General features: G+C 43.4%; 2 protein-coding genes, 1 long non-coding RNA gene, 7 other non-coding genes and 2 pseudogenes across 10 annotated transcripts; 11 read left to right on the top strand and 1 right to left on the bottom strand.

Moving 5' to 3' along the window:
• Positions 1-30749: 30749 nt before the first annotated feature.
• On the top strand, positions 30750-34469 carry LOC123098857 (uncharacterized). The gene is made up of 2 exons (XR_006447994.1): positions 30750-31086; positions 31624-34469. It is a non-coding gene; the product is annotated as an uncharacterized lncRNA (long non-coding RNA).
• LOC123100856 (small nucleolar RNA Z103) lies at positions 30975-31073 on the top strand. The gene has a single exon (XR_006448489.1). It is a non-coding gene; the product is annotated as a small nucleolar RNA Z103 (small nucleolar RNA).
• On the top strand, positions 31160-31254 carry LOC123100857 (small nucleolar RNA Z103). Its single transcript, XR_006448490.1, has one exon. It is a non-coding gene; the product is annotated as a small nucleolar RNA Z103 (small nucleolar RNA).
• LOC123100858 (small nucleolar RNA Z103) lies at positions 31289-31383 on the top strand. The gene has a single exon (XR_006448491.1). It is a non-coding gene; the product is annotated as a small nucleolar RNA Z103 (small nucleolar RNA).
• Positions 31427-31511, top strand: LOC123100860 (uncharacterized; annotated as a pseudogene).
• On the top strand, positions 32236-32416 carry LOC123100910 (small nucleolar RNA Z112). Its single transcript, XR_006448524.1, has one exon. It is a non-coding gene; the product is annotated as a small nucleolar RNA Z112 (small nucleolar RNA).
• On the top strand, positions 32468-32604 carry LOC123100937 (uncharacterized; annotated as a pseudogene).
• LOC123100970 (small nucleolar RNA SNORD14) lies at positions 32649-32769 on the top strand. The gene has a single exon (XR_006448573.1). It is a non-coding gene; the product is annotated as a small nucleolar RNA SNORD14 (small nucleolar RNA).
• On the top strand, positions 33112-33201 carry LOC123100915 (small nucleolar RNA R44/J54/Z268 family). Its single transcript, XR_006448529.1, has one exon. It is a non-coding gene; the product is annotated as a small nucleolar RNA R44/J54/Z268 family (small nucleolar RNA).
• LOC123100912 (small nucleolar RNA Z267) lies at positions 33346-33419 on the top strand. The gene has a single exon (XR_006448526.1). It is a non-coding gene; the product is annotated as a small nucleolar RNA Z267 (small nucleolar RNA).
• A 2868-nt stretch (positions 34470-37337) lies between the features above and the next one.
• On the bottom strand, positions 37338-37742 carry LOC123100461 (ribosomal protein S12, mitochondrial-like). The gene has a single exon (XM_044522394.1). It carries the CDS (start codon positions 37725-37727, stop codon positions 37350-37352), a length of 378 nt encoding a protein of 125 aa, XP_044378329.1. The 5' UTR covers positions 37728-37742; the 3' UTR covers positions 37338-37349.
• Positions 37743-50940: 13198 nt separating this feature from the next.
• Positions 50941-56500, top strand: LOC123098856 (NADH dehydrogenase [ubiquinone] 1 beta subcomplex subunit 7). The gene is made up of 2 exons (XM_044520935.1): positions 50941-51429; positions 56273-56500. The coding sequence occupies exon 1, from the start codon at positions 51080-51082 to the stop codon at positions 51413-51415; it is 336 nt and encodes a 111-aa protein (XP_044376870.1). The 5' UTR covers positions 50941-51079; the 3' UTR covers positions 51416-51429; positions 56273-56500.
• The last annotated feature ends 15589 nt before the right edge of the window (positions 56501-72089 follow it).

The raw sequence follows: 72089 nt of genomic DNA, 5'->3' as shown, positions 1-72089 counted from the left end.
CAATTTGCTGCAGATATTAAGTTATCCAGGTGTGGTTGAATTGACAACTCATCTGCTAATACTTGAGAATATTCTTTGGCTCCCCTTGTGTCGAATCAATAAATTTGGGTTGAATACTCTACCCTCGAAAACTGTTGCGATCCCCTATACTTGTGGGTTATCAAGCCTCAACACTCATTGGACTGCATACATCAGTATGTATTATTTCCAACAAGTCTGTTGCTCGCTCCATTGTTCCGGAGAACAGAGTCTTAGTCATCTTGCCCATGAGGCATGGTTCGCACGCATCAACTGATTCATAATCAAGTGATTCCAAAAGCCCATCAGCATGGATTTTCTTCATGCGCTTTACACCAAAATGACCTAAACTGCAGTGCCACAAATAAGTTGCACGATCATTATTAACTTTGCATCTTTTGGCTTCAATATTATGAATATGTGTATCACTACGATCGAGATTCAATAAACCATTCACCTTGGGTGTATGACCATTGAAGGTTTTATTCATGTAAACAGAACAACAATTATTCTCTATCTTTAAATGAATAATCGTATTGCAATAAACATGATCAAATCATATTCATGCTTAACGCAAACACCAAATAACATTTATTTAGGTTCAACACTAATCCCGAAAGTATAGGGAGTGTCCGATGATGATCATATCAATCTTGGAACCACTTCCAACACCGTCACTTCACCCCTAACTAGTCTCTGTTCATTCTGCAACTCCCGTTTCGAGTTACTAATCTTACCAACTGAACTAGTATCAAATACTGAGGGGTTGCTATAAACACTAGTAAAGTACACATCAATAACATGTATATCAAATATACCTTTGTTCACTTTGCCATCCTTCTTATCCGCCAAATACTTGGGGCAGTTCTGCTTCCAGTGACCAGCCCCTTTGCAGTAGAAGCACTTAGTCTCAGGCTTAGGTCTAGACTTGGGCTTCTTCATTTGAGCAGCAACTTGCTTGCCGTTCTTCTTGAAGTTCCCCTTCTTCCCTTTGCCCTTTTCTTGAAACTAGTGGTCTTGTCAACCATCAACACTTGATGCTTTTCTTGATTTCTACCTTCGTCGATTTCAGCATCACGAAGAGCTTGGGAATCGTTTCCATTATCCCTTGCATATTATAGTTCATCACGAAGTTCTAGTAACTTGGTGATAGTGACTAGAGAACTCTCTCAATCACTATCTTATCTGGAAGATTAACTCCCACTTGATTCAAGTGATTGTAGTACTCAGACATTCTGAGCACATGCTCACTAGCTGAGCAATTCTCCTCCATCTTGTAGGCAAAGTGCTTGTCAAAGGTCTCGTACCTTTCGACATGGGCATGAGTCTGAAATACTAATTTCAACTCTTGGAACATCTCATATGCTCCGTGGCGTTTCAAAAACGTCTTTGAAGCCCCAATTCTAAGTCGTAAAGCATGGTGCACTAAACTATCAATTAGTCATCATATCGAGCTTGCCACACATTCATAACGTCTGCATTTGCTCCTGCAATCGGTCTGTCACCTAGCGGTGCATCAAGGACATAATTCTTCTGTGTAGCAATGAGGATAATCCTCAGATCACAGATCCAATCCGCATCATTGCTACTAACATCTTTCAACTTAGTTTTCTCTAGGAACATATCAAAAATAAAACAGGGGAGCTAAACGCGAGCTATTGATCTACAACATAGATATGCTAATACTACCAGGACTAAGTTCATGATAAATTTAAAGTTCAATTAATCATATTACTTAAGAACTCCCACTTAGATAGACATCCCTCTAGTCATCTAAATGATCACGTGATCCATATCAACTAAACCATGTCCGATCATCACGTGAGATGGAGTAGTTTTCAACAATACCACTAGCCACCTGTGTGCGAAGCACGTCGGTAGAACCAGTCTCGCGTAAGCGTACGCGTAATGTCGGTCCGGGCTGCTTCATCCAACAATACCGCCGAATCAAAGTATGACATGCTGGTAAGCTCACTTGTGTTCTACTCATGCATATAACATCTACGCATAAACCTGGCTCGGATGCCACTATTGGGGAACATAGTAATTTCAAAATTTTCCTACGCACACGCAAGGTCATGGTGATGCATAGCAACGAGAGGGGAGAGTGTTGTCCACGTACCCTCGTAGACCGAAAGCGGAAGCGTTATGACAACGCGGTTGATGTAGTCGTACATCTTCACGATCGACCGATGATGACCCACAAGTGTAGGGGATCTATTGTAGCCTTTTCGATAAGTAAGAGTGTTGAACCCAATGAGGAGCAGAAGGAAATGACAAGCGGTTTCCAGTAAGGTATTCTCTGCAAGCACTGAAATTATAGGTAACAGATAGTTTTGTGATAAGATAAATTGTAACGGGTAGCAAGTAACAAGTGTAAATAAAGTGTAGCAAGATGTCCCAATCCTTTTTGTAGCAAAGGACAAGCCTGGACAAACTCTTATATAAAGAAAGGCGCTCCCGAGGACACATGAGAATTATTATCAAGCTAGTTTTCATCACGTTCATATGATTCGCGTTCGGTACTTTGATAATTTGATATGTGGGTGGACCGGTGCTTGGGTGCTGTCCTTACTTGGACAAGCATCCCACTTATGATTAACTCCTATTGCAAGCATCCGCAACTACAAAAGAAGTATTAAGGTAAACCTAACCATAGCATGAAACATATGGATCCAAATCAGCCCCTTATGAAGCAACGCATAAACTAGGGTTTAAGCTTCTGTCACTCTAGCAACCCATCATCTACTTATTACTTCCCAATGCCTTCCTCTAGGCCCAAACAATGGTGAAGTGTCATGTAGTCGACGTTCACATGACACCACTAGAGGAGAGACAACATACATCTCATCAAAATATCGAATGAATACCAAATTCACATGACTACTTATAGCAAGACTTCTCCCATGTCCTCAGGAACAAATGTAACTACTCACAAAGCATATTCATGTTCATAATCAGAGGGATATTAATATCCATAATGGATCTGAACATATGATCTTCCACCAAATAAACCAACTAGCATCAACTACAAGGAGTAATCAACACTACTAGCAACCTACAGGTACCAATCTCAGGCTATGAGACAAAGATTGGATACAAGAGATGAACTAGGGTTTAAGAGGAGATGGTGCTGGTGAAGATGTTGATGAAGATGGACCCCCTCCCAATGAGAGGTTCGTTGGTGATGATGATGGCGATGATTTCCCCTCCCAGAGGGAAGTTTCCCCGGTAGAACAGCTTCGCCGGAGCCCTAGATTGGTTCCACCGAGGTTCCGCCTCGTAGCGGCGGAGTCTCGTCCCGAAAGCTTGCTTATGATTTTTTCCAGGGTAAAAGACTTCATATAGCAGAAGACGGACACCGGAGGCCAGCCAGGGGGGCCACGAGGCAGGGGGGCGCGCCCAGGGGGTAGGGCGCGCCCCCCACCCTCGTGGCCAGAGTGTGGGCCCCCTCTGGTATTTTCTTCCCTCAGTATTTTTTATAAATCCCAAAAATGACTTCCGTGGAGTTTCAGGACTTTTGGAGTTGTGCAGAATAGGTCTCTAATATTTGCTCCTTTTCCAGCCCAGAATTCCAGTTGCCGGCATTCTCCCTCTTCATGTAAACCTTGTAAAATAAGAGAGAATAGGCATAAGTATTGTGACATAATGTGTAATAACATCCCATAATGCAATAAATATCGATATAAAAGCATGATGCAAAATGGACGTATCAACCGATCCTAGTACCGAACATACGGCACCTCTGCGATCGGCACACGTTTAGCTCGGTGACGTCCCACGAACTCACGATCCAGTAGAGCTTCGAGGGAGAGCTTCGTCAGCAAGACGGAGTGATGACGGTGATGATGAAGTTAGCGGCGCAGGGCTTCACCTAAGCACTATGACGATATGACCGAGGTAGATTATGGTGGAGGGGGGCACCGCACACGGCTAAGAGATCAATGATCAACTTGTGTGTCTATGGGGTGCCACCCTCCCCGTATATAAAGGAGTGGAGGAGGGGGAGGGCCGGCCCTCTACTATGGCGCGCCCTCGGGAGTCCTACTCCCACCGGGAGTAGGATTCCCCCCCCCTTCCAAGTAGTAGGAGTAGGAGAGAAGGAAGGGGAAGAGAGAAGAGAAGGAAGGAGGGGGCACCGCCCCTCCCCCTAGTCCAATTCGGACTAGGCCTTGGGGGGCACGCGGCCTACCCTAGGCAGCCCCCCTCTCTCTCCCCTAAAGCCCAATAAGGCCCATATACTCCCCGGCGAATTCCCGTAACTCTCCGGTACTCCGATAAATACCCGAACCACTCAAAACCTTTCCGATGTCCGATTATAGCCTTCCAATATATCGATCTTTACGTCTCGAACATTTTGAGACTCCTCGTCATGTATCTGATCTCATCCGAGACTCCGAACAACCTTTAGTACATCAAAACACATAAACTCATAATACCGATCGTCACCGAACGTTAAGCGTGCAGACCCTACGGGTTCGAGAACTATGTAGACATGACCGAGACTCATCTCCGGTCAATAACCATCAGCGGAACCTGGATGCTCATATTGGCTCCTACATATTCTACGAAGATCTTTATCGGTCAAACCGCATAACCACATACGTTGTTCCCTTTGTCATCGGTATGTTACTTGCCCGATATTCGATCGTCGGTATCTCAATACCTAGTTCAATCTCGTTACCGGCAAGTCTCTTTACTCGTCCCGTAATGCATCATCCCGCAACTAACTCTAGTTACATTGTTTGCAAGGCTTATAGTGATGTGCATTACCGAGAGGGCCCAGAGATACCTCTCCGATACTCGGAGTGACAAATCCTAATCTCGATCTATGCCAACCCAACAAATACCTTTGGAGACACCTGTAGAGCATCTTTATAATCACCCAGTTATGTTGTGGCATTTGATTGCACACAAGGTGTTCCTCCGGTATTCGGGAGTTGCATAATCTCATAGTCATAGGAACATGTATAAGTCATGAAGAAAGCAGTAGCAACATACTAAACGATCAAGTGCTAAGCTAACGGAATGGGTCAAGTAAATCACATCATTCTCTAATGATGTGATCCCGTTAATCAAATGACAACTCATGTCTATGGCTAGGAAACTTAACCATCTTTGATTCAACGAGCTAGTCAAGTAGAGGCATACTAGCGACACTCTGTTTGTCTATGTATTCACACATGTACTAAGTTTCCGGTTAATACAATTCTAGCATGAATAATAAACATTTATCATGATATAAGGAAATATAAATAACAACTTTATTATTGCCTCTAGAGCATATTTCCTTCAAGAACGTGGTAGGCTTTTAACGGGCCAGATCTCATATGGGCCTTTATTAGGCCCGGAACATGGCAGGCTGTTAATGGACCGGATCAAATATGGGCCGACATTTGGCCCAAAACATGGCAACCTATGAATGGGTCGGCCCACTAGTGTCCTCAAAATCTTGTGGGCCTTTAGCTGGGCCGGCCCATTATGGTCGGCAAAATCTTGTGGGCCTTTAGCTGGACCGGCCCATTATGGTCTGCAAAATCTTGTGGGCCTTTAGCTGGGCCGGCCCATTATGGTCCGCAAAATCTTTTGGGCCTTTAGTTGGGCCGGCCCATTATGGTTCGCAAAATATTTTGGGCCTTTAGTTGGGCCGGTCCATTTAACCTATATGGGCCTCTGTTGGGCCCTGCCACGTGTCGACGTATCATAGGCATGTCTCCTCCAATGGACGGGCGACATCTGGCCCACCGAGGAGCAGACACGTGTTACCTCCGGCCAATGAGAATTTTACACGTGGAAAATCACCATTGGTCCGGGCTGTTAACGGGTTATCGGATCCAAACCAGACCCGATAGCTTAACGGCGAGCCATTACGGTGGATGCCACGTGTCGGTCACCCTTGACGAAAGCACTTCTATGACGCGCGATTTATCGTCATGGAAGTGGACACTTCCGTGATGATAATTTTGGTAATGTCATGGAACACTTCTACGACAGCACAGGTATGACTATCTTGATTCTGTCATAAAATCGTCATGGATGTACATGCATGACAGAAAAAAACGTGACCTACGGTGACAAACACGTATCATCACGGAAGTGTATTCTTTTGTAGTGGTAGGGTCCGCACACTTAACGTTCGATGGCGATCGGTATTATGAGTTTATGTATTTCGATGTACCGAAGGTCGTTCGGAGTCCCGGATGAGATCACGGACATGACGAGGAGTCTCGAAATGGTCGAGACATAAAGATTGATATATTGGAAGGTTATATTCGGGCACCGGAAAGGTTATGGGGGTCACCGGATATATACTGGAGTACCGGGGAGTTACCGGAACCCCCCGGGGGGTCAATGGGCCTTCATGGGCCTTAGTGGAAATAGAGGGCAGCAAGGGAGCTGTGGGGCGCGCCCCCTAGGCCCAAACTGAATTGGTTTAGGGCTGGCCCCCTCTTTCCTTCTCCCCTCCTCCTCTTTCCTTCCCCTCCTAGTTGGACTAGGTGAAGGAAATATGCCCTGGAGGCAATAATAAAGTTGTTCTTTATATTTCCTTATATCATGAGAAATGTTTATTATTCATGCTAGAATTGTATTAACCGGAAACTTAGTACATGTGTGAATACATAGACAAACAGAGTGTCACTAGTATGCCTCTACTTGACTAGCTCGTTGAATCAAAGATGGTTAAGTTTCCTAGCCATAGACATGAGTTGTCATTTGATTAACGGGATCACATCATTAGAGAATGATGTGATTGACTTGACCAATTCCGTTAGCTTAGCACTTGATCGCTTAGTATGTTGCTATTGCTTTCTTCATGACTTATACATGTTCCTATGACTCTGAGATTATGCAACTCCCGAATACCGGAGGAACACTTAGTGTGCTACCAAACGCCACAACGTAACTGGGTGATTATAAAGGTGCTCTATAGCTGTCTCCTATGGTACTTGTTGAGTTGGCATATATCGAGATTAGGATTTGTCACTCCGATTGTCGGAGAGGTATCTTTGGGCCCTCTCGGTAATGCACATCACTATAAGCCTTGCAAGCAATGTGACTAATGAGTTAGTTGCGAGGTGATGCATTATGGAACGAGTAAAGAGACTTACCGGTAGCAAGATTGAACTAGGTATTGAGATACCGACGATCGAATCTCGGGCAAGTAACATACCGATGACAAAGGGAACAACGTATGTTGTTATGCGGTTTGACCGATAAAGATCTTCGCAGAATATGTAGGAACCAATATGAGCATCCAGGTTCCGCTATTGGTTATTGACCGGAGATGAGTCTCGGTCATGTCTACATAGTTCTCGAACCCGTAGGGTCCGCACGCTTAACGTTCTGTGACGATCGGTATTATGAATTTATGTGTTTTGATGTACCGAAGGTTGTTCGGAGTCCCTGATGTGATCACGGACATGACGAGGAGTCTCGAAATGGTCGAGACATAAATATCGATATATTGGATGGCTATGTTTGGACATCGGAATAGTTTCGGGTGAGTTACCGGAACCCCCCGGGGAGTGTATGGGCCTTATTGGGCCTTAGTGGGAGAGAGGAGGAGGCGGCCTAGGAGGGGGCGCCCCCCCCCCCCCAAGCCCAATCCCAATTGGGAGGGGGGCCGGCCCCCCTTTCCTTCCTCCCTCTCTCCTCCTTCCTTCCTCTCCTACTCCTACTTGGAAGGGGGGAATCCTACTCCCGGTGGGAGTAGGACTCCCCTAGGGCGCGCCATAGAGAGGGCCGGCCCTCCCCCTCCTCCACTCCTTTATATACGGGGGAGGGGGGCACCCCATAGACACACAAGTTGATCATTGTCTTAGCCGTGTGCGGTGCCCCCTCCACCATAATCCACCTCGGTCATATCGTCGTAGTGCTTAGGCGAAGCCCTGCGCCGGTAGCTTCATCATCACCGTCATCACGCCATCATGCTGACGAAGCTCTCCCTCGACACTCAGCTGGATAGAGAGTTCGTGGGACGTCACCGAGCTGAATGTGTGCAGATCGCGGAGGTGTCGTACTTTCGATACTAGGATCGGTTGGATCGTGAAGACGTACGACTACATCAACCGTGTTGTCATAACGCTTCCGCTTACGGTCTACGAGGGTACGTGGACTACAATCTCCCCTCTTGTTGCCATGCATCACCATGATAGATCTTGCGTGTGCGTAGGAATTTTTTTGAAATTACTGCATTTCCCAACACTAGGAAAGGGGGAACCTACTCCTAGTAGGAGTAGGATTCCCCCCTTGGGGCGCACCCTATGAGGCCGTCGGCCCCCTCCCCTTGCTCCTTTATATACGGGGGCAGGGGGGCACCCTAGGACATCGAAGTTGATTGTTTAGCCGTGTGCGGTGCCCCCTCCACAGATTTCCACCTCGGTCATATCATTACACTGCTTAGGCGAAGCCCTGCACCGGTAGCTCCATCATCACCGTCATCACGCCGTCGTGTTGACGCAACTCTCCCTTGACCTCAGTTGGATCTAGAGTTCGTGGGACGTCACCGAGCTGAACGTGTGCAGATCGCGGAGGTGCCGTATCTTCGGTGCTAGGATCGGTCGGATCGTGAAGACGTACGACTACATCAACCGCGTTGTCATAACGCTTCCGCTTATGGTCTACGAGGGTACATGGACAACACTCTCCCCTCTCGTTGCTATGCATCACCTAGATGGATATTGCGTGTGCGTAGCAATTTTTTTGAAATTACTGCGTTTCCCAACAGTGGTATCAGAGCCAGGTCTATGCGTAGATGTTATATGCACGAGTAGAACACAAAGAGTTGTGGGCAATAATAGTCATACTGCTTACCAGCATGTCATACTTTGATTCGGCGGTATTGTTGGATAAAGCGGCTCGGACCGACATTACGCGTACACTTACGTGAGACTGGTTCTACCGACGTGCTTAGCACACAAGTGGCTAGTGGGTGTCTGTTTCTCCAACATTAGTTGAAAAATCGTTGTGGTTTTGATGCGTAGGTAAGAACGGTTCTTGCTAAGCCCGTAGCAGCCACGTAAAACTTGCAACAACAAAGTAGAGGACGTCTAACTTGTTTTTGCAGGGCATGTTGTGATGTGATATGGTCAAGACGTGATTATATAAATTGTTGTATGAGATGATCATGTTTTGTAACACAGTTATCGGCAACTGGCAGGAGCCATATGGTTGTCGTTGTATTGTATGAAATGCAATCGCCATGTAATTGCTTTACTTTATCACTAAGCGGTAGCGATAGTCGTAGAAGCAATAGTTGGCAAGACGACAACGATGCTTCGATGGAGATCAAGGTGTCAAGCCGGTGACGATGGTGATCATGACGGTGCTTTGGAGATGGAGATCAAAGGCACAAGATGATGATGGCCATATCATATCACTTATTTGATTGCATGTGGTGTTTATCCTTTATGCATCTTATTTTGCTTAGTTCGGCAGTAGCATTATAAGATGATCTCTCACTAAATTTCAAGGTACAAGTGTTCTCCCTGAGTATGCACCGTTGCGACAGTTCGTCGTGCCGAGAAAAATATCAGAGAGAAGGATTCATCGCGTTTTACGATACGAAGCCGCCGCCAAGCCCTAAACTCTCTCGGGAGGGCTGATCTGGAGTCCGTTCGGGGCTCCGGAGAGGGGAATCCATCGCCATCGTCATCATCAACCATCCTCCATCACCAATTTCATGATGCTCACCGCCGTGCGTGAGTAATTCCATCGTAGGCTTGCTGGACGGAGATGGGTTGGATGAGATTTATCATGTAATCGAGTTAGTTTTGTTAGGGTTTGATCACTAGTATCCATTATGTTCTGAGATTGATGTTGCTATGACTTTGTTATGCTTAATGCTTGTCACTAGGGCCCGAGTGCCATGATTTCAGATCTGAACCTCTTATGTTTTCATGAATATATGTGAGTTCTTGATCCTATCTTGCAAGTCTATAGTCACCTACTATGTGTTATGATCCGGCAACCCCGAAGTGACAATAATCGGGACCACTCCCGGTGATGACCATAGTTTGAGGAGTTGATGTATTCACTATGTGTTAATGCTTTCGTCCGGTAATCTATTAAAAGGAGGCCTTAATATCCCTTAGTTTCCACTAGGACCCGCTGCCACGGGAGGGTAGGACAAAAGATGTCATGCAAGTTCTTTTCCATAAGCACGTATGACTATATTCGGAATACATGCCTACATTACATTGATGAATTGGAGCTAGTTCTGTGTCACCTTATGTTATGACTGTTACATGATGAACCTCATCCGGCATAATCTCCATCACCGATCCAATGCCTACAAGCTTTTCACATATTGTTCTTTGCTTATTTACTTTTCCGTTGCTACTGTTGCAATCACTACAAAACCCAAAAATATTACTTTTGCTACAGTTACCTTTACTTCCATATTACTTTGCTACTAAATACTTTGCTGCAGATACTAAGTTATCCAGGTGTGGTTGAATTGAAAACTCAGCTGCTAATACTTGAGAATATTCTTTGGCTCCCCTTGTGTCGAATCAATTAATTTGGGTTGAATACTCTACCTTCGAAAACTGTTGCGATCCCCTATACTTGTGGGTTATCAAGACTATTTCCTGGCGCCGTTGCCGGGGAGCATAGCTCTATTCTTTGAGTCACTTGGGATTTATATCTGTTGGTCACTATGAAGAACTTGAAAGACGCGAAAACAAAAATTTATCCCTCAACTATGAGGGGAGGTAAGGAACTGCCATCTAGCTCTGCACTTGATTCACCTTCTGTTTTGAGTAAGCTTGCGATACCTAAACCTGCTTCTGCTATTAATTCTGATATGTCGCATGTTATTGATGATGCCACTTCTACTATGCATGATACTTATGATGAAACTACTTCTATGCTTGATACTACTGTGCCACTTGGTGAATTTCTTGATGAACAACTTGCTAGGGCTAGAGAGAATGAAATTATTGAAACTGATAATATTGATGAAAGTGATGATGAAGATTCTCCCCCTAAATATGAATTGCCTGTTGTGCCTGAGGGTTATGTTATGGATGAAGAAACTGTTAGAGACTTTCTTGCTTGCAATGATAGAAGTGATCTTAAGAAATTATTAGCTAAGCTTAAACAAAAAACTCTGAATGCTAGAATGAAATATGATCCTGCTTATGCAACTTCACCTATCTTTGTTACTGATAAGCATTATGAATTCTCTGTCGACCCTGATATAATTACTTTGGTTGAATCTGATCCTTTCTATGGCTATGAATCTGAAACTGTTGTGGCACATCTTACCAAATTAAATGATATAGCTACCCTGTTCACTAATGATGAGAAAACTCGCTACTATTATATCCTTAAGATATTTTTGTTCTCATTAAAGGGTGATGCTAAGATATGGTTTAATTCTCTTGATCCTGGTTGTGTGCGTAGTCCCCAGGATATGATTTATTACTTCTCTGCTAAATATTTCCCCGCTCATAAGAAACAAGCTGCTTTAAGGGAAATATATAATTTTGTGCAAATTGAAGAAGAGAGTCTCCCACAAGCTTGGGGGAGGCTTCTCCAATTACTTAATGCTTTGCCTGATCATCCTCTTAAGAAAAATGAAATACTTGATATCTTTTATAATGGACTAACCGATGCTTCCAGAGACCACCTGGATAGTTGTGCTGGTTGTGTTTTCAGGGAAAGAACACCAGATGAAGCTAAAATTCTATTGAATAATATGTTGACCAACGAAAATAATTGGACACTTCCTGAGCCAACTCCTAAGAAAAGGGGTATTCTATTTCTAAGTCCAGAAGATATGCAAGAGGCAAAGAAATCTATGAAAGAAAAGTGTATTAAAGCTGAAGATGTTAAGAATTTACCTCCTGTTGAAGAAATACATGGTCTTAATTTACCGCCTGTTGAAGAAATACATGATTTTAATTTACCGCCTGTTGAAGAAATACATGATTTTAATCCATCACCTATTGAAGAAACACATGGTCTTGATAACCCGACACAGGTAGTAAAGGTAAATTCTCTCTATAGATTTGATGAAGGTGATATTCCCCGTTATAAGTCTGCTAGCCAATGCTTAGATGAGTTTGATAATTTTATTGTCAAACAAGAAAACTTCAATGCTTATGTTGGTAGACAATTGAAACACAATGCTTATATGATTGAACACTTGGGTGATTATATGTCTAGAGTTAAAGGTGAACTTAAACTCATTAGTAAACATGCTTATATGGTTACCACTCAAGTAGAACAAGTACTTAAAGCTCAGAATGATTTGCTCAATGAATTGAATAGTAAGAATAATGATTTTGCTGTTAGAGTGGCTACTAGAACTGGTAAAATGACTCAAGAACCTTTGTATCCTGAAGGCCACCCTAAGAGAATTGAGCAGGATTCTCAGAGGAATAATTTAGATGCACCTACTCCTTCTAAAAAGAAGAAAAAGAAAAATGATAGGACTTTGCATGCTTCTAGTGAACCTGTTGTTGACACACCTGAGAATCCCAACGATATTTCTATTTCTGATGCTGAAACACAATCTGGTAATGAACATGAACCTAGTGATAATGTTAATGAAGATGTTCATGTTGATGCTCAACCTAGCAATGACAATGATGTAGAGATTGAACCTGCTGTTGATCTTGATAACCCGCAATCAAAGAATCAACGTTATGATGAGAGACTTTGTTGCTAGGAAGCACGGTAAAGAAAGAGAGCCATGGGTTCAGAAACCCATGCCTTTTCCACCCAAACCATCCAGGAAAAAGGATGATGAGGATTTTGAGCGCTTTGCCGAAATGATTAGACCTATCTTCTTGCGTATGCGTTTGACTGATATGCTCAAAATGAATCCTTATGCTAAGTATATGAAAGATATTGTTACAAATAAAAGAAAGATACCGAAGCTGAAATTTCCACCATGCTTGCTAATTATACTTTTAAGGGTGGAATACCAAAGAAGTTAGGAGATCCAGGAGTACCCACTATACCATGCTCCATTAAAAGAAACTATGTTAAAACTGCCTTATGTGATCTTGGAGCCGGTGTTAGTGTTATGCCTCTCTCTCTATATCGTAGACATGATTTGAATAAGTTGACACCTACTGAAATATCCTTGCAAATGGCTGATAAATCAACTGCTATACCTGTCGGTATTTGTGAGGATGTGCCTGTTGTGGTTGCAAATGTTACTATTTTAACAGACTTTGTTATTCTTGATATTCCCGAGGACGATAGTATGTCTATTATTCTTGGAAGACCCTTTTTGAATACTGCAGGGGCTGTTATTGATTGCAACAAAGGCAATGTCACTTTTCATGTTAATGGTAATGAGCATACGGTACACTTTCCGAGGAAATAACCTCAAGTTCATAGTATCAACTCTATTGGAAAAATTCCATCGATTATTTTTGGAGGTTTTGAATTTCCTCTACCTACTGTCAAGAAGAAATATGATATTCTTATTATTGGGGATGTGCATATCCCCATTGAGGTAACATAGTGTTATTCGAAATTTCTCTGGTTCCATGTTATTCGGAATGAGTTTGTTAACAAGACCTGATCAACCTTGTTAGTGGATTCCTTTTGATGAGCATGAGATGATGAAGTTAGAAAGCACAACCTTCTGTACCCTCCTTTTATTTTCTGTTATTTAGTTGAAATAAAGCAAAAATAGTATTTTCTGTCTGTTTTCTGAATTATCCGTGCAATAAAAAAATACCCCGAAAATAAAAGTTCTCCAAATGCCCCGAAATTGAAATATGATTTTTTTTCTGGAATATTTGAGAATATCTTGCACTGAGAACACAGCAGGGGAGCAAGCACCTGGCCACGAGGGTCCAGGGCGCGCCCACCCCCTGGGCGCGCCCCCTGCCTCGTGGGCCCATGGTGGCTCCCCTCCACTTATTCCTGCACCCACACACTCCTTCTTCCTTCCAAAAAAATCACCAACCAGCTCAAGCACAAGTTCTAGCTCATTTTGCTGCGATTTTCGATCTCCTTGCTCGAAGCACCTCTCACAAAACTGCTTTGGGGGATTGTTCCTTGGTATATGACTCCTCTAATGGTCCAATTAGTTTTTGTTCTAGTGCTTTATTCATTGCAAATTTGTGCTGCCTAGGTGACCATGTTCTTGAGCTTGCATGTCAAATTTATATGGTTCCGAGTAGTTCTAATGCATGATATAGTTTCTAGGCACTTGTGGGAGTAGTTGCTATCAGTTTTGTTGAGTTTGGTTCACTTTTATTTGAAGTTACTAAAATTTTCAGAAATTTTTCAGAGGAAGAAATATGTTTAGGAAAATGTACCAAGGTGGCCCTTCAAGGAAGCAAGGACCCAGGCTCGCAATGCGCGATGCCGACGATGAACCACCAAGGGAAGCTCAAGTGCGGGCTTGTGAATGGCCTTCAGAGGACTTCATGGATCGAGCAGGAATCAAGGAAGAATTTAATGCATAAGTGCGTAATGCTGATCTTGTGAGCTTCGAGGCAGATAAGTGTCGTCATTACCACTATCTCACTGATTCCTTTGTGAGGAGGTTTGAATTTTCATCGTCACGCAATTCTCAAACTGTCTTGTTTGATCTTTATGAAAATTCTTGTACTATGGACTTAGAGGATTTTAATACTGCTTGCAAACTTCCACAATGGGGTAGTTCTAGTGAACCTCGCAAATCTGAATTTAGAGATTTCCTTGCTAATATAACTGTGGGGGAATCTAGAGACATAGCACAAGCTACCATAGGGAGCATTCATTTTCCTGCTATACATTATTTTGCTCTCTTCATAGGTAGGTGCATAAATGGTAAGGATGAAGCATGTCACATGTGTGTCCCCGACCTCAGTGTTCTCAGGAGTGATGTATTAGGAGATAAACATTATAATTTAGGAGCCATTATTGCACATAGGTTGCATAATAATAGATTTAATGGAGATTTCTTTGGTGGAATTTATGCAACCTGTTAGCTAATTTTCTAAATATACCCATACGTGAGGATGATATTGAGTTGCCTCCTGCTTATTTAGATTATGAGGCTATGGTTCGTCATCGTTTTATTGAGAGGAACAATCAGTTCCTCCAGTACCGACTAATCTTTGACAGACGACGCACCTATCACGTCGCTCTTCCTTCTTCTACCTTCTTTGACTTTCAGGCAAAGGGGAGATATTTCATAACCAGGGAGGAGGCAAACGAGTACGAGAGGAGGGCTGAGATAGCTCGCCTCCAAGCTGTAGCCCACGATGCAATAACTGCTGCATCTCAGTACGACCCCAGCTATAACTTTGGATATCCGCCAGGCCAGCCGTGGCAATAGACCAACTTAGGCCAAAATCCTAAGCTTGGGGGAGTACGTATCTCTCACCGACATTACATTCATGTTCACACACTCATTGCTAGTTGTCGGTGCTCATAATTTTTCACTATAATATCCATGCTAGTTTATTTTCCTTTTTATGATTTCTTCCTGTGTGTCTGAAAAACCTTAAGAAAACAAAAAAAATAGTTGTAGCTTTTAGCTAGTTTACTTTCCATGCTGTAGTAGTAGTAATTAAAAAGAAAACCCAAAAAGATTTCCTGTTCTTCTTTTGCTTGTTGGGAGCTCTCCCGTGTAAATAGTTTTATTTCTTTTCTTTTCTTTGGGGGTCGATAGGAGAAGACCATAATGAAATTGTTAAAGTGGCTCTTATATGCATTATTGTTGATTTAACCAAGAGCCCATATTGCCTTGTCATCTCCTGTTTACCAAATGCTTGCAGATTCCAGCTTAGTCCAATGCATGTGCACTATTATTATTATTCACATCGTTCGGTCGTGCAAGTGAAAGGCAATTATGACGATATATGATGGACTGATTGAGATGAGAGAAGCTGGTATGAACTCGACCTCTCTTGTTTTTGTAAATATGATTAGTTCATCGTTCCTGATTCAACCTATTATGAATAAACATGTTTGCAATGACAATTAGAGATTATAGTTGCTTATGCCATGCTTAATTAGCTAGGAGCTTATAATGGTTTACCTTGCGTGCCAACATGCTATTAAAATGGTTGTGATGCGGTATGATGGGGTGGTATCCTCCTTTGAATGATTCAAATGACTTGACTTGGCACATGTTCACGCATGTAGTTGAAACAGAATCAACATAGCCTTCACGATATTTATGTTCATGGTGGACTATATCCTACTCATGCTTGCACTCAATGTTCATTAATTTTAATGCATGTTCATGACTGTTGTCGCTCTCTAGTTGGTCGCTGCCCAGTCTTTTGCTAGCCTTCACTCGTACTAAGTGGGAATATTGCTTGTGCATCCAATCCCTTAAACCCCAAAGTTATGCCATATGAGTCCACTATATCCTCCTATATGCAGTATCTACCTACCGTTCCAAGTAAATTTGTATGTGCCAAACTCTAAACCTTCAAATGAAATTCTGTTTTGTATGCTCGAATAGCTCATGTATCAACTAGGGATGTCCGTATCTTCCATGTTAGGTGGGTTATTCTCAAGAGGAGTGGACTCCGCTCCTCACTCACGAGAAAATGGCTAGTCATCGGGATGCCCAGTCCCATGCTTTATGCAAATCAAATCAAAATAATTGCAAACAAAACTCCCCCAGGACTGTTGTTAGTTGGAGGCACCCGTTGTTTCGGACAAGCCATGGATTGATGCTTGTTGGTGGAGGGGGAGTATAAACTTTACCATTCTGTTTGGGAACCGCCTATAATGTGTGTAGCATGCAAGATATTGCCATCTCTTGGTTGTTATGTTGACAATGAAAGTATGCCGCTCAAAATATTATTTATCTCTATTTCAAAATCGAGCTCTGGCACCTCTACAAATCCCTGCTTCCCTCTGCGAAGGGCCTATCTATTTACTTTTATGTTGAGTCATCACCCTCTTATTAAAAAGCACCAGCTGGAGAGCACCGCTGTCATTTGCATCCATTACTATTAATTTATATTGGGTATGACTATGATTGGATCTCTTTTACCATGAATTACAATGTTTAGTCAGTCCTTGATCTTTAAAGGTGCTCTGCATTTATGTTTTGCGGTCTCAGGAAGGGCTAGCGAGATACCATCTTGTTATATCATATTATGATTGTTTTGAGAAAGTGTTGTCATCCGAGATTTATTATTATGGCTCGCTAGTTGATTATGTCATTGATATGAGTAAACATGAGACCTAAATGTTATTGTGAATATGGTTAGTCATAATCTTTGCTGAAAACCTGAATGCTGGCTTTACATATTTACAACAACAAGAGCAAACAGAGTTTGTAAAAGTTTTTCTTTATCATTTTCAGTTTGTCAACTGTTGCTTGAGGACAAGCAAAGGTTTAAGCTTGGGGGAGTTGATACGTCTCTGTCGTATCTACTTTTCCAAACACTTTTGCCCTTGTTTTGGACTCTAACTTGCATGATTTGAATGGAACTAACCCGGACTGACGTTGTTTTTAGCAGAATTGCCATAGTGTTATCTTTGTGCAGAAACAAAAGTTCTCGGAATGACCTGAAACTTCACGGGGATTATTTTTGGAAATAATAAAAAATACTGGCGAAAGAATCAAGGCCAGGGGCCACACCCTTTCCACGAGGGTGGGGGGCGCGCCCCTGACTCATGGGCCCCCTGGAGCTCCACCGACCTCAACTCCAACTCCATATATTCGTGTTCGGGGAGAAAAATATCAGAGAGAAAGATTCATCATGTTTTACGATACAGAGTCGCGGCCAAGCCCTAAACTCTCTCGGGAGGGCTGATCTGGAGTCCGTCCAGGGCTCCGGAGAGGGGAATCCGTCGCCATCGTCATCATCAACCATCCTCCATCACCAATTTCATGATGCTCACCGCCGTGCGTGAGTAATTCCATCGTAGGCTTGCTGGACGGTGATGGGTTGGATGATATTTATCATGTAATCGAGTTAGTTTTGTTAGGGTTTGATCCCTAGTATCCATTATGTTCTGAGATTGATGTTGCTATGACTTTGCTATGCTTAATGCTTGTCACTAGGGCCCGAGTGCCATGATTTCAGATCTGAACCTGTTATGTTTTCATGAATATATGTGAGTTCTTGATCCTATCTTGCAAGTCTATAGTCACCTACTATGTGTTATGATCCGGCAACCCCGAAGTGACAATAATCGGGACCACTCCCGGTGATGACCATAGTTTGAGGAGTTCATGTATTCACTATGTGTTAATGCTTTGGTCCGGTACTCTATTAAAAGGAGGCCTTAATATCCCTTAGTTTCCACTAGGACCCCGCTGCCACGGGAGGGTAGGGCAAAAGATGTCATGCAAGTTCTTTTCCATAAGCACGTATGACTATATTCGGAATACATGCCTACATTACATTGATGAATTGGAGCTAGTTCTGTGTCACCCTATGTTATGACTGTTACATGATGAACCGCATCCGGCATAATTCTCCATCACCGATCCAATGCCTACGAGCTTTTCACATATTGTTCATCGCTTATTTACTTTTCCGTTGCTACTGTTACAATCACTACAAAACCCAAAAATATTACTTTTGCTATCGTTACCGTTACTTCCATATTACTTTGCTACTAAATACTTTGCTGCAGATACTAAGTTATCCAGGTGTGGTTGAATTGACAACTCAACTGCTAATACTTGAGACTTTGGCTCCCCTTGTGTCGAATCAATAAATTTGTGTTGAATACTCTACCCTCGAAAAATGTTGCGATCCCCTATACTTGTGGGTTATCAGGCGGCAATGCTTATGTGAAAAAGTTTCAACCTGATAAGCTCGAACCCAAATCGGAGAAATGTGTCTCCATAGGATACCCAAAGGAAAATGTTGGGTACACCTTCTATCACAGATCCGAAGGCAAGATATTCGTTGCTAAAAATGGATACTTTCTAGAGAAGGAGTTTCTCTCGAAAGAAGTGAGTGGGAGGAAAGTGGAACTTGATGAGGTAATTGTACCTTCTCTCGAATTGGAAAATAGTTCATCACAGAAATCAGTTCCAGTGATGCCTACACCAATTACAGGAAGTTAATGATGATGATCATGAAACTTCAGATCAAGTTACTACCGAACCTCGTAGGTCAACCAGAGTACGTTCCGCACCAGAGTGGTACGGTAATCCGGTTCTAGAAGTCATGTTAACCATGACGAGCCTACAAACTATGAGGAAGCGATGATGAGCCCAGATTCCGCAAAATGGTTTAAGGCCATGAAATCTGAGATAGGATTCATGTATGAAAACAAAGTATGGACTTTGGTGGAATTGCCCGATGATCGGCAAGCCATTGAGAATAAATGGATCTTCAAGAGGAAGACGGACGCTGATGGTAGTGTTACTATCTACAAAGCTCGGCTTGTCGCAAAAGGTTTTCGACAAGTTCAAGGTGTTGACTATGATACGTCCATTTTGCATCATGCTTTTATATCGATATTTATCGCATTATGGGCTGTTATTACACGTTATGTCACAATACTTATGCCTATTCTCTCTTATTTTACAAGGTTTACATAAAGAGGGAGAATGCCGGCAGCTGGAATTCTGGGCTGGAAAAGGAGCAAATATTACAGACCTATTCTGCGCAACTCCACGGAAGTTATTTTTGGAAATAATAAAAAATACTGAGCGAAGAAAATACCAGAGGGGACCCACACCCTGGGCACGAGGGTGGGGGCGCGCCCTCCTGCCTTGTGGGCCCCCTGGTGGCCCTCCGGTGCCCATCTTCTGCTATATGAAGTCTTTCGTCCGAGAAAAAATCATAAGCAAGCTTTCGGGACGAGACTCCGCCGCCACGAGGCGGAACCTTGGCGGAACCAATCTAGGGCTCCGGCGGAGCTGTTCTGCCGGGGACACTTCCCTCCGGGAGGGGGAAATCATCGCCATCGTCATCACCAACGCTCCTCTCATCGGGAGGGGGCCAATCTCCATCAACATCTTCACCAGCACCATCTCCTCTCAAACCCTAGTTCATCTCTTGTATCCAATTCTTGTCTCTAAGTCTGAGATTGGTACTTGTAGGTTGCTAGTAGTGTTGATTACTCCTTGTAGTTGATGCTAGTTGGTTTATTTGGTGGAAGATCATATGTTCAGATCCATTATGCATATTAATACTCCTCTGATTATGAACATGAATATGCTTTGTGAGTAGTTACGTTTGTTCCTGAGGACATGGGAGAAGTCTTGCTATTAGTAGTCATGTGAATTTGGTATTCGTTCGATATTTTGATGAGATGTATGTTGTCTCTCCACTAGTGGTGTTATGTGAACGTCGACTACATGACACTTCACCATTATTTGGGCCTAGAGGAAGGCATTGGGAAGTAATAAGTAGATGATGGGTTGCTAGAGTGACAGAAGCTTAAACCCTCGTTTATGCGTTGCTTCGTAAGGGGCTGATTTGGATCCATATGTGTTCATGCTATGGTTAGGTTTACCTTAATACTTCTTTTGTAGTTGCGGATGCTTGCAATAGGGGTTAATCATAAGTGGGATGCTTGTCCAAGTAAGGACAGCACCCAAGCACCAGTCCACCCACATATCAAATTATCAAAGTACCGAACGCGAATCATATGAACGTGATGAAAACTAGCTTGACGATAATTCCCATGTGTCCTCGGGAGCGTTTTCCTTCATATAAGAAATTGTCCAGGCTTGTCCTTTGCTACAAAAAGGATTGGGCCACCTTGCTGCACCTTATTTACTTTTGTTACTTGTTGCTCGTTACAAATTATCTTATCACAAAACTATCTGTTACCTATAATTTCAGTGCTTGTAGAGAATACCTTGCTGAAAACCGCTTATCATTTCCTTCTGCTCCTCGTTGGGTTCGACACTCTTACTTATCGAAAGGACTACGATAGATCCCCTATACTTGTGGGTCATCAGACTACGATGAGATTTTTTCACTCGTAGCGATGCTTAAGTCTGTCCAAATCATGTTAGCAATTGCCGCATTTTATGAAATCTGGCAAATGGATAACAAAACTGCATTCCTTAATGGATTTATTAAAGAAGAGTTGTATATGATGCAACCAGAAGGTTTTGCCAATCCTAAAGGTGCTAACAAAATGTGCAAGCTCCAGCGATCCATCTATGGACTCGTGCAAGCATCTCGGAGTTGGAATATACGCTTTGATAAGTTGATCAAAGCATATATTTTTATACAGACTTGCGGTGAAGCCTGTATTTACAAGAAAGTGAGTGGGAGCACTACAGCCTTTCTGATAAGTATATGTGAATGACATATTGTCGATTGGAAATGATGTAGAATTTTCTGGAAAGCATAAAGGAGTGTTTGAAAGGAGTTTTTCAAAGAAAGACCTCAGTGAAGCTGCTTACATATTGAGCATCAAGATCTATAGAGGTAGATCAAGACGCTTGATAAGTTTTTTCAATGAGTACATACCTTAACAAGTTTTTGAAGTAGTTCAAAATGGAACAGTCAAAGAAAGAGTTCTTGCGTGTGTTTCAAGGTGTGAAGTTAAGTAAGACTCAAAGCCCGACCATGGCAGAAGATAGAGAGAGAATGAAAGTCATTCCCTATGCTCAGCCATAGGTTCCATAAAGTATGCCATGCTGTGTACCAGACCTATTGTATACCCTACCCTAAGTTTGGCAAGGGAGTACAATTTTGATCTAGGAGTAGATCACTGGACATCGGTCAAAATTATCCTTAGAGGACTAAGGAAATATTTCTCGGTTATGGAGGTGATAAAGAGTTCATCGTAAAGAGTTACGTCGATGCAAGCTTTGACACCGATCTGGATGACTCTAAGTCACAATCCAGATACATATTGAAAGTGGGAGCAATTAGCTAAAGTAGCTCCGTGGAGAGCATTGTAGACATAGAAATTTGCAAAATACATACGGATCTGAATTTGGCAGACCCGTTGACTAAACTTCTCTCACAAGCAAAACATGATCACACCTTGGTACTCTTTGGGTGTTAATCACATGGCGATGTGAACTAGATTACGCACTCTAGTAAACACTTTGAGTGTTGGTCACATGGCGATGTGAACTATGGGTGTTAATCACATGGTGATGTGAACTATTGGTGTTAAATCACATAGCGATGTGAACTAGATTATTGACTCTAGTGCAAGTGGGAGACTGGAGGAAATATGCCATAGAGGCAATAATAAAGTTATTATTTATTTCCTTATTTCATGATAAATGTTTATTATTCATGCTAGAATTGTATTAACCAGAAACTTAGTACATGTGTGAATACATAGACAAACAGAGTGTCCCTAGTATGCCTCTACTTGACTAGCTCGTTAATCAAAGATGGTTAAGTTTCCTAGCCATAGACATGTGTTGTCATTTGATGAACGGGATCACATCATTAGAGAATGATGTGATGGACAAGACCCATTCGTTAGCTTAGCATTATGATCGTTTCAGTTTCATTGCTACTGCTTTCTTCGTGACTTATACATGTTCCTCTGACTATGAGATTATGCAACTCCCAAATACCGGAGGAACACTTTGTGTGATATCAAACATCACAACGTAACTGGGTGATTATAAAGATGCTCTACAGGTGTCTCCGAAGGTGTTTGTTGAGTTGGCATATATCGAGATTAGGATTTGTCACTCCGTGTATCGGAGAGGTATCTCTGGGCCCTCTCGGTAATGCACATCACTATAAGCCTTGCAAGCATTGTGACTAATGAGTTAGTTTCGGGATGATGCATTATGGAACGAGTAAAGAGACTTGCCGATAACGAGATTGAACTAGGTATGATGATACCGACGATCGAATCTCGGGCAAGTAACATACCGATGACAAAGGGAACAACGTATGTTGTTATGCGGTTTGACCGATAAAGATCTTCGTAGAATATGTAGGAGTCAATATGAGCATCCAGGTTCCGCTATTGGTTATTGACTGGAGATGAGTCTTGGTCATGTCTACATAGTTTTCAAACCCGTAGGGTCCGCACGCTTAACGTTCGATGACGATCGGTATTATGAGTTTATGTGTTTTGATGTACCGAAGGTTGTTTGGAGTCCCGAATGAGATCACAGACATGACGAGGAGTCTCGAAATGGTCGAGACATAAAGATTGATATATTGGAAGGTTATATTCGGACACCGGAAAGGTTCCGGGGGTCACCGGATAAATACCGGAGTACCGGGGAGTTACCGGAACCCCCCGGGGGGTCAATGGGCCTTCATGGGCCTTAGTGGAAATATAGGGCAGCAAGGGAGCTGTGGGGCGCACCCCCCGTAGGCCCAAACCAAATTGGTTTAGGGATTGGGGGGGGGCGACCCCTCTTTCCTTCTCCCCTCCTCCTCTTTCCTTCCCCTCCTAGTTGGACTAGGAAAGGGGGAACCTACTCCTAGTAAGAGTAGGATTCCCCCCTTGGGGCGCACCCTATGAGGCCGCCGGCCCCCTCCCCTTGCTCCTTTCTATACGGGGGCAGGGGGCACCCTAGGACATCAAAGTTGATTGTTTAGCCGTGTGCGGTGCCCCTCCACAGATTTCCACCTCGGTCATATTGTTGCAGTGCTTAGGCGAAGCCCTGCGCCGGTAGCTTCATCATCACCGTCACCACGCCGTCGTGCTGACGCAACTCTCCCTCGACCTCATCTGGATCTAGAGTTCGTGGGACGTCACCGAGCTGAACGTGTGCAGATCTAGGAGGTGTCGTATCTTCGGTGCTAGGATCGGTCGGATCGTGAAGATGTACGACTACATCAACCGCGTTGTCATAACGCTTCCGCTTATGGTCTACAAGGGTACGTGGACAACACTTTCCCCCCTCATTGCTATGCATCACCTAGATGGATCTTGCGTGTGCGTAGGATTTTTTTTTTGAAATTACTGCGTTTCCCAACAAGGAGCAGCCACTGCGGGCAAGGAGCTCCGCCCTGGAACGCGACTTCTCCTCACGGACCCGATTGCTTTTTCTGAAAACGTATAGGGACCCGATTGCTTTTTTAAAAAAGCTTATAGGGACCTGATTGTTTTTTCATTTTTTCAAACGGTCAAACAGACGGTTTATTTAGGTGCGGGCCCGACTTGTAATAATCGTGATCAATTGCAAAGCACTCAGCGATTTGGGTTTTTTGAAACAGCCGACACTGAATCTGGTAGTTATCAGTCATAAACAAATTTGTGGTAGTTTTCTGGAACCCTAACGCGAATTGTGGTAGTTTTATGCTATTCACTCGAATTGGTAAGCTAGAACGGTTTTCATCTGTTTCGTTTTCTTTCCCTTGTATATACATATGATATACACTAGATATACCTAGTTTTTGGACAAAAATAATGGGTATTCAACTGAATACCCTTGAATTGAGGTGGGCCCGTCCCTGGCTACACAGCCAAGAAATCACACCGTTGCTTTCATGGAGAAGGCATGTGGAGGATGACGTTGCTCCGTGTCCTCGCCTTCGCCAAGACCAAATCGAGCAGTTTCTCCAGCTGTGGGTGCCGCCCGCGCCGGCCACCATCGCTCATCTTTTTCTGATGTCGCCTTCCCTTCGGCCGCCGTAGCCCATCTCTCCGGTTGTCGCCTTCCCGCCGGTGTCACCCGACCTGAGCAGTGAGCACTGGCCACCGCCGCTGCTCGTCTTCCAGGTCGTTAGCCGCGTGCCCACCATAAATGAGAGGAAGACGAGGGACAACGTCGATTGAGAGGGAGAGAGAGAGACGAGGAAGAGGCGGCATAGATGGCGAGTGAGAGATGAGACGAGGAACAGGGCAATTCCTTTGAATCGGAGGTACGAGCACATTACACATTCTCCACTCAAGATTCCGTCTCGTTCCATCCCGTGAGCTAAACCAAACACACCTTTAGGGACCGAGTTGATGTCCCATCATCCATTTTGTGACATGGATGAGGATTTGGCATCCTTTTCTCCCCATGGATGTCTCTCTAATGCATCAGGTCACTCTTTGAGTTTCTTCCCGTGATTCCCCCTCTTAGTCCCCGATCCTCTTGTTCCTCTTTGGGATTGTGCTCGGGGTGATCACGGGGGACCCTAGTGATCCTACCCACCCTTGGTGCACTCGGGAGGGACTAGGGTGGGGCAATGGGAGATCGACGGAGATGTCGACTTCATCGGCGGCTGGCAAGGAGAGAGAGGTGATGGAGAAGATGATGGAGAAGGTGAATCTGACAGATAGAGTGAGTGCAAAATTGGTGGTGGATGATCAGGATGGAAATCAAGGTGAGCCAATAGTGGCGGTGGTGGGCAAGGTGCTACACATGAGGGTACTTCATGTAAACACTATTGTTGAAGCTTTGAGGCCTGCTTGGGGCAACTCAAGGGGACTCTCATTCAGCTCTGCAGGTAATAATATGTTTGTGGCAAGATTTGAAGGGAAGAGGGACCGACACAGGATCCTCGAGGGAGGACCATCGATTGTGGGCAAGCATGCGGTAGTGCTACAAATCTTTGATGAGAGTCAAAGGCCATATGATCTGGAGTTCGAGATGATTCAGATCTGGGCTCGGGTTATCAATTTACCCTTCAACCTTAGACGGTCCCCATGGCCACAGAAGATAGCTCAGCTATTGGGGAAGGTTATTAGGATTGATGTGGATGCGAAAGGTCTTGCATATGGGGAAGCATTGAGGACACGGGTCTAGATTAATGTGTAGGAACCATTGATGAGATGGGTAAGGTTAGAATCGGCGAAAACCAAATAGGATATATTCTATGATGTTCAATATGAGGCTCTGCCATACTTTTGTTTTTCCTGCGGAATACTTGGACATGAAGACACGTTTGTCCAACACCGGCAGGTCGTGATGCCTATGGGAGGCTCCAATATGGGGAAAATCTCAGAGTGCCTATAAGGAAGAAGGGCTGGGGTAGTGGACCTGCATGGGTTTATGGAGGCCCAGCGGATGACCAGTTTGCTGAGGAGGACTGGGAAGACGAGGAAGTGGAGAAAGGAGAGGAAGTTACTTCGCCTGACAAGTCTACATCTGGGCGAGTTAAAAATGTAGTGTATCAGTTTAATGCTCGTGGTGGAGGTGGTACTGGGAGAGGTGTTCCATCTCAACGGGGCAGAGGAAATGGGAAGAATCATGTTTATAGGAGAGTGAACATGGATGATGGCGGTCGTAGACCTCCACTTATGTTGGTGGATCAGGAGACTTTGAATAAGAAGAGGACTAGTGAATCAGAGGTGTCCAATGATAGTAAGGAGGATAGCAGGGATTCTAAGAAGAAGAAAGCGGAGGGGGAGACTAGCACACAAAATATGGTGGAGGCTGCGTACCAGCCCACCGGGACCAATGAATTGCTTTGTTTGGAATTGTTGCGGGCTTGGGAACCCGGAGACAGTTCGTGAACTTCACCACTTGGTGAGGTTGGAAGCGGCCGCCCTGGTCTTTTTGAGTGAAACAAAGATCGAGTGAGGTAGATTTAGCCTTGTTCTGGTCACATGAGGTAGATTTTACCCTAAACAATGTATCATATCAACATATCGATGTAACAGTCCAGAATATAGGAAGTGATAATAAAAGGTGGAGGTTCACCGGTTTTTATGCCAAGGCTCGCAGGAGCGAGAGGTCTCAAAGTTGGAATAAGTTGATAGTGTTGGTTGCGCAGGATGATCTGCCATGGCTTTGTGGGGGCGATTTCAATGAAATAGTTGATAACTCTGAGTCTTTGGCTCGAATGTGAGGGCGGAATGGCAAATGGCAGGGTTCCGGGAGGTGATCGACTTATGTGGATTTCAAGATTTGGGATTCACTGGTATCCCATACGCATGGGACAATAGGCAGGATGACCAAGCTAATGTTAAAGTGCGACTGGATAGGTTCCTGGCTAATCAAGAGTTCTTGAATTTGTATGAGGCAACAAGGGTGAGGCATATCCCTTCTCCTCGGTCTGACCATTGTCTGCTTTCCGCAAAAATTGTTAAGTTGCATGCAGATGAGGGGCGGGGCCCGCATCGCTTTGTTTATGAAGATGCCTGGCAGCGCGATGAGTCGCATGTACAAGCAGTGTCTGATGGATGGTTGCATGTGAATGAGGAGTTTTCTCTTCTTGACCTTAACGCAAATCTAATTCAATGCAGAGCCATTTGACAGACTGGAAGAGTAAGAAGTTCGGAGATGTTCGCGGAAAACTTAAGAAGATCCGAAAGGAATTTGAGAAGGAAAAGAACAACTCTTTATACAAGGGATCCTCTCCGAGGGAGAAGGAACTTGCGAGACGGCTAAATGAATTGCTCCTCCGTGAGGAAATCATGGCAAGGCAAACATCGCGGGTGGGTTGGCTGAGGGCGGGTGACAGAAACACTGGTTTCTTCCATGCACAGTCAACAGCTAGGCGGACAAGAAACAGGATAACAGTGTTGAAAAATGCCCACGGGATAGTATGTGAAATAAAAGAGGACATCCAAGCAGAGATTCAAGGGTTTTATATAGAACTATATATGGCTCAAGAGGAGCTAGTTGTTGAGGAGGTGCTACACCATGTTCAGGAAAAAGTGACGCCTCTAATGAATGATCGCTTGCTAAGGTCTTTTAAGGCCGAAGAAGTGGATCTGGCTCTGTTTATGATGGCGCCTTCTAAAGTGCCAGGTGTGGACGGTTTTAATGTCGGCTTCTACCAAAAGCATTGGCACCTAAACCGTGATGATGTGACATGAGCAGTTCTTAATTTTCTTAATGGTGGCCATATGCCTGAAGTGGTGAACAAAACAGTTATTGTTTTAATCCCGAAGGTTAAAAATCCTCGTAATATTACCCAATATAGGCCTATCTCTCTCTGTAATTTCATTTACAAACTTTGCTCAAAAGTGTTGGCTAACCATCTCTGTGAAATTCTCGATTAAATCATTGCAGAGGAGCAAAGTGCCTTTGTGCCGGGGAGACTGATAATAGACAATATTCTGACGGCTTATGAATGTGTGCATGCTATGAAGAGGAAGAAGGGGAAGCAAGGATGGTGCACGGTAAAGATAGATATGATGAAAGCATATGATCGTGTTGAATGGGAATATGTGCAAGGATGCACCGTTTGGGCTTTTCAGAAGCGTGGATTTCCTTGGTAATGAAATGTGTGAATTCAGTAACCTACCAAGTGAAAGTAAATGGAGATCTATTACCATCGTTTCGTCCGTCCAGGGGTTTTAGGCAAGGGATCCTATCTCACCTTACCTGTTTCTTCTGTGCGGAGAAGGGCTATTATGTATGTTAAAAAATTATGACGGAGGATGGATTGACAGAGGGATACGAGCGGGGCTCATGTCGCCGTGGGTTTCCCATCTACTGTTTGCCGATGATTGCCTTGTATTTATGAAGGCGGATAGTCGAAGTGCGCATCGCCTCAATGATATCCTGAATGCCTATTCCAGGGGGTCTAGTCAGTGTGCAAACAAGTCGAAAAGTTCAGTTTTCTTTAGCCCAAACTGTGGGGCGTCTGTGATAAGGGGGGTCTGGAATGCCCTGCAAATTCATCGAGTGGCCCTAGCTGAGAAGTACCTTGGTTTGCCTACAACAGCTAGTAGGATTACCGAACATAATTTCAAACACTTGGTGGAGTCAGCCAGATCAAGGGTACAAGGGTGGAGTTATAGGAATGCGTCTTGCGCATGTAAAGAAGTGCATCTTAAATCAGTGGTCCAAGCACTACCGACCTTCTCTATGAGCTGCTTCAAGCTCACTAAAGGTTTGTGCCAAACATTAATGACGGTCATGTCCAAGTATTGGTGGGCTGGGACACTGGATAAGAGAGGTATGCACTGGCAATCTTGGTCGAAGATGGCTATTCCAAAATCTAAAGGAGGACTAGGTTTCAGAGACCTAGAGCTCTTTAATGATGCAATGTTGGCAAAGCAGGCGTGGAGGCTGCTGATTAACCCTGATATATAGTCTCTGTGCAAGGGTTCTAAAAGGGAGATACTACCCGGAGGGGGATGTCTTACAAGCCGGATGCCCGACTAATGCCTCTTCCACCTAGCGCGCTATCATACAGGAAAGAGAGGCCCTGAAGCAGGGTCTTATTCGACGAGTGGTGGATGGAAGATCCACGGAGATCTGGCATGATCAATGGATTAGTGGAACCACTAGTATGAAACCTATTTGCAGGTTATTGGATGAACCTGTTCAGCTGGTTGCAGATTTAATAGATGACCAAACAGGGCAATGGTGAGGAGGTCGTTCATTGCCTCGGATGCCGAAGCCATACTGAATATTCCAAGACCGCAGTTAACTGAAGGTGATTACTGGGCGTGGGCTTGGGATAAGTCTGGAGCTTATACAGTGCGCTCAGCGTATAGAGAGTTGAAGGAGCGGCAACACAATTCTAGTGGAACTCCAACCAGCTCCTCAAGCGGAGAAGAAAGCTGGAGAGCGATGTGGAAGCTTAGAGTGCAACCTAAGATACATGTGTTTTGGTGGCGGGTTTTGAAAGCGTTCTGGAGACATGTGAATGAAGATTACGTGCTTGTTGTGCGGGCATGAGGATGAAACTCTGCTACATGCACTGGTATAGTGCGTCCATGCCAGGACGTAGTGGGCTGAGGCGGAAAAGTTTTTTGGAATCAGTCTACCTCATATGGTTCCAGAGACTTGGTCTAGAGATATTCTGGATCCCCACTATCTGTCCAAGGAAAAAGCAGAAATTGCAATTACGGTGATGTGGGCGGTCTGGAATAGCAGAAACTAATATTCACATGGGGAGGTCCAGTACCAGCCAATTCGCTCAATGGAGCTGGTCCAAGAGATGATCAGAGTTCTTGATATTCCAGGAAAGGAAAAGGTGGCACTTCATGAACGGCCGTTTTGGCGTCCACCTGCCGAAGGAGTTGTCAAGGTGAATACAGACATAGCAACGCAAATGGCTACTAGGGAGTCGGGAGGCTCGATGATAGCGCGTGATAATCACGGCTCGTTTCTTGCAGCTAGGTATAAACACTATTTAGGAACTACCTCCCCGTTGGTTGGAGAAGCTTTGGCGTGCCGCAATGCGATGTTGTTTTGCTTTGGAGCAAGGATGGACCAATGTTCAAATTGAAATAGACTGCAAAACCCTAGCGGACGAGTGGAATAAGAGGAGCGATTCTCAGATGTAGGTCTCGTTATTAGAGAGATGAAGGTCTATCTCTCATTTTTCAGGGATTCGAGTTGAACCATATTAGTAGAGACGCCAATGATGTGGCGCACAAATTAGCTCAGCATGCTCTGCTTTCAGACATGGACGATGTAATTTTCAGTTGTATCCATGAGTTCTTGAGTGTCGAGGTGCATTCAGACTATGTACGATCGATGAATGAATAAAAGCCTTCAAGGGCCGTACTTCAAAAGAAAAGGGTCACTTTTTGTGTTTCTTGCTCCTCCCCCGTCGTCGTGGTGTTGGCGAAAGTTGTGTTCAGGACGTGGTTTTTCGTTGAGATTTATCATCATTTAGTGTGACGGTTTCTTCTCTGACCCTGTAGGGCATTGGTCCATCTGGACATTAGCGTCGCAACTTCCTGATCCATGATACAATGCGAGGTTGGCTCTTGCAATGGAAAATCAAGCGGACATAGTGATAGGAATTTTTTTTTTTGAGGTGACGGTGGAAAAAAATAACTTTTTTTAGCGATCGATGGGAAAATTAACTAATACAGGCCCAGATACATAGTACACAATGGGCCGGGTTACAGCAAGGCCCGAATAACTCTCGCCGCCGTCGGTAGTCGCAGGAGGGAACGCAACCTAATCCAACCCGCAGACGTGGCGGTACCTCCCCCGTTCGATGCGAGCTAGGGTTTACGATTCCTGCGCCCACAACCCCCATATATAGCGCAGTCCTCCAGTCTCCCATGGTCCTCCGTCGTCTCCCGCGGCCGCCCGGTTCTCGCCCTCTGTTCTGCGCAGATCCTTTAGCTTTTTTTTCTATTTCTTTCTACCGTTGTTATCTTCTTGGCAATTCGATTCGTTTCGTTTGTGTGATGCATCCCCCGTCAGATTTGATCTTGCTGCTGTGTTGAGTTTCGTTTCCTCGTTCTGGATGTAGATGGAAGTGAGGATCCTTTCCCCAGCTGATCGACCATGATTATACTGTGCGCAAATGTAATCCTTTATCAGAGGATTCCAAGCCAGAAATCTGATCCATCTCGTCGTACCATGTACGCGATTCTTTTGTCTCATGTTCTTGTATTTTTTTTCTTTCTGTTTTGTTTCGTCGTGAAAATAAATTGAATGGAAGTGAGGATCCTTTCCCCAAATGATCGACTATGATTATACTGTGCGCAACTGTAATCCCATCAGGATTCCAAGCCAGAAATCTGATCCATTGTTACATTGTATTCCTGTTCGTTTGAAATTTGGATGGGTGTGAGGATCCTTTCCCCAAATGATCGACTATGATTATACTATGCGCAAATGTAATCCCATCAGGATTCCAAGCCAGAAATCTGATCCATCCACTTTCTTATTATTATTTCCCCCAAACTAAATTTTCTCTTAATGGAATTGAGGATCCTTTCCCCAAATGATCGAGTATGATTATACTATGCGCATGTGTAATCCTATTCACTTGATTTTGTTTCTTCGCTACAGTTGATAATAGTTTTTGATCTCTTGATTTGATCTACAGAATGATTCATCGAGCATAAAAATTACTTAAAATTGACTAAATTCATAAACTGCAACTTGTTTTGCAGGCTCCTTCGTTTTTCATTACTTGGTATGGATTGCTTTCTTCTTGAAATTCTCAGGGGCGAACCTCGAATCTGTACGAAATGATGGACCGATGGAATCTAGTTTACTTAAAAGTGGGTAAATCAGTTTATTTGGGTTTGCATCCATTCAGGTTTGGATACTCGAATTGTACGCTTAGTGATTCTGCACTCAAATTGTACGCTTAGTGATTCTGCACTCAAATTGTATGCACAGTAGTTGTTTTAAGTTTGACCATGTATATACACTATTAAACTCTACAATATCAAATACATGTAACATGTAATTATATTTCCATGAATAATTATACATGTAATTGTTGGCTGGTGATCATTCAGGTCCGAAAGGATCTTAGCTGAGGCGGATTCGTCCGCCATTGATCGATTCATGTTGTTTCAGACTGAAGCCTTTACCTTCCATCATCTTCTGTTAATTTCATTTCTGTTTCCTCTGTTTTTGTGATGCGATGATGATTCATATAGGTTTTTGGCAGTGGTGGCATTTGTCACCGCGAGCCCCCAAACCGAAAAACGACTTATCTTTCCACTGAACATTGCTTGAAGTTGTGTCATTCTTTCCTTTTTGTACTACATCTTGTCCCTGTGAAGAGCACTAGACCAGGAAGTGCCGTATGACACTGTAAACAGCAGCCGCTTCTCTGCTTCTGCAAGTGTCCATCTCTGTATCATAACCTCTGTGGTTTGCTCTGGGATGGAATACCATTTGCACTGGCTTGATTCAGCTGTGTGTGTGATTTGAAACGGGTCTCTGAGGGACTAAGCAATGATGCCTGTTCTCTTGCAACCTTTCTTTTTTCCTGTTTTCTTGGGCCCGATGCCACGTCTCAGGTAGCCACAAGCCTTGACCGGAGATGCTACATTGTGCCAACAAAGATTTTCACATTTGATAGGAACCTGTGGCTGTGATTCAGTCGGTACACAGAGCCGTTTTTTGTGATTACACCTATTGCCTCCCTGTAATATTTTGTGTAGTTTTACTGGGAAATCAATGGCGATGATGATAGAACTAAGGCTTGTTTCTCTAAACATTCGCAGATGCCGCCTAAGAGCTTTCGCCCTGCCAGGCTTGAGAGCTAATGCTGCTAATTCCTTCCTTGGATGTCTGAGCCATGATGATTTCCCTAGTTTATTTTGTTGTTTTTGTTGCATCTGATCTTTCTTGCCTTTGATATATTTCACTCACTGGAACGTAGGGTGCACAAACTGGTCGACGAATGGTTGGCCTTACCTTTGGAATGTTTATACGGTATAATAATTATATTACGATGGTCTATCATTTACTGTGGTATACTAGCTTAAAATATAAGCTGAATTTTAGATTCTTTTGTTGTTAAACATTATTAATCTTAAATAGGGTGGCAAATCATATGAACTATTGTTTGTTCTGTTGTCTCTGTTTTCTTTGTTCTTTCATTGTTAGTTGTCAATTCGGATCTTGGATGGAAATCCATGGAAGCAGGTGATGCCACCGAGACAGGGACATCAGAACCATGTAATTGGTATGATGGACCAAGTCTATAATGGGAATCTCTCTGATGTTTTCTGTTTTCCAAGCCAATTCAAATTTTAGGTATTTTCTTTTGTCTGTTTTGATTGTCACTACCACTGAGGCAGCTTTTCTTAGTGGATCATTTTGTTTGGGATTTTGTTGGTGCTATCAGCTTGGTTTAGTAAGTTGGTTGGAGCAATCTGCCGGTGATGGTGTTAAATATACTTTGCAGCTTTTTGCTTTGAAATAAACCTACAATCTGAGGCATTTGCATTCAATCCACTGTTGCGATTGTACTACCTCTGTCCGGGTTTATTAGGCCCCATTGTATTTTGGATCCAACTTTGACTATGTATTTGACTAAAAATATAAAAAAGTATAATGCAGAAAAAGTATATAGTTGGATTTGCATTTCAAATAGGTTTACTATGGCATAGTTTTTGTGACATATAGTCTACATTTTATTATTGAAATGCATGGTCAAACTTTGGCTCAAAATAATATGGGGCCTAATAAACCCGGACGGAGGGAGTATGAAGTTAGCACAGACAGATCCACATTTCTCTATTTTTGTTTTTATCTATCAATTCAGAAATCCACTGTTTTAATTTGTTTACACAGGATCTGAATCGATTGTGGCGCCAAAAACTGACCAAGCAGCCCACGGATTTGAGGAAACAGGTTGAATCCATTCAGTATGAGATGAGACCTTCGATGGCCCCATGTCAGTCTTCAGGCAAAATTACCCCCTAATTAGCACAATCTTTTTAGCCTTACCGACCTACATGTAATGTTGAACTATGTCGACAACTGCATTGGATTTGTGCGCCTGGGATTTTTTCAATAGTCAGCAGAGCTGCAGAAGATGCTAGTTAACTGAACTGGTCTGGCTTGGAATTGTTGTAGAAATCTAGATTGTGTCATGAAATTCATGGCCCACAAAGGCAAATAAAATATAAAGTGAGGTTGCTGTTTGCACTTTGAAGCTTGCCAAGTGGTTTCAAGCAGTGGTGGAGCTACGTTGAAGCAAAATGCTCCATGGCCCGCCCAATTTTGCTACAACAGACTGAGCCTAAGGGTAAATTCGGGTCATAATTATCTGAAAATTGGGCCTCTCTTCACTAGCCCGCCCATGCTTTTGAATGTAGCTCCGCCACAGGTTTCAAGACGCATGATGATACCGACATAGCCAATCGGAATTTGGCGGCCGCGCGGGTGGTTATCTCGTGGCGTGCATCTATCTCTAGCAGATCCTGTAAATCAGGACAAGCATACCTTTCCTTTAATGGAGTATCTTGGGTATGGCACTCCCTCTTTATCAGCTCGATGTTCAATCAGCATTCCTTCACGGGGATCTTGACCCTTTTAAGTCAAGATTGCTATTATCTTTTTAAAGAACATAAACTTCAAAGCTATTATCTTTTTAAAGAACATAAACTTCAAAGCTTCAAAGCTTCTAGTCTGTCCCAACTCTTTTGAGCCGCTCTCCCAGGCAACGTTCAAAGGCATCACCATATCTTAGCACTTTTGAGCTTGAGAAATGCTTTTCTGGCTTCTTTTCCATACCTTTCTTTAACAACTCAGTTAAAGGCCTGCTGATAGCTCCATACCCCGGTACAAACCTCCTGTAATAACCCCTGCAGCCCTCGGAGTTCTCTGACATTGGCTGGTTCTGGCCAAGCTGTCATGCCCTCTACCTTGTTTGTATTAGTAGATACCCCAATTTCATAAATAATGTATTTCCTTTATGAAATTTGGCTCACCCACAAAAAGTTTGTTTTGCCGGAACACTTCCTCTAGCAACTTGAGATGCTCCACCATGGTAGAACTGTACACTAGACTGTCATCGAAAAAGACCAATACCCCTTTCCAACATATCTCTTTAAAAACACTATTCATGAGTTGTTGAAAGGTTGCCGGGGCATCACCTTGAATTCAAAAAGCCGGTCCTTCAGGCTGTTTTGTAGATATCCTCTTCCTTTCATTCTTATTTGGTGATAACCAGCCCTCAAATCTATCTTAGTTCACACCTCATCCAAAAGTGCCGGTCTTCTATGATAGGAATGGGGTATTTGGAAAACATAGTTGCTGCATTTAGTTTTCGATAGTCGAAACACATTCTCTAGGTTCCATCTTTCTTCAACACCAGAGCTGCTTTGGGGTTTGTACTGGGCCTGATTACAGCATTTTGCAACAGCTCCTCTACTATCCTTTCAATCTCTGTTTTCTGGGTGATAGCATTTCGTCGAAATACAAATGGTGGCCCACGTTTAGAAAACTTTTTTAGGGTATTCTATTTCAATAGAATAGATCAAACTTTTTATATATTCTATTTCATCTATATAAACTAAATGGCCCACTCAACTTTCTTAATTCATCCAGGAAGTCCTTCCAGGTTTTGGAGGTTACACGGTTTAAGGCCCGGATTGCATAGTTCTTGATCGCGCCTTTTCCCATATAAAATAAGATCTGCTGCCCGGGAGATGTCTTCATCATCATCCAGGCTAATTCCCCGGCTATTTAGAAGCTCCCTGGCTTTAGATTCCAATATATTGTCCCTTTCTTTTGCTGTCTCTATTCTATTGGTGGACGGTCGTAACTCTAATATAGGGCTTTGAAGCATAAAAATCAGCTGCAATCTAGTTTTTTCACAAAGGCTGGTTGAGGCTCAGACTCAACCATCTGTGCTTTGCAGATGATCCTTTTTTTTCAGCGGTGGTGATCTGAATTCTATCCAAGAGCTTACTAGTATCATGACTCATTTTAACAGAGTGTCTGGGCTTTCAGTTAATGCCAAAAAAGTAAGATCTTCTTCAGTGGTATTTCCTTTTCTTTGAAATAAACTATTTTTGAGTGTGTCTTTAATGAAGGGATTTTACCAGAGAAATACCCCTCCATTCATTTCCTTTTCTTTCCAGGCTAGCTCCCTCTGTAGCCGGTGGTTGATGTAGATGAGTATGGGAAGACAATGGTAGTTTCATTCTAGGTCCCACTAATTGTTGAATAGTTGGTTTGAGTTTTTTTTGGATCCATGCAAGCCATTTCCAGTTGAAGTCATAAGGTACCATCCTGTTCCAGCCAGGAAGACAACTCTATCTCACAAGTTAGCTGGATCTTTTATTTAAGCCAAAGGCTAGAAAACCTATTTCAAATGAGTTTGGGCTCCGTTAAGTTATCCTCATTTCCTGAGATAAGCGCAGTTCAACAAAACTAAAAGCTAGATATATCGTTGTAAAGTAGAGCTAGACTGCATGATTGGATTGTATAGAAGGATAAGGATTTTAAAATTCCTTCTTTTTTTCTTAAAATGAAAGAAGAAAGAGAGTGGGATGGGATGAAAGTAAACGCAAAGAGCTGATTCGATCAAAGAACCTCGCAGCTTTAGTGCAACAAGCCAATCGAAAGCACTCATCTTTATCGACGAAATGCTTTTTTGTCTCTTCCTCACTAAACGCCCGCTTCCTGGCTCCTCCCTCTTTGCCTAGCGGTTAAGTAGATAGTAGGTCCCCCCTGGCCCCGCAACCAAGAGTCACTCGTCGAAAGCTGACCAGGAAGACAATAACTGCTATTTCAAGAAAGCATGGTTGGAGTTCTTCTATTGACGAAGGGAAGAGGATGGTCTTACTTTTCAGAGATACCTGACTTATTAGTGGACTGGTCATGTCATAGTGGAAGGTCAGAGGTGGGAAACAAGGAAACAGAGGAAATGCTTACTGGGACATAGCCTTCGGTACGAGTTGAAGGGAAGAGGTTTGATTGCTAATAAAATGAGTGGAAGAGCTGCTCGGTCAAAGGCATTCTCTCAAGTAGCAAAGGCAAGACGGAAAAGCAGGAATGAAGGTTGCTAGGTACCGCTCCGTGGTAACATCTATCGATTCCGCTATCGGGAAAGTCTGGCAAGGGAAATATCTGGCTGAGGAATTAGAGGAACTTTGGTAGCACTCGGGGATGGAATCAATCAAAGAACTTAAGAAATTGCCCATACCGACAGCAGCTCCCGCTTTAGAAAAAACCCTATCTCATCAGGCGGGTATACCTGACCCTTTTTTAGCTAGTTTCGGGAAAGCGGTAAGTTAAGTAAGTCAAGCCCTTCTAAGCGAAGAATAGCGGAGAGAAATGGTAACGTAATAAGGGAAAGGGAGCTAGTTGCTTCCATATCGCCCCCCAAAAAGAACCAAAAAGTTCTAGAGGCATCTTCCATTCATTTCGATTTAGGTCTTTCTGCACCATATTTAGATCTTCCCTTTCTACGATCCGGAATTCCCAGCAAATCCTTGACTCCTCGAATACGATGGGATTTCACACCTGGCGAATCTTTCACTCTACCTCCTCTGACTAAGACTATAGAATGTTCCTGCGAATTATGACCTTCGCCTGGAATGTGAGCAAATATATCATGTCGATTGCTCAACCGTACTTTTGCTATCTTATGTAGAGCTGAATTAGGTTTTTTCGGTGTTCTCGTCGAAACACGCAGGCATACTCCTTGCTTCTGGGGACATTGATCCGAAGCTCGAGTACGGTCCGTGCGCCGTTTTTCTTCTCTACCATGATGAATCAATTGATTTTTTGTAGGCATCCCTCTTTCCTATGTCCTTCCCCCCTTTGCCCTTTCAAAAGTGGTTACTCCCGATCCGAAGCACCCCTTTCCATTCATAGAGAGATCCAATCGTCAAAATCAATAAAAAGGCCATCATGGACCAAGATCCAAACAGATCAATCTTGTTAGGAGGTACTGCCCAAGGAAAAGAAAAGGTGACTTCCGGATCAGTGATAATAAATAAAATAGGAACCGGATAAAATCGTATATCGAAACGACTTCTGGCATCACCGGAGGGATCGGAACCACATTCGTAGGCCGACAATTTTTCTGGATAGGTCAAACTATTGGAAGCAAATGGAAAAGGAACATCGAGTGGAATCAAAGAAACTAGCGGACTGATCACTAAATAGATACAAATAGGTGCAAATTCCGACATCACCAAAGCCCACTTTGTTCTCTCGCTCTCCTCGTGTGGCTCCTTGCTCGCGGAGCGGCATACCGAAAAAAAGACGCTCATATGTGGATTCGAACCACTGAAGGATTTCAAGGACAATGCCCCTTGCTCTTCCCACTGAAACAAGAAAAAAAGGATTTGCAGTCCAGCAAGAAAACGGATGCGCTAACGCGCAACGGCTTTCGCGCTAGTTGCTCAATCCGTTGCTTGTTTTGCTCTAACCAGCTGAGCTACCAGAACCACTTGCCTAAAGTCTCTTTTCTTCATCTATGAGCATCCTACCTGCAGTGGAGGAGCTTGCTCAAGAACCGAGAGCCGGCCAGGGACTGGACGGCCCTCGTTCGGGAAGGTCTTCTTCGCTATAGACGCCACCAAGAACAAGAAAGGGGCGCTCCGCTCCTAGTCACTAAGCAGCTATTCTGTCCGACGGCGGACTCCATCAATCTGAGATTCTTTCTCTCACGTAATTTCGCCCGCCTGTTCTACTTCCGTGCCGGAGGAAATGGGATTCGAACCCATGATACAATCTTCTTGTATGTTGATTTAGCAAACCAATGCCTTAAGCCACTCAGCCATACCTCCAAGTTGTTGATCGGAATTGGATGTGCCGGGTTGGTTGCCCGAAGATCCACTGCGTAAGCCGTAGTGCACGTACTCTTCTTTACTGAGCGAGAAAGACTCTATCCAGATCTATGGATCTCCCCAGCGTCCAAGCGAGACCCCATCCAAACCAAATCCGCCACTCGTTGGGCGAGGCCTTGCTTTCTATGAACACCTCACCACTGAATGAGAAACTTAGCCTCCGACCCGACCAAGAGAGAAGACAGGGTCAAGCCGACGCCGCCCTTCCTCACCTGCCTGAATGGAATGAATATCTCCTTCGTCTAGTCGAGAAGGGAAAAAGCCCGGCGGGGAACAGGACCGTGACTCTTCTAAACCATTACATGACGGAGAAGTCCATTCTCGTCATGATCGATCCACGTCCTACCATAGTGCCCGGAGAACCTGCTTCTAGAAGATTCTATAGTGATCCACTGGAATCGGCCTCGGGTGACGTCTCCCTAGTCGTCGAAAGATTTCATCCCTCGCTCGGTCGTTAAGGTGGGGTGAAAACTGCAATTAATGCTCTATCTCCGTCATAGAATATGGGATACTCACTTTCAATGGCCTCGCATCCCCAGAGCCTCAGACTGGCCTGCCCTTCCAATCGGGGTTATAACGGGTCCGGTATCAGCAACACCAGCCAATCGTGTTGGTACGGTGGATTCCCCATACCCACTATTTGGAAAAAAAGCTTGCCATAGCAGCTCAAACCTCCGATCGGGAAATGGGAGTTCTAACCGGTCCTAACCCCAATTCCAAACAAATTGATTGGACCGAGGTTCGTGCAGGGAGAGAATAGAAACCAATAACGATGGAGCAAGAAAACGGATGCGCTAACGCGCAACGGCTTTCACGCTAGTTGCTCAATCCGTTGCTTGTTTGGTTCGAGGTTGAGCTCACCCGCCGCCCTACGTCAGTAGTCTTCCTAACTTCTATTCCCTTTTTTTTTGCTCTAAGGTAAGGTCCTTCAAGAACAGCATTGCGGTCGCAACGGGGCTCTGGGTGAATATTGTCCGCCCGTATGAGCCGGGCTGTGAATATTTATAGGTCGGGGTCTTTACTGAAAAACCACAATACTACACTACAACAATTTGAAGAAATCCGCAAGTGACTCTAATTTGAATTCACTAGTCATGTTGAGTTTTTTTATTTCAATATAAAAAATCTGCCAATCCCGATATTCCCACATTTCATTCTGGTCCAGTGTCCATTCCTGAATGAAAGAAATGATCTTTGCCCCTTCACTCACTTCTGAATGACTCCTTTAGCACTCTCTTTTTTATATCAGAAAATAGAAACACTTTACCTTTACCATACCTTCCAAGCAAGAGTGTTTTATTGCAAGATTAAGTTATTACTGAACAAAGAGAAATTCTCATTATAAAGGATGAGATCAATTCGGAAGCACTTTTTTCTTATTCTAGCAGACGGAATTGAATTGGTCTAATTTAGGACTTTCCAATCGATTTTTATCTTACCTAATTCTATCTACGCCCAGGGGGTAGGTACGTCGCAAGCTCTGGGCAGCTATCTTATTCCAAAGAATCTCGCTCCCTAAAAGGTTGCCGATACCATACCTCTATTGAACCCTACTGGATCCAATTGTTTAAGTGTTTAGTCAAGAGGAACCACATTAACACCATGCTTGTGCTAAGCCACAGCTCCATCAAACTAATCTGGATTTCTTCTTGTTTACGAATAATGGGGCATCTGCCTAACCCTTTCAAACCTCTCTGCAACTACTTCTCTCTGTTCTCAGCAGCTCGAAGGATTTTTCTAGTCTCAAAGTCCTATTAGAACTCCCGCGCTTGCTCCTTTGGAGCCAAATGGATCCGAATTTCGGTAAGATAATACAAGAATCGTATTTGGTTGGGTTCTAACTCTGCTGTTCAGTCTGGCGCGGGTATGATACCGGTGAAGAAGCGAGTAGTTGACAGTCAGGGAAGTAGATTCCTTTAAGGAGAGAAATTCATTGGTTTAGCCGTTAGGTGGAGCTTCTTTACACGCCGGTAGCGGAACAGCCCAGGCAGCTTAACGTGCTCTTGGCACAAAGGTAATAGAATGGGAGTCTGACGACACCCGGTACTCGGGATCTCCTGCTTGAAGAAGCAAGGAATTTCAATTACTCAGCCGTTGAATAAAATAAACTAGATACCCATGTTTCCAATATTTACTTCTCTTTACTTGCAGGACCTGGCCTAAGCATAAAGTAGATTTGCTGCACAAGCTCAAGTGGAGGAGGAAGCAGGGGTGGCGAACAAAATGTTGGTATGGAAGATCTCTTGCTCCCCCCCTGAAGGGTTCTTAGATTACCAAGTAAGGGAGGGAGGTAGGTACCATGGTTTCCTTCTTTTATTGAATACCAGTAACGCGAGTAAACATTTAAGTGAGAAGTTAGGTAAGCGTTGCCAATGGCCAAAGCCTTTACTCTTTACTTCTTGACTATAGTAATAGTCAATAATGTCACTAGATTTCGGCATAAATACTAGCCAGGTACCATTTCCCAAACTTGATTTCCTTTTTATGCACCTGTTTATGCACCTGGGTCATTGTTCACGAACTAAGATGGCTTAGACGCCTTTCTTTGGGCTGTATGAAGGAAGTACTTCAACGAATGGGTAGGTTGCCAACTCAACATTATAGGCGGGAAGTTCTCCTTTCTCCAAGTATGCTCATTAGACCGATAGGTGAGTAGCTAGTATAGTAGTAGCCAATACTCAAAACCGATAGTAGAAGGGTCGGTGGATGGCCCTTGCGAAAGTGGCCACACCGCATCCCTTCAGTAGCCAATCCTTTTTCTCAATGATGCAGTTTGCTTGGAACATGGCACAAGGTGTGACGTTTCGAGCGGTGGAGGACAACCTGTTTGTTGTTCCAGTTTTCTGCCTTGGCGACTGGCAGAAGCTCATGGAAGAAGGGTCGTGGCTGTTCCGCAACCATGGCGTGTAAAGAAGCCTTACGACGGGATGGCTAACCCGCGATCTGTGGTTCTGAACCAGATTCACGTCTAGTCGCAGATTCATAAGATCCCGGAACTGTTCCGCCTGGAAAACCTGGTGCGGGATCTGGCTAATAAGAAGCAACAATAGAGAATCTCGCCTAGCTCGAGGCTGCGCCTCAGTGCCCTCTGTAAGTACTTTCTAGTAAAAATAACTACCTTTCAAAGCACATACCATTATGGCTAGCTAAAACGAAAGAATGAGAGTACAAGGTATGGGTCTACGCTTCCAGCTTGCTCTAGAAAAACGGAAATTGGATCTCTCTCTGGTGGGAGCCTGGTAGCGGGGAAAACGGCACCTGCAGGGGTCCAGGTCTCCATGATGAACAACCACGACTTTGATCTTAATGAGCTGCCGCCTGAGCATGAGCAGCTCGTTCAGGAGCAGCCACTGTTGAAAATAGCAAGCCTCTAGAGGATGACGCTGATACATCATTTGATTTGTTTCGGGATGCAGAAGAACAGCCTGATGAGTACAATTATGATTATGATGACTATGTTGATGAATCCATGTGGGGAGATGAGGACTGGACAGAACAAGAACATGAGAAAGCGGAAGATTACGTGAGCATCTATGCTCACATCTTGTCCACCCCAGTAAGTGAACCTTTTGTATCCTTTTGCTTATATTTTGTTGTTCGTTCTGTAAATGACCTTGAGTTGTTTTTCACATTCTTTCTACAGGTAATTGCAGATATTGACAAAGATGGTGTACATGAAATGGTGATTGCACTTTGACTCAAAAGCACTATTCGATAAGACGCAGTAGAACTGTGCACCCGTTTTTGTTTGAGTTTGAGGCGACCTATACTAAACTAGAATAGCAAGGAGAGACAGCAGCTGATACCAGATCATACTACAGTACAGCTAGTGCGTGCTAAAACCCTCCTTGTGTACTAGGCTTATGAATAAACTAAACTGTTGAGACGTCTCTAGTGTAGGTGACAGGGAAGCCATGCTCGTTAGAAGAGAAAACAGATGGTTTGAGCAAGCATGGGTTCAAGCTCTAGTGGATGGGTTTGATAGCTGAACGCAAGGATAATTCATCTACGTAGCTGGTTGGTTATGGTGGCGGAGAAGCCCCTCTTTAGCTAAATTAGGCTCCTTTACTACTTTATTTAACCCGGGGTTATGCCTAAAACCGGTATCTTATGCGTGTTCGACTAGTTCCATTTCTGATTCTCCTTCTTCGCTGGGGTCTACATACGAAAGAATGGAACACTCGACAGCTTCGATACTCAAATAACCAGCTCATTATGCTTAGGTTGGGTTAGGAAAACGAAGCTTTCCAAGGGACTAGTTCTTTCGCGCATCTGTTTCTCCATCCGTTCTCTTCACATAAGAAGCCAGCCGCCTACTCCTACTATTGGGTCGGTTGGTCGGTCAAGTGAACCACGCCCAGTAGGTGGGTATGCCGATAAGATTCCTTTGTTCGACGTACGTCCATATGAAGCGAGCGCTTCAAAACGAGGCTATTATGCTGAAACTAGGGCTCCCTCTGAACGGGTAGAGCGAGAGGGATAGCAAGCACTTGAAAAGGGAAGGAAGGGTCTTAGAACTACTGAAACAGTAGTAGAACTCTTCCAAAATCAAAATAGGAGAGTGAAAAACAAAAAGAAGACCATTGGGCTGGGGAAGACTCCCTCAATCACTCTGCTGGGCGATGCTTCTTACTCTACCTTTCAATTCCTTTGCCTTTCTTCTTCTGATCGATCCAATGGTTCGGACTAGGACGCGTAAACCCCGAAGGGAGATTGACCCTACCTAAGTATTTTCTTAGATAGAAGTGGTTGGTCAAGTGTGAGTCACGCCGGGGCGGGTAGACCCACTTTTAATAGCAACGCCCAGATCAATGGAAAATGGAAGTTTCTAGAATTGCTGCTCTGTTCTGTTCAAGAAGTCTTTCTCCAGGGTTCGGTTCAGAAGGCGGGATGGAAGAGAGAGAATGGGTCATTGTGCAACAAGGTCGATCGATCACTCAAATTGTTCGGTATCTCTACAATTGAGTGAGCTGTGTTGCGAAGGAAAATGATGAAATTGCTTACTTTTCACAGGCGCGAATTCTATCTTCGATTAGATAGTTTCCATGCTTTTGATAAAAAGATGGGTTGGTATTTGAATGAAAGTCGGTAAGCAATCAATCTAGTGCTGTCCTCGGCAGACCAGGAAATGTAATAAACTTTGGAGCCTCATCATTGGAAAGATTGACAACTTAACGGTCTGAAAAACTATTCAAAGAGTGACTTTTAAGCCCCACTGGTTCGCTTTATTTTCAACGGACATTTCTGTAGGGTAACGCAGCAGAAAACAAAAAATTTCCGACCAACGCACCAGCCCAGGACCACTATGGAGACTGCATACATGGTTTGATCTTTTTCGTTACCGACTCGTAGCGCAGCGGGAAGTAGAGTCGATGACGATCGGCGGTGCAGATCCCCGCAGCTAGGATTTACAGCCTCCCAACCACGAGGATGTATACCCTCATCTGCTCCTCAGACAGCCCTCCGGGAGGCAGTCGAACAGCCCCCCGGACGGTGTCGCGGACAGCCCTTTGGGAGGACCTTCGAAACTCGAACGGTCACTCGGACAGCCCTTCGGGAGGACCTTCGAAACTCGGACGGTCACATGGACAGCCCTTCGGGAGGCACTCACGAACTAAGACCGAAACTACGATCTCTCTACAGAGTTGCACACATACGGTGTCATCTATCCGGCAGGGCTTCACCGTCCAGAACTAGTTCCTGCCGGAACCCAGACAGCCTTACGGCTCTACGAAACTCTTTTCGTGGGAGGGACAGAAGAAGCCAGATAATGCATGGCATGTGTATGAGAGCAAGGGATGAGTGTGGAGGGCTGCCCCTCTACCTCTATTTATAGAAAATCCCAAGGGGGTAGGGTAGTTTCACAAAAAACCCAAAATGCACATGAATGAAGTCTTTCCACAAGGACCTAGGAGTGAAACCAATCAACAAGAGGGTCCCCAAGGGGGGATACCCCATGTGGCCGGCCACACCCCCATGAGGGGCCCAAAAAATGGCTCCTATCCATCCATGTCATCCCCAAGATCTTTTGGAGCAAAGCCCCAAAAGGTGGCTTTCCATAAAGTAACCATAAAGCTGATTTTCACTATTCACGACGACATTTTTCAGTGTCTGATCGAACTGAAAATATTTATGTGGGCTAAGAACATTTCCAGTACCCACTAAAATGATTTTCAACGCGTTCCGAAACAATTCCGGTTTTAGTGATTTTCATCTGCGAAACGCATCTGAAGTGGCTCCGGCAGCTCCGGAACATTTCCGGTTTTTATCTCAGAAAATTCCAAAAAGCTTCCAGAATGATTTTGGCATCCTCCAAGAATTATCAGGCATGTGCCGAAACCAATTTGACTTAATGGTGTATCCCGAAACAACTTTTCGGTATCATCAAAACTTATCCGATGACCTCTCTCTACGGTACGATTCCGCTGTTCGAAACTTTTCGGTGTCCGAAACTTTTTCGGTGATTTTCTCTCAGACTCCCTGTCTAGTATTCAGCAGATAGATGACCCTTAAGCGTGTGACCCTATAGGTTCGGTGAAGTATAGACATGACCCGGAACCCCTTCCGATCAATGATCAACATCGGAGCCGTGGACACCCATATTGACCCCTATACCCACACGAATAAATATTCGAGTGAACCTCCAGTTGCCGCGTGCTATTCCTGTTGCTTCGCGATATGTTACAAATACCCGAGGTGAGACATGTTGGCATTCCCGTGGATCAACAACTTGTCCACTATGCTAGTTACCTCGTTACCGGTTTTGTTCTCTTTTCTCGTTTCGTGTTCCGGCATCCCCGTGATCAAATCACAAAGTGTCTGGCCAGACGATGATGGACACCGTAACACCGAGAGGGCCCGAGTATATCTCTCCATCGTCGGAGGAGCAAATCCCAATCTCGAGCTATCAAGTTACTTAACATACTTTCCCATGAACCCGTAAGCCGCCGTAATAGTCATCCAGTTACGGATGACGTTTAACAAACCCCAAAGTTCATGAAGCAAGCATGAAGAAACTCGATACTCTCATGGTCTAAGGAATTATGCAAACATTAACTATCTCTGTGTTATAAACCATTAACTTGTGACGAATGAATCTCTTAGCATAACATCAATCCGGGTCGATTCAACACAAATGTTCTCTTAACATTGTGCCCTCAAAATTGCTGGCGTAGACATGCCCATGATCAGGAAAACAGAACCATCATGCAACACTTGAGCTAGTCTTAGAGGCCAGACTAGGAATACTTCTTACCGTTTATTATTCCACACGTGCATATGAGTCTTCCTTCGAGCCACGTGGATATTGCAGACTCGAGAATCATTGCAGTTATAGCATGGAACATAAACATAATTATGAACTCGGAGATAAATAATATCATTTATTATTGCCTTTAGGGCATATCTCCTACAATTTCCTCCCTCGTCAGCAGCTTCATTACCTGCTAAGTCTGGAAGGGTAGTAAAATCACTCACAACAACCAATCTTCTCTTATGATACTGATACGATGCAAACGGTGACACCCCCGGATAATGTGTCTGTGCATTTGTGTCTGTCTTTCCTTAGATGTGAGGAATCGAATCTCTATTGAAATCTGGAATCACAAGGTATCCTTTCTTTAAAAACACATGAACGGCGCCCTGAATGAATAAGAAATCGCAGCTATAACAGAGAGTTTCCCCAGATCATACAATGTGGTTCTCTACTTTCGGCTGGCTGGCAGATCAGCGTATTTATACGAAAGAGTAGACAAAGGTTCTGACAGGGGTAACTACTACCAAGAAGCAAACTCAGAGAGATGAAGAGAGAGAAGTTAGCCGCAACCGATCATCGGAGGAAGCAGGCTTACAAGAAACTGATGGGACGATCGGAAGAAGAGAGTGATAACAGGTTTCTAGTTGACAACCTTCCGCATTTCTTATTGGGATAGATTTCATACATTCCTATTTCCTTTACCCTCCCATGAGTAAAAGCTGGTGTGATTAAGGTTATCTAAAGAAAAGCTCATAGTGTTATGCCTTGTAGCTTATTCCACTCTCTATAGTAGTTCCCTTTGATTCAACGCAGTGAGGACAGTTTCAATCGGGTCGATGGACCCTTGGTTGTTTTTGTGATAAGTCGCTATTATCAAATAAATAGTCATTTCTTGCTCGATTCAAGAGGTGATTTCATTCCACAGTGACAATTCATGTTGAACGCGTCCTCCGGCATTTACGATTCTTCCTACAGAGGGCACTACTGGCAAAGAATAACCTTTCCACCCGGCGAGAAAAAGAGACAGAGGTTTGCACTCGGTCCTCTTGGTTAGGATGTAGAGGGGATCTATCAACAATCCCGTCGTCTTCTTCCAGCTTTTTCCTTTGAATTTGATATACTTCAAAAACGAATCACTCTTTTCAGTATGAATGGCTCACTCTCCCATTCTTTCCGGCTAGGGCAGCAGCTAGACCCATATCTTTTGATGGCGAGCATCGATCGAGATCCTTCGGTGAAAGCTAGAACCAACTCTGTGAGGAAAGCGGAAGCAAACAGTTATGATGTGGTTGATAGTGTTTTTAGGGATAACCTAAGTCGGCGTTACCCGACATAGTCAACGGGGCTCACAACGTCGACGAGCCTAGTGTTGCTGCCGCTCCCCTATGGTTGTGGAGGTTTGCCGTAGGGTTCCCGCATCGCACGGAGGCGTGCGCCCCACAGGGTACCAACACTGCCACCGCCCACTTCCCCTCCCTCGAGTGCGCGCAGATGCGGTCACCGGCGCCCGACTCCAATGAGGGAGGGGCAATGACAGCTGTGCGCCTTCGGCTCGCTCCAGTGCTTGTAGTCGTCGCTAGTTGGACAGACCTGGATGTAATTTTTACTTTTGGTGTTTTTTGTACTACTTGATAGTTGATGAATAGATCCAAAGTTTTCTCGCAATTTTTTTTTCATTGCACGTATCTTGTTGAAATACTGCTTTATTCGGTCAACATTTGACATTATTAGCGGTGTAGGAAAATATGACTCAATAACATGGGCTACTATTTCATCCTTATGTTGTGGACTTAAGTTTTGCGGACTGTGAATTTTCATAGGGTATAGATAGCATTTATATTAGAGTACTTCCATAAAAAATTGTTCTTTTTTTTTTTCATTTTTCATGTTTTTTTCAGTTTTCATGGGGGGAGTTGGTATTTTTTTCATGTTCGGTGGAAGATGGAATGCTAATGACCTTGCAAAAGGTATACTTGCTAGAAATCTTTTATTTTGAATACGTACAAGAAAAACAACGGGTGTATGTGACTTTAGTTTCTTCGTACACGACCATGTGAGGCGCATCAACACGAGTTTCGGCTGATAACCTAAGGTCTGCATTAGGACAAGAAAAACTACAATGGATGTGAAATCATTTTCCAAAGCTCACCTCTATTGCAATTGTCACCGTCAGAGGTACTTCATTTCCTTTGGTATCAATGGTTCAAGAAATCTGGCAAATTATCTGGATTACTAATTTTTGATAATTCATACAAGGAAAACACTTTGCAATAGAGATAACCCGATCTGATTGTGTGTCTACCTTCATCCCTGATTCTTTGCCTTTGCAGCAACATCCCCCTACCTATCTGTCATTGCTTATGTTCTGAACAGTACAAAAAATGTCTTTTGCTCGCTGCCACAGTCCATCGTCTTTCTCCAAACCAGCTTTAAAGGATAACACACCACCCCATTCCACCATCTTCTACATTGTGTCTTTGTTAAATTTTCCTATCCAACCTACATTGTCAAACGGGCCGGGACTCTCTCTGGATGGTAATATCAATGGTAGAAGAGCTACTATGGAGTCATTTGCACACTTTTTTGCATGTTAATTGCAAATGTTACATCATCTTTGGCCCTTCCTGTAAAACTTAACTCCCCAAACCATCTCCTCAAACTGAACTCCCTAAAATTTGTGGGGTCCGCTTTGAAACAAAATTTAAAAAATTGAGGGGCCTTCCCACCTTCTTCTAGGTAGACTCGGGCTCAAATGGAAATATCACATGGTCAAATGGGAGCCCATGTGCAAATCTAAGGAGTTTGGTGGTTTGTGAATCACTAACTCCAAGGTGATGGATAAGGCTCTCTTCCTTAAGTGGGTATGGAAAATTGCTTCCGACGAGCAAAGGCCTTTGGGCAATATGCTTCGAGCTTAATACCTGCGGGATCGTGACATTGCTTTGTTGATCTAGTGATTTAGGGCTCCCGTTTTGTAAATGGGGCCCAAAATATATTAAACACTTCTTTAGATTGGGGGCTAAGCACATCGATCGATTTATGAATTACTGGTTGGACCTGTGGGTTGGGGATGTCTAGGCGGCCCGCTCAAGGACAGTTTCCCGTCGTTCTTCGGCATCACTGCGTACCCCCAGGTGGATGAGGTAGCCTTGCCGGATGGGTGGAATATTCAATTTAGGAGCTCCCTGGTCGTATCGGACTCAGTTGCGTGGGATACAGAAGTGTACCGTAATCTCCTAGGTAGATTTGGTAATTAATATCAACATGTCTCAAGGGACTAATTGACGAGGGAACTATCACCGTGTCCCCGTGTCCTTGGGTTCCATAGGGACCACTACTATCGGGCTAATCCCAAGAGTTGGGAAGACCTAGGTATGCTATGGAGATTGGGTAGCAAAGCCAACAAGCGAGGAACCGGGGTCGAGACAGACTAGTGGAGAAAGCCCACCACGACATGTCCCGAGTAATGTAACCCCAGCGGTGTCGAGTATATAAGGCTGGCAAGGGAGCATACAGGGGATCCAACACATGCTTGAAACCTAGATGTGACACCCCAGATTTCGACCTAACCTGGTGATGCTACCACACTACTCTAAATTTCGGTAGCATTTCCTTTATTTCTAAGAAAAATCAGAATGTTTGTAACCCCAACACGAGATTTATGTAGCGACATGAATTTTTTCATGAAAGCAAAGAGACAATCTTGATAACTTGTTATAGTTCCAGGTGGCAATTAATTACAAGTTCTAGCATCTTCTCCAAGTGAGAAAAGGAACAACTCCTCTAAGTGAGAAAGGGAACAACTTAAGCATAAAGTGGGGAAATATAGTGCTCTTATTCATAAAAATGTTTAGCAGAATCTTCAAATTTATGGATATAAGCAAACATGAAAAATCATATGCATTTTTAGTTTTAGCTCTCATATTATTACTTTAAATATTCATGTTCTACACAACATAATATTTATTGTATTATACTACTTAAAAAAGAATGTAAAGTTCCCATTTCACCCTTTCCGTCGTCCAATCTCTTTATGGACGTTCCCCCTCCATCCTCTTTTTTGATTTGTTCCCCCATCTCTGATTTTTCTCTCATTTGTTTTCCCTAAAAACCGACTCAATCATCCCAACTTATCAAAATAAAAAATATTTTTTGGCAAGTCAAGAAGTTTTTACCAAAATTGTACTTCCTCCGTCCCATAATATAAGACATTTATTATACTACTTAAAAAAATGTAAAGTTCCCATTTCACCCTTTCCTTCATCCAATCTCTTTATGTACGTTCCCCCTCCATCCTCTTTTTTGATTTGTCCCCCCATCTCTGATTTTTCTCTCATCTATTTTTCCTAAAAACCAACTCAATCGTCCCAACTTACCGAAATAAAATAAAATTTTCTTTGACAAGTCAAGAAGTTTTTACCAAAATTGTACTCACCCCGTACTATAATATAAGACATTATTGCATCTGTCTTATATTATGGGACGGGGAGAGTACTTGATAATAAGATGGCAGATAGATCATGGTGATTTGTTTTTCTTTCATACATTAATAAGTTCTTACCAAGTAAGTGCTTATAACAATAAGATGACAGGTAAATCATGGTGATAGCGTAAAAACTTGCTAAGATTTTAACGCAAATATAATAAATAGATGTGTAGTCATAGCCTAATAATCCACTAGAATGTTTATGCACTCATTGCAACGCACGGACAATTACCTGGTCAAACTAAAATTCAGTGCAAAAATTTTTTCGCAACAAAACATTTTAATACTCCAGTAATTTTTTAGGCAAATTATTTAAAATACACACAACCGTTAAAAGGCCGCGGTGGAGGAGCAAAGGAACTCCTTAACGGCCTATAACTCGCAGGCCCCGACTCGAGCCCGCCCGAACCCAGACAACAACACCCACAGTCCAAAACTCCAGAGCGACGGGAACCCACCACCACTCTCTCGCCCGAACCAGACGCCGCACCAATCCCGCACCCGCACAGCCCATCGGCGACCTCGCCGGAGAAGAGAGGAGAAGGTGAGAGATGGAGGCGGCGGCGGCGGCGGCCGGCGTGCAACTGGGCACCTCGAAGCCGCAGATCGCGACCCAGGCGGAGATGGCGGAGGCGCGCCTGCCGATCCCCTACCGCGACCAGTGCGCGCACCTCCTCATCCCGCTCAACAAGTGCCGCGTCGCCGAGTTCTACCTCCCCTGGAAGTGCGAGCCCGAGCGCCACTCCTACGAGAAGTGCCAGTACGAGCTCGTCATGGAGCGGATGCTCCAGATGCAGAAGATCCGCGAGGCGCAGGCGGGCGCCAAGGTCAAGGGCAGCGTCACCATCGGCGTGCCCCTCGCCCCCTCCACAGCCAAGCTCGCCTGATCCGTCTGATTCAGGTGAACCGCCCGCTCCTCCCCATCATTTATTTTGCGTTCGGCGCATTGCGTGAACATTAATTAAGGTTGATTGGGCGGAGTTCGGTGAATAGCTAGGGTTTGCGGTAGGATAGTTGACCCCTATAGCCGATTGCGAGACGATTGTGTCAGGCACACGTTTAGAGTCTAGACCTGTAAACCGATGTATGCAGGGGATCTGGGATCCGCTTTCATGCCATATCCTTGCATTTCACTGTTGCTCCGTCCATTTCTGTTGTTATTCTGCAGTTTGTACTTTTTGAGTTGTGAATTGTGAATGTTTCGAGCTTACAGTGCTTTGACAGTGCAAAAAAGGGATTACATAGGTGTAAAGCTAACACGAATCCCTGTGTGTTTGGCCTGTGGATTATTCATTCCGGAGTTTTATACTTTTGTTGAGTTGTCAAATGTGAATGTTTTGTGGCTATAGAGCTTTTGAAATGCGAAAAAGGATTACATAGGTGTAAATAAAGCTAACACGAATTCCTGCTGTTTGGCCTATGGATTGTTGTAGAGCTTCAAAACTACTCCCTCCGTTCCTAAATGTAAGTCTTTTTAGCCATTTCAAATGGAATACAACATACGGATGTATGTAGACATATTTTAGAGTGTAGATTCACTCATTTTGCTCCGTATGTAGTGACTTGGTGGAATCTCTAGAAAGACTTTTATTTAGGAACGGAGGGAGTAATTTATAATCTATTCTGGAATTCTTTTTAATATATGTTTTTCGTGGCATCAGTGAAGCATTGAAATTTTAGGCTGGTCTTAGCAGCAGAGGGGGTATCTGTTCTGATTATACGTTGAATTAGAAAAGAAAAGCTTCATTGACAAACGTGCTACCTTAATGTCTCAGTCTCCGTGTCTCCATCAATAGGTGACATTTTGCAATACCATCCAGTTAGTGATTTACTAGCAACTACAACTATGAAGTAAATAAGTTTTCAAAAAGTAATGTAAGGCAGATGCATTAGGTGCGTTGAATTGATGAATTCAAACAAGGAAATGTGAGAATGGTCCGGGCTGCTGAATGTAACCAGAAATCAACAGATATATGTATTGGTTTCTAAATAAAGTTGTGCCTTCACCTATTCATCAAGCTTGTTAGATAACAATATGATTTATGAACTCAAAACAACCAAGAAGACTGAGGTATATTTCACGTAGACTGTTGAATTGAATAAACTGAAAGAACAAAGGGTTCGCTATAGTTAAACATGATGCATTTCACAGTCAGTGGCGGATCTACCACTGGGGCGAGCTGGTCCTTTCAGTTTCCCTCCGGTGGCGAACGGCGGCACTGCTGTTTGCCAGTTTATCCAACCTCTGCGCGTGAAGGGGTACGTGAGGTTTAGGGAGAGAAGGTATTTGGGCTTGGGCTGGAGTGATTGAACTTAAGGCTCTACGTGGATCTGACGTCACGTTCACGTGCAGCCAGGCAGCCACCATGGACGGTGTCTTGATAAAAAAACTGCCAGCATGGAGAGAAGGTATAGGTTGTAAAGCTATTTGTGAGGCACACAAGCTAGAAAAATTCTGGCACTCAGATCAATGTCGTCATATTTGGCTAGGGGTTCCTCATGACCCATTTGCATCACTGCTATAATTTCTTTTGATTAATAAAGTTCTTAGCAGGTTCGCTAAAAAGAAAACCAGTCACCAAAACAATCTAGGCCTCTCCCCCGAATCATCCCCTTCCTGAGTCGGCCAACTTCCTGAGCCCTGATCCACTCTCGTGTGCTGCCGCCCCTGCCGCTCCATGCGGTGCTGCACCCTCCTGCTGCTCCATGCCACTCCTGCCTGCTGCATCACCACCTGCTCCAGGCTGCTGCTTCCTGCGCCGCCCGCTCCCTGTCGTATTGTGGTATCAAGCGAGCATTTCAAGTATCAATAGTATGTTAGTTGTTCTCATGGTTCTTTTTTATGCCTTTTCATGTTTTCAGTTGTTGAATTTCATGAGTTTTGCTTGAGTAGACTTGCATTTGTAACTTAAATTTTAGACCTTAAATGTTTCGGCCCGGCTAAGCTCAGTTCCTGGGTCCGCCACTGTTCACAGTTGCCAGGAAATACATACTTGAGATCAGATTACTGTTAAAAATATCCGCCGATATTTAAGGTAATTGGCCAGTTAATCCTGAATCAGGTCATGGATGCGATAACACCTTATCTGGATTAATTGGCTGTCAGTCCGATTTATCCCACTGGGCCGGTCAACTGAATAGAGGGAGAGAGAAATTTGGGCCCATTCGCTCCTTTACCCCAAAACTGGATGTTTTAGGTCAGCCCTTTCCCTCCCTTCTCACTCTCCCCTCCCCTCCCGTAGTAACCCTCGTTGGTGGAGGCTAGGAGAAGCCGCCGCCGCCCCCCTCTCCGAGCAGCCGCTGCCGCCCCGAGAGGTGCCTGCACTCCTCAAGGTTCCAGGCACCAAGCCTCTTCCTCCTGCTCGAGCTCGCTGCCCCCTCCCCCCTCCCCATCCCCCTCCCCGAGAGCAGCACCAGCAGCATGGCAGACAAGCCCCTCCCCGAGCTCGCATCCCTTCTTTTTCTTGCTCCAGGTCGCCGCCCCCTCCCCAAGCAGTCTGTGCTATATGCTGATCTGCTCTGTGCTATGCTATATGCTGCTCCTGCTCTGTGCTATATGCTGCTGCTGCTTATTGCCTCTCCTTTATTGCTGTTGCTGCTGCATTATTGCTATATGTAGCTAAGATATATAGATATGGCCCTAATTAACTTACCGATAAATGGGTTACTGATAAATTCAGTTAATAGGCCGATTCGCCGTTTAATCCCTACTCCTCAACCGACCGAGCAGCTACAAAGTTGCCGATATCCTGAACATTGGATCAAATTCCAACAGATATAGGCAGCTTGTCAATATACTGGCATACAGCAAGACCAAATTAAAGAATGAAAAAAAAGGTCACACATCTGAGAAAATTGTCCTTCGACTCTTTATTTTGTATTCTTTCTGCAAATATGTTGTAATATCCAATTCAATGATTTAGGTTTTTACACTGAAAAATTGGCACCACCACATGGTCACCTATTGAACTTGTTAATCAAATGAGAAACACCGTAGCTTGCTTTGTTTTATTCTGGTGATGATTCATATTTGTGCTGTACAATTAGTTATTAGTTCTGTCTGCTTCTTGCTAAGTCGCTTGCTTTGTTTTAGAAGCTTGTTCAACTTAAGCTTAACAGGTGTAGCCTTTCTAATTCATCCAAGAAACCATCATAAGATGTAACTAAAAAGAGATGAACATATGTGAAACTTCAGTTTTACCTCACATTTTCACTCAGACAAGTTCTTTGCCCACTCATGATATGTTGAAAATATCACATCACGGATGTGATATTTAAGGAATCTTTTGAATCTGATCCCATATGGCTGCAAACCGTCCACTGTAAATCATGTCTTTTTAGCAGTTCCATGGTCTTGTCTGTTAACTCTGTTTGCAGCCTGTGACAACAAGAAACAAAGGACAGAATATTGTCATACGTACAACTAGTGTCCTTTGCGTGGTCGAGGCTAATTTGTTCCGTTAATAGTAACTGCAAAGGAATCCCTGTACTTCCAACTTAACACGAGTAACCTGTATAACTTATGCAAGGAACCATCATGAGATCTAGCTCATAGAAAGACTTTAGTTTTATCTAGCTCAAAGAAATACTTGCGTTTTACCTTGCATTTGCATCAGGATTCCTTTGCTTGCCCGTGACATATTGAAAACACAATGGATGTGACATTTAAGGAATCTTTTGGATCTGATCTAGCCCATATGGCTGCAAAACGTCCACTGTAAATGCTGTCCTTTTAGCAGTTCCACGCACAATCTTGTCTGATAATTCTGTTTGCAGCCTGTGACAACAAGAAACAAAGGACAGAATAATGTTGTACATACTACTAGTGTCCTTTGGGTGGTCCAGGCTAATTCGTTCCATTAATAGTAACTGCAAAGGAATCTCTGCACACGAGTAACCTGTCTAACTCGTGCAGGAAACCATCATGACATCTTGTTCAAAGAAACAGACTTCAGTTTTACCTTGCATTTGCATCAGGAGTCCTGTGCTTACCCGTGACATGTTGAAAACACAACGGATGTGATATTTAAGGAATCTTTTGGTCTGACTAGCCCATATGGCTGCAAACCGTCCACTGTAAATCATGTCTTTTTAGCAGTTCCGCGATCTTGTCTGATGATTCTGTTTGCCGTCTGTGACAGCAAGAAACAAAGGACAGAGTATAATGGCATACTACAACTTGTGTCCTTTGGCTGGTGACTGCTCATTCGTTCCGTTAATAATAACTGCAAAGGAATCCCTGCACTTATACTGTATGTGGGGTACTCTTTCCTTCGGATTTAGTGCATCATCACATTTTGATGTGAAGGTTTTTGGCATTTGCAATCCTTTCTATGCTGTCCATCAGGTTGCCTTTGACTGTTCATTTCGGGTATATGCGGTGTCAGTCCATTCAGGCCAAAATTGATAGGTGTTGCTCTGTTATCTCATTCTCCTAAATGACAATGACCTTCTGAGGGGTTTGTCTCCCATGTAAATTCATCACTACGCCCTTTGATGTCTATTGGTGGTATGTGTTAGATGGTTAATGTTTTGGGACAAGAGTTTCTTCTCTATCCAGTTGGCATGAGGCTAACATTTTGGCCTGAATCTGGGTCAGAAAATGTGACTGTTTCTTTTTTTCTTTTCGGTGGTGGCGCTTCCTGTCTGGAGAAGCCTGCTTGATTGTATTTTTCTGCAGCGCATATTCGTCACTAAATCATCATACTCCTAATTGACGAATAATGGATTCTTTGGATGTGCAGGACTGGTTGGTGACTAGAGCTTGAAGGGCGCTGTGCTCGCAAGGATCATGAATGTTGTTCTTGTATGAACGAAACATCTGTTTGAATTCGGCATAAAGTTAACTCTTTTCTTTTCTTGTACCCCTCTGCCTTCCCTCCTTCGGTTCAAGTTTAAGTTTGATGGAATAAGGAACCAGCTGTCGTCCTATACTCGACGAGTGAAATGACAAGCTTGAAGTTTTGAATGCAGTGCTTGGACTCTGCTTATGCATCTGCCTTGATGTAGTAGGAGCCTATTTTACAACATGAATATCTCTCCTTACGATCTGCTGCTATATTAACCTTGCGAGATTACTGGTTATTGTGGCCACAGGTTCTTCCGTTCGGGCCTAGTCAGCAATGCATCCTACGTACTGTGGGAGTTGTGGTTACTCGTATTGGTCTGTTATACGCCAGCCAGTTCTATCTATATAGTTGGTGGCCTGGAATTGCCCGAGGAAACGAAATTATGGCGGTGTTTGCCACATATATGCCGGGTTGTTTTTCATGTCTGGGCCAAAGCCATGCTTGATGTCGGTCTGCTCGACAAACAAAATGGGAATCCGTAGTCACTTTTTCTTGTTGCGTGGAAAAGTATCGCGAGAGCAATAGAGGTTGGGATATATCTATCTCTTAAGACCACCCTTCTAGTAGAATACCATTTGCTTTGGGTTTTTTATTATCTCTTTCGAGGGATTTTTAGGATCGTTCATACTCCCTCCGTACCGGTGCATAAGTCATCTTACGTTGCGCACCACGACGAAGACGAGGGGAAAACGAGAGAAGTTAATGTTTATTTGCTAATTAATACAATTACATGCAATAAACTGACCACTACATGCTGTGCCAGGTAGTCTCAAGCCATTAGGCTGGCCATAGTGGAGGTAACATAAGTAGTATTATGCACTTGGGATTCGCAAACATGCTTATGTGGCAGGCAATTAAAGAAGAGAGAGATGGTTATAGTAACATAGGTAGATACCGTAACATAATAAATGTGATGCTACTATGTGTCATGCATAGCAATAAATGAGACCACCTATGATACTAATCTATGATACTATGCACTATAGAGGTAGTAACATAGACTAGTAAGATATGCATGTTACTAGTCTAAGTTACTCCCCACTATGACCAGCCTTATAAACATACACGCCCCATGTTTTTTATTGGTTGATTCTTTATTTATATCAAGAAATGAGATGGGAGTTAATGCATAGCGCCTAAGTGTTTTGCGATTATTTGGTTTTGTAAGATGATTTATGCACCGGTATGGGGCCCAGATTTTGGGAATACTTCTACGGGGAATGCCTCCATGTTTATGCCTTGAAGAGGACTTGAACCTCCACGCTCTTCAGCATGGGATTTGGAGTCTTGCATGTCTACCATTTCACCATCAAGGCATCTTGAAAGTGCATCGTATTCCATGAATATGATATCTATCTAATGTGATATATGGAATATATGACAAAGGTGGAGTCTTGGAGTATTTTAATCGATCGGTCATATAGACCCGAGTCAGACATCAAATAGTTTCGATTTGCATTATTCGCAGGACATCTTATATGTATCAAAATTCAAAATCGATATCAAAATCAAAAATATTAAAGACGTACAATCCAATTTCTCGATTCAATAAAAGCCCAAAGAGGTGCATATGATACCCAGATAAGAGAATATGATAGATATGTCAAAAGTAGGTCTGATTGCACTTATTCCTAGTCCTAAATAGAATGTAAGGACATAGGGATTTATATGTAAACAGAGTATCCTATGTCCATAGGCTCGAATGACCCCTTCTCATAGTAATAATGTGCACGGACTAGTCCGGTATGGAATGAACTTATAATATGATGATTGAGTCGATTCCATGATTATAAGTTCATAACCCTAACGCCCATTCCTATTTTTGGGCGGAACAGAGCTACTAATTCTTTTATTTCACTTAGTAAGAGGGATCTTGAACTAGGAAATAGACCTAGCAACTAAAAGAGGGTATCCTGAGCAATTGAAAAAATGGGGTTCATTAATATTCTCGTATAGTAGATGCTATCACACATACAGTCATACTCAATTCGATGGAGGATCTTTTATAGTTTCACACATAAGGGGATATTTCTTGGTTTCATCCGATCATTAATAACTTAATTTTTCAGATAGTAGTAGATAGGCAGAATGCTCGTATGGAGTCCTATTGAAACCAAGAAACAGAGGCCTGCTTGCCATCCATACCAGAATATATAGAGTTTTTCAAAAAACCGGCTACTGGAGGAAGGCCACCTAGGGATAAGAGACATAGGGATAAAGAGAGAGCCAAAAAAGGAACTATCATGTATAATACTGCATAATCATGAATGTTACTAGTTTCGGTACATAGACCAAATAATACAATGCAAGCAAAAGTTTCTAGATTCATGGAGAGATAGAACAACATATAAATTATCATGCTTGCATATCCATCATTTGAGTCTCCAAAAATTATTCCAATAATTACATATCTGATTTGCCGTAAGGACGGATATGCAAGCATACATTTCGTGCTTGTTTGAGTAATAGCAAGGGGATTCCCCAAAATCATGCTAATAATAGATAGGATTTCCAAAAGAAGATGCCATTTGTTTGATGGGAAATAAAAAGGAATATCGAGAATTCACGTGAAAAGCAACAACTGGATTGGGGAACTCAACGTCGAAAAGAGGATTCCTCGCTTCTTTCTCTCATGCAAAACCGTGCATGAGACTTTCATCTCGTATGGCTCCTAAGTGATAAAAGAAAGAATAACTTGTCTTCTCTCTTTTTTGATTACCTTCCTCGCATATGTATAAGACTGGATCAATTCTTTTTCGAAATCGATTTTGAAAAAGAACTAGTAATCCCTAACTTTTCGAGGAATCCTGCATTAGTGGTTGTGAATGGCTAACTTTTTCAATCCTTTCGATCTTGGTTCCGTAGGAGCAAGTCAGAAAGGTTGAGAAATAGAACCATCTGATTTGATTTGTTCCTAGCCATGAGATGATCATCTTAGGTTGGTCCTTTTGTCTACGGATGCTCCTATTATACTCGTAGTCTCTGAAAGATGATAACCGACTATGTAGCATCTACATCGATAATTCAAGCATTGTATACATCATTAGTCTGATTCTTCATAGGAACTACCTGTAATAACGAACTTGCAAAATTGATTTGTTTATCATAAAGAGATTTGTTGTTCATGGCCCTGCTTCAACTTAATTGTTATTTGAACAAAAAGATCACAATAAACTTTTGGCAAAAGCTCTATCTTGATTGGAGTGGGGATAATATTTCTCTTCTGTATGTCTATGGAGTTTTGCAAAAACCAAACACCTCAGAGATAGATATAGAGGCAGGAATTTGTCGAACGAAAAACACTCTTTCGTAGACGTCGGGAGTCCATTGATGAAAAGGGGTTGGGGAAATCTTGAATCCAACTCGTACAGTGATGGGTATAATTAAGCACAATTGAAATTCTTGAGGAGTTGTACATTTGTGTATTGATAAGAGCGTTAACAATTTCTTGAAGCTCAATCTCCCCCAAGAATCAGACTAATGACGTATACAATGCTTGAATTTTTGATGTAGATGCTACATAGTTGGCTCTCATCCTTCCGTCGACAAAAGTATCACCGTAAGATGATCATATCATGGTTATTGGGATCGAATCAAATCATATAGTTCTGTTTCTCAAGCTTTCTAACTTGCGCCTACGGAGCCAAGGTCGAAAGGATTGAAAAGGTCTGCCATTCATAACCACGGGTGCCTCGAAAAGTTAAGGATTAGTAGTCCTTTTTCGAAATCGGTTTCGAAAAAAGATGGACTCGGTCTTATACTGTACATACACTGACGGTCACCAGCGAACCGAGGTCGACCAAAACCTTGGGGCGCGTTTGGTAGGCTGCATACAACCCAACCAGGCCCGGGCGGGATGAAAATGGGCCGTTTGGTTGTCTGCAGGCTGGCCTGGCTCGCATCCGCACGAAACTTAAAGCACCCCAGAGCCTGGCTCACTGGGAACGCTCGAATCGGCCGCTTCCAGCGAGCCGAGTGGAGTCGGGCGGAAAACGAAGACGCGATGTAGGGCACGGTGCAGGGGGATGCGGTCAGAGATGGCGGGAGGGGAAAATCGGCCGAGGCGGGATGGCGCAAAAATATTACCCTCACCACCCCATTTACTCGCTCACCCCTAGCTGTAGGACAAGCCCTCCTCTCTTGTTGGCACCGACGGCTGCGGCGACTCAGATCTGCGGCTGCGAGGGCGGCGGCAACTCGGATCTGCGGCTGCGACACTCCCCTGCAGCGGCATGTGGCGGCAGGAGCACTCACCGGCAACAACAGCTGCTTCTCCCTTTCTTCATTGACTCCGTCCGACCATCCTCGTCTCCGCCATGTCTTCCCCGACATCGAAGCTGGTAAGCTACCCCTCCCCCTCCTCTGTTATGTGTTAGGTCGTTTGATAGGACCAGTTAGGGTCAATAACGCCATCGCTGACCGCATCATGGATGTTGACACGTCTTCATCGTATCTATAATTTTTGATTGTTCCATGCCAATATTCTACAACTTTTACATACTTTTGGCAACTTTTTATACTATTTTTGGGACTAACATATTGATCCAGTGCCCGGTGCCAGTTCCTGTTTGTTGCATGTTTTTTGTTTCGCACAAAATCCATATCAAACGGAGTCCAAACGCGATAAAAACTTACGGAGATTTTTTTGGAATATATGTGATTTTGGGAAAAAGAATCAACGCGAGACGATGCCCGAGGGGGGCACAAGGTCGGGAGGCGCGCCCCAGGGGGTAGGGCGCACCCCTTGTCCTTGTGGACACCCCATAAGGCGGTTGGAGCCCTTCTTCGGCCGCAAGAAAGCTAATATCCGGATAAAAATCGTGTTAAAATTTCAGCCCATCGGAGTTACGGATCTCCGGGAATTTAAGAAACGGTGAAAGACCAGAATCAGGGAGCGCAGAAATAGAAGGAAACAGAGAGAGAGAGAGAGAGAGAGAGAGAGAGAGAGAGAGAGATCCAATCTCAGAGGGGCTCCCGCCCCTCCGCCGCCATGGAGGCCATGGACCAGAGGGGAAACCCTTCTCCCATCTAGGGGGGAGGTCAAGGAAGAAGAAGAAGAAGGAGGGGGGCTCTCTCCCCCTCTCTCCCGGTGGCGCCAGAACGCCGCCTGGGCAATCATCGTGTGACGATGATCTACACCAACACCTCCATCATCTTCCCCAACATCTTCATCACCTTCCCCCATCTATATTCAGCGGTCCTCTCTCCCGCAACCCGCTGTACCCTCTACTTGAACATGGTGCTTTATGCTTCATATTATTATCCAATGATGTGTTGCCATCCTATGATGTGTGAGTAGATTTTTGTTGTCCTATCGGTGATTGGTGAATTGCTATGATTGGTTTGAGTTGCATGTTTTATTATTGGTGCTGTCCTATGGTTCTCTCCGTGTCGCGCAAGCGTGAGGTATCCCCGCTGTAGGGTTTGCAATATGTTCATGATTTGCTTATGGTGGGTGGCGTGAGTGACAGAAGCACGGACCCGAGTAAGCAGGTTGTTTGCGTATGGGAATAAAGAGGACTTGATACTTTAATGCTATGGTTGGGTTTTACCTTAATGATCTTTAGTAGTTACGGATGTTTGCTAGAGTTCCAATCATAAGTGCATATGATCCAAGAAGAGAAAGTATGTTAGCTTATGCCTCTCCCTCATATAAAATTGCAATAATGATTACCGGTCTAGTTATCGATTGCCTAAGGACAAATAACTTTCTCGTGACAAAAATCTCTCTACTAAAACTAACTTACTTGTGTATTTATCTAAACAGCCCCTAGGTTTTATTTACGTGCTCTTTATTATCTTGCAAACCTAGCCTACAACACCTACAAAGTACTTCTAGTTTCATACTTTTTCTAGGTAAAGCGAACATTAAGTGTGCGTAGAGTTGTATCGGTGGTCGATAGAACTTGAGGGAATATTTGTTCTACCTTTAGATCCTCGTTGGGTTCCACACTCTTACTTATCGAAAGAGACTACAACTGATCCCCTATACTTGTGGGTTATCAAGACCTTTTTCTGGCGCCGTTGCCAGGGAGCAATAGCGTGGGGTGAATATTCTCGTGTGTGCTTGTTTGCTTTATCACTAAGTAGTTTTTATTTGCTGTTCTAAGTTGTTCTCTATCTTTAGTTATGGATATGGAACACGAAATACCAAAAAAATTAGGTGTACTTGCTACTCATGGAGATGGGGAACCTCCTAAAACCCTCCATGCTCATTATCTGAAAGATATTATGCACTACTTTAATAATCCTGAGAAAACCCCATTCAATTATATGATGGGAGACACGTTGGATCAACGTGAATACTTTAGGGATTATCGCTTGACTCAAAAAGGGAAACTCTTATGGGATCAAATTCATATGTTGCATTGGTATGCTCGGCAACTATGCTTGAGATATGATTATACTTGTTACTCTAGGATGAAGGCTCCAAACCTCACCTTTTCATGCAAATTTAATGATAATGAAATCTTGGCTTCTTATACTAATGGTATTTATGATTACTATGATGTGGAACGAATAGAAGAATTCATTGCTTTTAAGGGTGCTTATGAAATTGAATCTTTGTTTGAAAAGTATGAAGCTTTTGATGATGATGTTTATAGGCCTAAATTTTTTGCTATACTTAAATATTGCTATGAGAATTATGAATACAATGTCGATATTGATGCGTTTATTGAGAAAGTCTCCGCTGTCCAAGAAGAGACTAATATGTTGCAGGAATCTATGGAAGAAGAAATTGCTGAAACTGTGAGCTCATTAGATGAAAAAGATAATGAGGAGAGCGAAGAACAAAAGGAGGAAGATCGGATTGATCACCCATGCCCACCTTCTAATGATAGTAACTCTTCAACTCATACATTGTTTAATTTCCCTTCGTGCTTACCGAAGGATGATTGCTATGATAATTGCTATGATCCCTTTGATTCGTTTGAAATATCCCTTTTTGATGAACTTGATGCTTGCTATGCTTGTGACCATGATGCCAATATGAATTATGCTTATGGAGATGAACTTGCTATAGGTCCTTATGTTAAGAATAAAATTGTTTCTATTGCACCCACGCATGATAGTCCTATTATCTATTTGAATTCTCCCACTACACTATATCGGAGAAGTTTGCGCTTATTAAGGACTATATTGATGGATTGCGTTCTACTATTGCACCTGATGATTTTGATAAATATAATATGCATGTGCTTACCGCTCCTACTTGCAATTATTATGAGAGAGGAACTACATCTCCGCCTCTCTATGTTTCAAATACGATAAAATTGCAAGAAACTGTTTATACTATGCATTGACCTCTACTTTGTGTGCACGAATTGTTCTTTTATGACATGCCGATGCATAGGAAGAGAGTTAGACTTCGTCATTACATGATATATGTTACTTTGTGCTCACTAGTAAATTACAAATCATTGTTAATTGAAATTGGCTTTGATATACCTTGGGATCCGGGTGGATCCATTACTTGAGCACTATATGCCTAGCTTAATGGCTTTAAAGAAAGCGCTGCCAGGGAGACAACCCCGAAGTTTCAGAGAGTCATTTATTTCTGTTGAGTGCTTTTATAAAGTTTAAAAACAAAAATAAATAAATAGGGGAACCTAAAACTTTTTCAAAAAGAAAACGAAAGTGAGAGAGACGAGCATTGTTAAAGTGGGAGCATGCCTTGAACTTTGTTCATGCCCATGGAAACTTTGTGAATCTTAATTACAGAAACTTTTCAACAAAAATAATTATCCTCTTGTATAAATCCTTTGTATTATAAAAATAATGTGCCAAGATTTGCCTTTAGGATGATTAGATTGCTTGTTTGGTTTGTTCGGTGCAAAAACAGAAACTTTGTCTGTAGTGCGTGATTTTACGTTTTTTACTGGAAAGTCAAACGCTTCTGAAACTTTTTGCACAGTACTACTATACAAATTGTTTATTTTTTTCCTAATTGTTCAGAATTTTTGGAGTTACATAAGTATGGTTGATGTTTAGATTACTACAGTCTGTCCTGTTTAAGACAGATTCTATTTTTGATGCATTGTTTTGCTCTTTTTGATGAAACTATCAATTTTATCAGTGGTATAAGCCATAGAGAAGTTATAATACAGTAGCTACAATTAAAAAACAAAATATGAATGGGTTTGCAATAGTACTTCAAGTGGTGATTTGTTTTATTATACTAACAGATCTCACGAGGGTTTTGTTAAGTTTTGTGTGATTGAAGTTTTCAAGTTTTGGGTGAGATCATGATGGATGTAGGAATAAGGAGTGGCAAGAGCCTAAGATTGGGGATGTCCGAGGCACCCCAAGGTAATATTCAAGGACTACCAAGCAACTAAGCTTGGGGATGCCCCGGAAGGCATCCCCTCTTTCTTCTAACGACCATCGGTAATTTTACTTGGAGCTATATTTTTATTCGTCACCTGATATGCGTGAATCTTGGAGCGTCGTGTGCCTTTTATTTTTCTTTTATTAATGCACCATGCTGGTATGAGATAGTCCTTGGTTGATTTATAGAATGCTTTATGCACTTCACTTATATCTTTTGAGTATGTCTTTATAGAATGCTTCATCTGCTTCACTTATATCATTTGAAGTTTGAATTGCCTGTTTCTCTACACATAGAAAACCGCCATTTGTAGAATGCTCTTTTGCTTCACTTATATTTGTTAGAGCGTGGGCATATCTTTTCTAGAAAGAACTAAACTCTCATGCTTCACTTATATCTATTTAGAGAGTCATCAGGAATTGGTCATTCACATGGTTAGTCATAAAATCCTACATAAAACTTGTAGATCACTGAATATGATATGTTTGATTCCTTGCAATAGTTTTTGCAATATAAAGATGGTGATATTAGAGTCATGCTAGTGAGTAATTGTGGATTGGTAAGAATACTTGTGTTAAAGTTTGTGATTCCCGTAGCATGCACGTATGGTGAACCGTTATGTAACAAAGTCGGAGCATGATTTATTTTTGATTGTCTTCCTTATGAGTGGCGGTCGGGGATGAGCGATGGTCTTTTCTTACCAATCTATCCCCCTAGGAGCATGCACGTAGTACTTTGTTTCGATATCTAATAGACTTTTGCAATAAGTATGTGAGTTCTTTATGACTAATGTTGAGTCCATGGATTATACGCACTCTCACCCTTCCATCATTGCTAGCCTCTTCGGTACCGTGCATTGCCCTTTCTCACCTCGAGAGTCAGTGTAAACTTCGCCGGTGCATCCAAACCCCGTGATATGATACGCTCTATCACACATAAGCCTCCTTATATCTTCCTCAAAACAGCCACCATACCTACCTATCATGGCATTTCCATAGCCATTTCGAGATATATTGCCATGCAACTTCCATCATCATATACATGACTTGAGTGTTCATTTTCATATTGCTTTGCATGATCGTAAGATAGCTAGCATGATATTTTTATGCCTTGTCCATTTTTTGATATCTTTGCTACGCTAGATCATTGCACATCCTGGTACACTGCCAGAGGCATTCATATAGAGTCATATTTTGTTCTGTATCGAGTTGTAAGTAAATAAAAGTGTGATGATCATCATTATTAGAGCATTGCCCCAGTGAGGAAAGGATGATGGAGACTATGATTCCCCCACAAGTCGCGATGAGACTCCGGATGAAAAAAAACAAAAATAAATAAAAAAGAGGCCAAAAAAAGAGAGAGCCAAAAAAAGAGAAAACAAAAAAAAAGAGAGAAAAAGAGAGAAGGGGCAATGCTACTATCCTTCTACCACACTTGTGCTTCAGAGTAGCACCATGTTTTTCATATAGAGAGTCTCTTGAGTTATCACTTTCATATACTAGGGAATTTTCATTATAGAACTTGGCTTGTATATTCCGATGATGGGCTTCCTCAAATGCCCGAGGTCTTCATGAGCAAGCAAGTTGGATGCACACCCACTTAGTTTCATTTGTGAGCTTTCATATGCTTATAGCTCTAGTGCATCCGTTGCATGGCAATCCCTACTCCTGGCATTGACATCAATTGATGGGCATCTCCATAGCCCGTTGATTAGCCGCGTCCATGTGAGACTTTCTTCCTTTTTGTCTTCTCCACACAACCTCCACCATCATATTCTATTCCACCTATAGTGTTATATCCATGGCTCACGCTCATGTATTGCGTGAAAGCTGAAAAGGCTTGAGAACATTAGAAGTATGAAACAATTGCTTGGCTTGTCATCGGGGTTGTGCATGATGAAATGCTTTGTGTGATGAAGATGGAGCATAGCCAGACTATATGATTTTGTAGGGATAACTTTCTTTGGCCATGTTATTTTGAGAAGACATGATTGCTTTATTAGTATGCTTGAAGTATTATTGTCTTAGTGTCAAATGATAGACTATTGCTTTGAATCACTTGTGTCTTAATATTCATGCCATGCTTAGATTATATGATCAAGATTATGCTAGGTAGCATTCCACATCAAAAATTATCTTTTTATCATTTACCTAATCGAGGACGAGCAGGGATTAAGCTTGGGGATGCTGATACGTCTCCGTCGTATCTATAATTTTTGATTGTTCCATGCCAATATTCTACAACTTTTACATACTTTGGCAACTTTTTATACTATTTTTGGGACTAACATATTGATCCAGTGCCCAGCGCCAGTTCCCGTTTCTTGCATGTTTTTTGTTTCACAGAAAATCCATATCAAATGGAGTCCAAACGCGATAAAACTTGCGGAGATTTTTTTGGAATATATGTGATTTTTGGGAAAAAGAATCAACGCGAGACGATGCCCGAGGGGGCCACAAGGTCGGGAGGCGCGCCCCTTGTCCTTGTGGACACCCCTAAGAAGGTTGGAGCCCTTCTTCGGCCGCAAGAAAGCTAATATCCGGATAAAAATCGTGTTAAAATTTCAGCCCAATCGGAGTTACGAGTCTACGGGAATTTAAGAAACGGTGAAAGGCCAGAATCAGGGAGCACAGAAACAGAAGGAAACAGAGAGAGAGAGATCCAATCTCGGAGGGGCTCCCGCCCCTCCGACGCCATGGAGGCCATGGACCAGAGGGTAAACCCTTCTCCCATCTAGGTGGAAGGTCAAGGAAGAAGAAGAAGGAGGGGAGCTCTCTTCCCCTCTCTCCCGGTGGCGCCGGAACGCCGCCGGGGCAATCATCGTGTGACGGCGATCTACACCAACACCTCCGTCATCTTCCCCGACATCTTCATCACCTTCCCCCATCTATATTAAGTGGTCCACTCTCCCACAACCCGCTGTACCCTCTACTTGAACATGGTGCTTTATGCTTCATATTATTATCCAATGATGTGTTGCCATCCTATGATGTGTGAGTAGATTTTTGTTGTCCTATCGATGATTGGTGAATTGCTATGATTGGTTTGAGTTGCATGTTTTATTATTGGTGCTGTCCTATGGTGCTCTCTGTGTCGCGCAAGCGTGAGGGATCCCCGCTGTAGGGTTTGCAATATGTTCATGATTTGCTTATGGTGGGTGGCGTGAGTGACAGAAGCATAGACCCGAGTAAGTAGGTTGTTTGCGTATGGGAATAAAGAGGAGTTGATACTTTAATGCCATGGTTGGGTTTTACCTTAATGATCTTTAGTAGTTACAGATGTTTGCTACAGTTCCAATCATAAGTGCATATGATCCAGGAAGAGAAAGTATGTTAGCTTATGCCTCTCCCTCATATAAAATTGCAATGATGATTACCGGTCTAGTTATCGATTGCCTAAGGACAAATAACTTTCTCGTGACAAAAAGCTCTCTACTAAAACTAATTTAGTTGTGTCTTTATCTAAACAGCCCCTAGTTTTTATTTACATGCTCTTTATTATCTTGAAAACCTAGCCTACAACACCTACAAAGTACTTCTAGTTTCATACTTGTTCTAGGTAAAGCGAACGTTAAGCGTGCGTAGAGTTGTATCGGTGGTCGATAGAACTTGAGGGAATATTTGTTCTACCTTTAGATCCTCATTGGGTTCGACACTCTTACTTATCGAAAGAGGCTACAACTGATCCGCTATACTTGTGGGTTTTCAGATGTCGCTTAGGTTGTGGATGAACGGACGAAGCTTCTAGTTCAGGCAGCATCACTGATACCTGTGGTTCAGGCCTGGATCCTGTTGGTCCATAAGAGAGTTGTTCGTCTGAATGAGAAACCTGGCATCCGGTATGGTCTGATGTTCATCCGGGATCAAGAGAGGATAGCAAATCTGAACTACATCTACAACTGCAACGACACAGAGGCTCCGTGGATGCTTGAAAAGAGCACATTTCGCCAGGCTTGAGCAGATGTTCAGGAGCAGGGGGCTGCTACAAGATAGCATCCACACCAGTGTGGAAGAGCAAGTGGCCATGTTCCTCCATGTTGTTGGTCATAACCAGAGGTTCAAGGTTGTACACAACACCTTCAGGAGATCAGTGGAGACCATCTCCAGGTACTTCAAGCAAGTGTTGTATGTTGTTGGGGAGCTAAGAGGAGAGATGATCAGGTCACTAACCGGCCGGACTCCTACCAAGATTCGCACTAGCACAAGATGGTATCCATACTTCAAGGTGAGCACTTACAGTATGTAGTTCATGCCTTGATACGTTGTTATTGTTCTTCTGTAGACTAACAACACACTGTAATGCCATTCCAGGATTGCATTGGAGCAATAGATGGTAATCATGTCACTGCCAGGGTGCCGAGGTCACAAGCTGCAGCACATAGAAGGAGGAAGCACTACACAAGCCAGAATGTGCTAGCTGCTGTTGACTTCGATCTGAAGTTCATATATGTGCTGGCTGGCTGGGAAGGATCAACACATGATGCTAACATTCTCAGTAACAACATGAGCCATCATGGTGGCATCAACATCCCCGATGGCAAGTTCTACCTTGGAAATGCTGGCTATGCATGTCGGCCAGGTGTTTTTCCACCCTTCAGGAAAACCAGGTACCATCTGAATGAGTTTGCTGGTAGGAACTACCCTAGGACTCCTCAGGAACTGTTCAATCTCACACACTCCAGCCTTAGAGTGACTGTTGAGAGGGCATTTGGAGCTCTGAAGAACATGTTTAAGATCTTGGATCAGAAGCCATTCCACCCTTACCCTACCTAGCTGAAGCTTGTTCTTGCATGTTGCATCATTCACAACTGGATCCTGCAATGGGGAGTTGATGAATTTGTGCCGGAGGAGGAAGATGTGACTCCTGATGAGGTGATCAGCTCCGACCATGGTGTGAAGGCGTTCGACAACGAAGCATGGAAGAACAAAAGGTTGAAATGGGCTCAACCAATGTGGGATAACCGAGGTCAGACAAGGATCTGAAGCACAAGAACAAGAAGAAGCACTACAAAAAAAAGACACATCCGTGACATTTTGGGCCGAACGAATTTTTTTCTGTCATGCTTATGACACTTCTATGACGATAATTGTGACAAAACCCGGTATCATCATAGATGTGGCGGGCTCCTACTTCTATGACAAAAAATCATGACAAAAAATGGGCTTTTTGTCCTGGGTAGGCCAGAGACGCAGCTGCATGACATTCTTTGGGCCATCCATGATGGAGAAAACCGTTGGTAGAAGCGAGGGCCAGGAAAATATCGGGGGAGTTCCCGGTTACGGTGGGTGGTCGGGGGCCGAGCGATGCGCGTTTCTCTCATACGTACGCGTGTGTGTGCGAGGCGTTGCGCTCTAACTGAACCCGAGCGAGGCGTTGGGCTCTAACTGAACCCGAGCGATTGCACTAGCTACGTTACTGAACCCCGATCGATCCCTTGCTGTTAACTGAACCCGAGTGATTGCTTCGCTACTGCTGCTAACTGAAGCCGATCGATGTTGCCTCTGGATGAATAGTGAGTGTTGTTCTTGGGGGGGGGGGGGGTTGGATGAACAGTTCCCGGCGGGGGGTTGGATGAACAGAACCCCATGGTAGTAGAGGCCTGATACGTCTCCAACGTATCTATAATTTTTGATTGTTCCATGCTATTATATTATCCATCTAGGATGTTTTATATGCATTTATATGCTATTTTATATGATTTTTGGGACTAACCTATTAACCTAGAGCCCAGTGCCAGTTTCTATTTTTTCCTTGTTTTTGAGTATCGCAGAAAAGGAGTACCAAACGGAGTCCAATTGACGTGCCAATTTTTGATGATTTTTTATGGACCAAAAGAAGCCTTCGGAGAAAAAGAGTTGGGCCAGAAGAGTCCCGGGCTGTCCACGAGGGCGGGGGGCGCGCCCTACCCCCTGGGCATGGGCCCCTATCTCATGGACGACTCGGAGACCCCCCTGACATGAAACCAATGCCAAAAATTCCTATAAATACAGAAATACCACAAAAGAAACCTAGATCGGGAGTTCCGCCACCGCAAGCCTCTGTAGCCACCAAAAACCAATCGGGACCCTATTCCGGCACCCTGCCGGAGGGGGGATCCATCACCGGTGGCCATCTTCATCATCCCGGGGCTCTCCATGACGAGGAGGGAGTAGTTCAGCCTCGGGGCTGAGGGTATGTACCAGTAGCTATGTGTTTGATCTCTCTCTCTTTGTCGTGTTCTTGAGGTGGTACGATCTTGATGTATCACGAGCTTTGCTATTATAGTTGGATCTTATGATGTTTCTCCCCCTCTACTCTCTTGTAATGGATTGAGTTTTCCCTTTGAAGTTATCTTATCGGATTGAGTCTTTAAGGATTTTAGAACACTTGATTTATGTCTTGCATGTGCTTATCTGTGGTGACAATGGGATATTTACGTGAACTACTTGATGTATGTTTTGGTGATCAACTTGTGGGTTCAGTGACATTGTGAACTTATGCATAGGGGTTGGCACATGTTTTCGTCTTGACTCTCCGGTAGAAACTTTGGGGCACTCTTTGAAGTTCTTTGTGTTGGTTGAATAGATGAATCTGAGATTGTGTGATGCATATCATATAATCATACCCACGGATACTTGAGGTGACATTGGAGTATCTAGGTGCCATTAGGGTTTTGCTTGATTTGTGTCTTAAGGTGTTATTCTAGTATGAACTCTAGGATAGATCGAACGGAAAGAATAGCTTCGTGTTATTTTACTACGGACTCTTGAATAGATCGATCAGAAAGGATAACTTTGAGGTGGTTTCGTACCCTACAATAATCTCTTCGTGTGTTCTCTGCTATTAGTGACTTTGGAGTGACTCTTTGTTGCATGTTGAGGGATAGTTATATGATCCAATTATGTTATTATTGTTGAGAGAACTTGCACTAGTGAAAGTATGAACCTGAGGCCTTGTTTCCTCGCATTGCAATACTGTTTACGCTCACTTTTATCACTTGCTACCTTGCTGTTTTTATATTTTCAGATTACAAAAACTTGTATCTACCATCCATATTGCACTTGTATCACCATCTCTTCACCGAACTAGTGCACCTATACAATTTACCATTGTATTGGGTGTGTTGGGGACACAAGAGACTCTTTGTTATTTGGTTGCAGGGTTGCTTGAGAGAGACCGTCTTCATCCTACGCCTCCCACGGATTGATAAACCTTAGGTCATCCACTTGAGGGAAATTTTCTACTGTCCTACAAACCTCTGCACTTGGAGGCCCAACAACATCTACAAGAAGAAGGTTGCGTAGTAGACATCATCGACCTGACCTGACAGATTCAAAATATACTAAGGGAGAACAACTCGACCTGACCAGTCGACCGCAAATGTCTCTGCTACTCTTCCCAACA

The sequence above is a fragment of the Triticum aestivum genome, chromosome 4D (genome assembly GCF_018294505.1).
Source record: "Triticum aestivum cultivar Chinese Spring chromosome 4D, IWGSC CS RefSeq v2.1, whole genome shotgun sequence".
NCBI lineage: Eukaryota > Viridiplantae > Streptophyta > Magnoliopsida > Poales > Poaceae > Triticum > Triticum aestivum.
The sequence above is the reverse complement of the archived record's forward strand: the minus strand, read 5'-3'. Positions and strand labels throughout refer to the sequence as shown.

Bases quoted from the DNA above. Each gene is read 5' to 3' on its own strand.
- LOC123100461 (XM_044522394.1), bottom strand. From the start codon at position 37,727: ATGCCTACAAAAAATCAATTGATTCATCATGGTAGAGAAGAAAAACGG.
- LOC123098856 (XM_044520935.1), top strand. From the start codon at position 51,080: ATGGAGGCGGCGGCGGCGGCGGCCGGCGTGCAACTGGGCACCTCGAAG.